The sequence below is a fragment of the Liolophura sinensis genome, chromosome 1, assembly GCF_032854445.1.
Source record: "Liolophura sinensis isolate JHLJ2023 chromosome 1, CUHK_Ljap_v2, whole genome shotgun sequence".
In the NCBI taxonomy this organism is placed as follows: Eukaryota; Metazoa; Mollusca; class Polyplacophora; order Chitonida; family Chitonidae; genus Liolophura; species Liolophura sinensis.
Genome location: NC_088295.1, coordinates 1,588,609 through 1,660,697, shown reverse-complemented (window position 1 = coordinate 1,660,697; position 72,089 = coordinate 1,588,609). Strand labels below are relative to the sequence as shown.

General features: G+C 43.6%; 1 protein-coding gene across 1 annotated transcript; it reads left to right on the top strand.

The window, feature by feature from the left end:
* The first annotated feature begins 28,052 nt into the window (after nt 1-28,052).
* On the top strand, nt 28,053-56,132 carry LOC135481805 (neuropeptide receptor 15-like). Its single transcript, XM_064761525.1, has 2 exons — nt 28,053-29,138; nt 54,465-56,132. Exons 1-2 carry the CDS (start codon nt 28,753-28,755, stop codon nt 55,192-55,194), a joined length of 1,116 nt encoding a protein of 371 aa, XP_064617595.1. The 5' UTR covers nt 28,053-28,752; the 3' UTR covers nt 55,195-56,132.
* Nucleotides 56,133-72,089: the final 15,957 nt, after the last annotated feature.

The following is a 72,089-nucleotide window of genomic DNA, read 5'->3' as shown; positions in this document are numbered from 1 at the left end:
CTGTCTGGAAGCTGCCGAGAGGGAAAGATACCTCACATGTTAGAAGGTTATTACATGTTAGAGCACGGCGTGACACTTACACAACGTAATGCGAGAGGGAAGGATACGTCACATGCTAGAAGGTTATTACATGTTAGAGCACGGCGTGACACTTACATAACGTAATGTGAGAGGGAAGGATACGTCACATGTTAGGTTATTACATGTTAGAGCACGGCGTGACACTTACACAACCTAATGCGAGAGGGAAGAATACGTCACATGTTAGGTTATTACATGTTAGAGCACGGCGTGACACTTACACAACCTAATGCGAGAGGGAAGGATACGTCACATGTTACAAGGTTATTACATGTTAGAACACGGCGTGACACTTACACAACGTAATGACGTATCAGCATTCGCATGGATGACTGTGAACTTTAGCAGCTTTCATGTTTTACAGTTTAAGGTTTTGATCAACTTTTGCGTCGCATGACTGGGATGAGTCATGTAACATAAAACTGTTTTCATTTGTATTCTGTGTTCCCAGAGGGCTTTCGTATTAGTCAAGACAGGGACAGCAATTGCAATGATCTGTGTTTGCTGATTTCCGGAGTCTTTCACAAGCCTTAGGCATTCAATGCAGCATAAATGGATTACTTCTCTATATCTTCGTTCACCCTGACAGGAGAAGGAAATGGCCGCTGTGCCATTGTCATTGCTACCTTATTTCCATTACCATTAAGGTTGTATAATGACCCCGTGTAACGGTCATTGTCACCCCATTTCCTACCCTTCCACTCATTCCAACTTACCCTTATATATATATATATATATATATATATATATATATATATATATATATATATATATATATATATATATATATATATATATATATATATATATATATATATATATATATATATATATTGGACAATGCGTTCAGCCAGTGGCAATTCCACTGTAGAAAAATGTACGCACTTTATCGGGAGATCATGAAATATGTCTCCCCTTTTTAGCCTTTCCCATTATACCATCTGGAGTCCTGTTCAACCTGCCTGCTGGGATAAGCGTTCTGTTTGTTATTAATATAAGAAACTCTTAGGCCGACGAGCTGACAGTTTATATTAAAACACTATTGCCATGCGCGCGATTCATATCCTATATCAAAGGCTTCTCAAATAATTCTCCTGACTTTTCAGTCTGATTACTTTCCTTCGGGCCAGTTGAGTACGACGTTAAACCCCAAGCACTCACTCACTCACTCCTTCTGGCCATGATTGAACCCTTCGCATTACGAGATATGGCCGATGGTTTTCACATAAAAGGGACAAAGCTTGTGCGCTATGGAGACAACACTCGATGGACCGTTTCTCTGAGACCATCCTAGGAAGGTCGTTGCGCAACAGTATGCACGTGCCCGGCTTATTATCCTGTGAATATTCATTGATTTAATCCATTTGTTTTGTTTGAACGCTTGCGGTATATGTTAGGTCATATGCTGTTAACCACAACATGGCCTCTCATGCCACTATCAATCGATAACACACTCCCTGAGTTGACACTTAAGATTATCGTTCCACATCCCCACACCTGACTTTACCCAAAAGGATAATGCATACAAAGTTTTTACATACTTACAACAGCCGCTGTTCCACATTCCCACACCTGACTTTACCCAGAAGGATGATGCATACAAAGCTTTTACACACTTACAACAGCCGCCGTTCCACATTCCTACACCTGACTTTACCCAGAAGGATGATGCATACAAAGCTTTTACACACTTACAACAGCCGCTGTTCCACATTCCTACACCTGACTTTACCCAGAAGGATGATGCATACAAAGCTTTTACACACTTACAACAGCCGCTGTTCCACATTCCCACACCTGACTCTACCCAGAAGGATGATGCACACAAAGCTTTTACACACTTACAACAGCCGCTGTTCCACATTCCCACACCTGACTCTACCCAGAAAAGGCCTGCAAACAATGGCTGTGGAGAGTAGAACGTAACAGATTGGCGAAAAGGTCTGCAAACAATGGCCGTGGAGGATAGGACGTAACAGATTGGCGAAAAGGCCTGCAAACAATGACCGTTGCATGTAAGACCTAACACTGGTTAAGGCGAAAAGACCTATAAACAATGGTCAGTGTAGACCGGACGTAACAGCATGGCAAAAAGACCTGCGAACAATGGCCGTTGTGGATAGGACGTAACCATGTGGCGAAAAGACCTACAAACAATGGCCGTTGTAGATAGAACGTATCAGTATATGTCGAAAAGATCTGCAATGACCATTGTAGACCGGACGTAACAGCATGGGGAAAAGATCTGCAAACAGTGGCCGTTGTAGATAGGACGTGACAGTAAAAGATCTGCAAACAATGGCCATTGTTGACCGGACGTAACAGCATGGGGAAAAGATCTGCAAACAATGGCCGTTGTAGATAGGACGTGACAGTATGTTGAAAAGATCTGCAAACAATAACCATTGTAGACCGGACGTAACAGCATAGCGAAAAGATCTGCAAACAATAGCCATTGTGGATAGGACGTAACCGTGTGACGAAAAGACCTACAAACAATGACCGTTGTATATAGAACGTAACAGTATATGGTGAAAAAATCTACAAACAATGACCATTGTAGACCGGACGTAACAGCTTGGCGAAAAGATCTAGGAACAATGGCCGTTGTAGATAGGACGTGACAGAACACCGGAAAGGCTTGTTGCCTGTAGAGCACTAGAGAGAATTAACTCGACCAGAACCATATGATAGCATGGCTTGATTGTTGGCCTTGCGTGTTATTGACTTAGGAAAGATAACACAGCAGCTAGATGTTAACATGTGGTTATAAGGACAGTCAAGGACAACGAGAAACGTCTGTCATCTGCCAATAAAACCAGAAGACACATGCAGATAAAACACGCGGGGCTTAAGTATTCAACAGAAATAAAAACAAACTGCACGAAACCAGCTGACAGTGGTAAATATTTCATCAGCCTTTCCAGCTGCCAGCAACGAGTTTTTTGAAACCTTGTTTAAAATAACCTTGTTTCCAGATGAAGCCACTATCAAAAATGCAAAGATTCTCAGAAAATTTGAAAGGTTATTGATTATTTGATCACAAGACTTTGCCAAGGCTGAAAAAGGGAATGAGAAAGCATCGATATGACTAACAATGCATGACTCTGTGATGATACAGTTGCTGGACTTGACGCGAGTGTCAGACTTGACAGTACGAGGCTCAGACTTGACAGTACGAGGGTCAGGCAGAGGGTAAAACACGATTATTCATCTTCAAATAGGCCGGAAGTGGAAGTCGCAAGTTTATAACTAAATACCCAAGGCTGAGTTCATACTTCGGGCTCATCACGTATTGTGACGCCCAGGCCAAAACCATGGTGTAAAATGATGGTGCGGTCAGAAACGATTAGCACCGACATGGTGTAAATAAGATAAGCAAAGGATGTGAAAGGTTGCCGGAGATTGCCTGGCCAGAGACTGGTATGAAGGCATGATTTCCCGGCCAGGACCGTGCGCATCCCATCATAGCCCAGAGAGAAAATCGTACATGCCTACATTCTCATAAATTACATAACCGCTTATACTCGGTTGGCACGTGTAAACTGACACCCTTCGTGCTGTGCCCGGGGCAATTGGACCAGAAAGGCAAATGCACACATCACAGATATCATGAGAGTACAGGGAAAGTGTGTGTGTGTAAGTTGTGAAGTTATCACGGCAAGTTAGTCCGTACAGGTGTGACGAGTCGATGTGGAAATCTACTTTTTGGCGCAAGCGGTCTGCACATGGCCATGAAAAACCCAATTGCCGGTGCATTTCTCTATTTTCATTATTAGAAAGTTTTTTTTTCTTAAAACGTAGCATTGAGGGATATATACCCCGACGGCAAATATCTGCAAAGAGTTTTATAACGAGATACAACATGAAACTTCCTACAAGCCGACATGATATATGTTAAACTGGGATAATCAAACATAGAATGACCATTCCCTGCCTAAAACGTCCTCAACCAACCTTATGCTGCCAAGTCCACAGCAATTCACACCAAGTAAGGTACGATTGTAAATCAGGGCCACTTCGTGTTTTGTGGAGAGAAGCTGCGGGAACGAATGAACGATGATAACCGGGTCCTTTCTTTACGTGCAAACACAACCCATAATTGGAAAAGAACATGAGCTGTTACATCATTATTAGCCAGGAGCAGACAATACATGTATTACGACTGCATAATGAGTGTAAATCAGGCTTTCAAAAGACATGTCCCTGCAGCGCCAGACATTCACCATAGGTCTAAATACAAACCAACTGGGCAGCTAATTTGCTTAGTGCGAAAAGGGATATGCACAGATTTGGTCCTCGTAGGACACCAATAATGTATTGTAGTCCATTTCTTGTAGAGAGTCGCCTTATGTTAGCTGTCTGTAAAATCAGTCATACTCGCTACCAAAATTGCATATAGTCAGTGTCACGTAACAACAGACGCTCTAGACACTGATACGTTGGACGTCCATATTATTAAAGAAATTGTAGTTCGAACTTTTTTGACACTGGCATGTGTAAAATTGTTTACACGTTTTAGTATATAATAACCTTAATAAGGGAATCTTATTTTATCCCTTATAGTATATGACCTCATCGGAGTACGGTTTTAGAGATGGACATTAGGAAATTAGAGAGATCTAGTTATTCGCAGAGGCAGTACTGTGGGCTGTGTTACTGCGTGGAGTTTGTTCTAACCGCTTGTTGGTGTAGCCATTGTAAAACAAATCACTTTCCACGCTTCCAGCATGCAACTTACTTTTGAATAATTATGGCGTCACCCGAGGCAATGAGTTCTTGGTGTCGAAACTAAGCTTATGGAGATTAACATTAGGAATTAGAAAAAGTATTCTAAGTGCAATTTCTTTGTAATAATATGAACGTCTAACGTATCAAGTGTAAAGCAAATTTGATAGCCAGTATGACTGATTTTACAGATAGCTGAATATAGGCGAACAACAAGAAAACCTCGGTACGCATTTATCGCAACTATTTAGGTGTAGAATAATATTTAAAAATGCTCCGCGAGTCTCCCTGACTCTGGGCTAACTGCACGATGCACAACGACAGTTTTAAGTGTCTCCACAGCTGTGAGCGATCTGCACGATGCACAACGACAGTTTCAAGTGTCTCCTCGGCTCTAAGCGATGTGCACAATGAACAACGACAGTTTTAAGTGTCTCCTCGGCTCTAAGTTATCTGCACGGTGCACAACGACAGTTTTAAGTGTCTCCACGATTATAGAGATCTGCATATTGCGCAACAACAGCTTTAAGTGTCTACGCGACTCTAAGCGATCTGCACGATGCACAAAGACAGTTTAAAGTGTCCCCTCGACTCTAAGCGATCTACACAATGCGCAACGACAGTAAAAAGTGTTTCCTCGGCTCTAAGCCATCAGCACGATGCGCAACGACAGTATTACGTGTCTCGTCGACTCTAAGCGATCTGCAGGATGCGCAACGACAGTTTTAAGTGTCCCCTAATCCCTAAGCGATTTGTTTGGTGCACAACGACCGTATTAAGTGTCCCCTCGACTCTAAGCGATCTGCACGATGCACAAAGACAGTTTTAAGTGTCCTCTCGACTCTAAGCGATCTGCACGATGCACAAAGACAGTTTTAAGTGTCCTCTCGACTCTAAGCGATGTACACAATGCTCAACGACAGTAAAAAGTGTCTCCTCTGCTCTAAGCCATCAGCACGATGCGCAACGACAGTATTAATTAAGTGTCTCGTCGGCTCTAAGCGATCTGCAGGATGCGCAACGACAGTTTTAAGTGTCTGCACGACCCTAAGCGATCTGCAGGATGCGCAACGACAGCTTTAAGTGTCCCCTCGTCCCTAAGCGATTTGTTTGGTGCACAACGACGTATTAAGTGTCCCCTCGACTCTAAGCGATCTGCACGATGCACAACGACAGTTTTAAGTGTCTCCACGACTCTAAGCGATCTGCATGATGTGTAACGACAGTTTTAAGTGTCTCCTCGACACGGGTTTATCTGCACGATGCGCAATGACAGTTTTAAATGTCTCCTCGACTCTAAGCGATCTGCACGATGCGCAACGACAGTTTTAAGTGTCTCCTCGACTCTAAGCGATCTGCACGATGCACAACGACAGTTTTAAGTGTCTTCACGATTCTAATCGATTTGCATGATGTATAACGACAGTTTTATGTGTCTCCACGACTCTAAGAGATCTGCATGATGCACGAAGACAGTTTTATGTGTCCTCTCGAGTCTAAGCAATCTGCGTGATGTGTAACGACAGTTTTATGTGTCTCCACGATTCTAAGCAATTTGCAGAATGCGCAACAACAGTTTTAAGTGAATGATATGGACGATGAGCAACGATACTTGTGAGTGTCTCCTTGGCTCTGATCGATCTGCACGATGCGCAACGACAGTTTTAAGTGTCCCCTCGACCCTAAGCGATCTGTACGGTGCACAACGACATTATTAAGTGTCTCCTCGACTCTAAGCGATCTGCACGATGCACAACGACAGTTTTATGTGTCCTCTCCACCCTTTATGTGTCTCCAGGACTCTAAGAGATAAGTACTATGCGCAAAGACAGTTTTAGGTGTTCTCACGACTCTAAGCGATCTGCAGGATGCACAACGACAGTTATAAATGTCTCCTCGATCTAAACGATCTGCACGATGCGCAACGACAGTTTTAAGTGTCCTCTCGACTTTAAGGAATCTGCATGATGTGTAACGACAGCTTTATGTGTCACCACGACTCTAAGAGATGTGGACAATGCGCAAAGATAGTTGTAAGTGTCCTCTCGACTCTAAGCGATCTACACAATGCGCAACAACAGTGCCCCCATGACTCTGAATTATTTGCATCATGCCCAACGACAGCTTTAAGTGTCCCCACGACTCTTAGCGATCTGCATGATGGACAAAGACAGCTTTAAGTGTCTCCGCAACGCTAAAAGATCCGCACGATGCGCAACGACAGTTTTAAGTGTCTCCTCGACTCTAACCGATCTGCACGATGCACAGCGACAGTGTTAAGTTTCTCCTCGACTCTAAGCATCTGCATGATGTGTAACTGCAGCTTTATGTGTTTCCACGACTCTAAGAGATCTCCAGGATGCGCAACGACAGTTTTAAATGTCCTCACGACTCTAAGCAATCTGCGTAATGCACAACGACAGTTTTATGTGTCTCCACTACTCTAAGCGATCTGAACGATGCACAAAGACAGTTTTAAGTGTCCTCTCGACCCTAACCATTCTGCATAATGTGTAACGATAGCTTTATGTGTCTGCACGACTCTAAGAGATGTGGACGATGCGCAACGATAGTTGTATGTGTCTTCTCGGCTCAAAGCGATCTACACGATGGGCAACGACAGTATTAATTGTTCTCTGAACTCTAAGCATTCTGCATGATGTTTAACGACAGCTTCATGTGTCTCCATGACACTAAGAAATCTGCACGATGAACAAAGACAGTTTTAAGTGTCTACGCAGCTCTAAGTAATCTGCATGATGTGTAACGACAGCTTTATGTGTCTCTACGACTCTAAAAGATGTGGACGATGCGCAACGATAGTTGTAAGTGTCCCCTCTGATGTAAGCGATCTACACGATGCGCAACGACAGTATTAAGTGTCTCCTTGGCTCTAAGCGATCTGCACGATGCGCAACGCCAGTATTAAATGTCTCCTCGGCTCTAAGCAATCAGCAGGATGTGTAACGACAGCTTTATGTGTCTCTGCGACTCTAAGAGATCTGCAGGATTTGCAAAGCCAGTTTTAAGTGTCCTCACGAATCTAAGCGATCTGCAGGATGCACAACGACAGTTTTAAATGTTTCTACGACTCTAAGCGATGTGCACGATGCACAAAGACAGTTTTAAGTATCGTCTCGACTCTAAGCAATCTGCATGATGTCTAACGACAGTTTTATGTGTCTCCACGACTCTGAAAGATGTCGACGATGCGCAGCGATAGTTGTAAGTGTTTCCTTGGCTCTAAGCGATCTGTACGATGCGCACCGACAGCTTTAAATGTCCTCTCGACTCAAGTCGATCTGCAGGACGCGCAACGACAGCTTTAAGTCTCCTCTCGACTCTAAGCGATCTGCATGATGTGTAACGACAGCTTTATGTGTCTTCTCAACTCTAAGAAATCTGCACGATGAACAAAGACAGTTTTAAATGTCTCCTCGGCTCTAAGTAATCTGCATGATGTGTAACGACAGCTTTATGTGTCTCCACGACTCAAAAAGATGTGGACGATACGCAACGATAGTTGTAAGTGTCCCCTCGGCTCTAAGCGATCTGCACGGTGCTTAACGACAGTTGTAAGTGTCTCCTCGACATTAAGCCATCTGCACGATGCGCAACGACAGTTCTAAGTGTCTCCTTGACTCTAAGCGATCTGCACGATGCATAATGACAGGGATTATTAGACCCTTAGGGATCTGTAAGGTGCACAACGACAGTATTAAATGTCTCCCCGACTCTAAACGATCTGCACATGCACAAAGACGGTTTTAAGTAGATGATGTTGACGATGCGCAACGATACTTGTAAGTGTCTCCTCAGCTCTAAGCGATCTGCAGGATGCACAACAACACCTTTAAGTGTCCTCTTGACTCTAAACGATCTGCGGGATGCACAACGACAGCTTAAAGTGACCTCTCGACTCTGAGCGATCTGCAGGATGCGCAACGACAGCTTTATGTGTCTTCTTGAATCCAAGCGATGTACACGATGCACAATAACAGCTTTAAATGTCCTTTCGACTCTAAGCAATCTGCATAATGTGTAACGAGAGCTTTATTTCTCCACGACTCTAAGAGATGTGGACGATGCGCAACGATACTTGTAAGTGTCTCCTCGGCTCAAAACGATATGCACGATGCGCAACAACACCTTTAAATGTCCTCTTGACTCTAAACGATCTGCGGGATGCGCAACGACAGCTTAAAGTGTCCTGTCGACTCTGAGCGATCTGCAGGATGCGCAACGACAGCTTTAAGTGTCTCCTAGAATCCAAGCAATCTGCACGATGCACAAAGACAGTTTTAAGTGTACTCTAGAATCTAAGCGATCTGCAGGATTCTCAAAGAAGTTTTAAGTGTCCTCTCGACTCAAAGCGATCTGCAGGATGCGCAACGACAGCAAGGCGTTCAACGAAAGTTGTGTGTGTCTCCTCGACTTTAAGCGATTTGCAGGATGCAGAACGACAGCATTAAGTGTCTCCTCAACTCTAAGCGATCTGCATGATGCGCAACGACAGTTTTAAGTGTCTCCACGACTTTAAGCGATGTCTAGGTCGCACGACGACAGTTTTAAGTGTCTCCACGACTCTATGCGATCTGCTAACGCACAACGACAGTTTCAAGTGTCCTCTCGACTGCATTACGCGGAACGACAGAATTAAGTGTCTGCACGACTCTAAGTGATCTGTACGTTGCAGAGCGACAGTATTAAACTTCTCGAGTCTAAGCGATCTGCACGATGCACAAAGACAGATTTAAGTGTTCTCTCGACTCTAAGTAATCTGCATGATGTGTAACGAGAGGTTTATGTGTCTCCACGCTCCTAAGAGATGTGGGCCATGCGCAACGATAGTTGTATGTGTCTCCTCGGCCCTATGCGATCTAGACGATGTGCACCGACAGTTTTAAGTTTCTCCTCGCCTCTAAGCGATCTGCGCGATGCACAAAGACAGTTTTGAGTTTCCCGTCGACTCTCCGCGATCTGCATGGTGCTCAACGACAGTTATAAGTGCCTCCTCGACTTTAAGCGATCTGCACGATGCGCAACGACAGTGTTAAATTTCTGATGGACTCTAAGCAGTCTTCATGATATGTGACGACAGTTTTAAGTGTCTCCACGACTCGGGTTTATCTGCACGATGTGCACCGACAGTTTTAAATGTCAACTACAGTTTTTAGTTTCCTCTCGACTTTAAGCGATCTACACGATGGGCAAAGACAGTATTAAGTGTCCTTTCAACTCTAAGCAATCTGCATGATGTTAAACGATAGTTGTGAGTGCCTCCTCGGCTCTGAGCGATCTGCACAATGCACATCGACAGCTTTAACTGTCCTCTCCAGTCTAAGCGATCTGCAGGATGCACAAAGACAGTTTTAAGTGTCCTCTCGACTCTAAGCGATCTGCAGGATGCGCAATGACAGCTTTAAGTGTCTCCTAGAATCCAAGCAATCTGCACGATGCACAAAGACAGTTTTAAGTGTACTCTAGAATCTAAGCGATCTGCACTATTCGCAAAGAAGTTTTAAGTGTCTCCACGCCTCTATGCGATCTGCTAACTCGCAACGACAGTTTTAAGTGTCCTCTCGACTCTAAGCGATCTGCATTACGCGAAACGACAGAATTAAGCGTCTGCACGACTCTAAGCGATCTGCACGATGCAGAGCGACAGTATAAAACTTCTTCTCACTTTAAGCGATCTGCACGATGCACAAAGACAATTTCAAGTGTTCTCTCGACTCTAAGTAATCTGCATGATGTGTAACGAGAGGTTTATGTGTCTCCACGCCTATAAGGGATGTGGGCCATGCGCAACGATAGTTGTATGTGTCTCCTCGGCCCTATGCAATCTAGACGATATGCAACGACAGTTTTAAGGGTCTCCTCGCCTCTAAGCGATCTGCGCGATGCACAAAGACAGTTTTGAGTTTCCCGTCGACTCTCAGCGATCTGCATGGTGCTCAACGACAGTTATAAGTGCCTCCTCGACTTTAAGCGATCTGCACGATGCGTAACGACAGTGTTAAATTTCTGATTAACTCTAAGCAGTCTTCATGATGTGTAACGACAGTTTTAAATGTCTCCTCGACTCTAAGCGACCTGCATGGTGCGCAAGGACAGTTTTAAGTGTCCTCTCGACTCTAACCAATCTGCACGATGCACAACGACAGTTTTAAGTGTCTCCACGACTCCAAGCAATCTGCACGATGCACAACGACAGTTTTAAGTGTCTCCTCGACTCTAAGCAATCTGCACGATGCACAACCATAGTTTTATGTGTCCTCTCGACTCTAAGCGATCTGCATAATGTGTAACGACAGCTTCATGTGTCTACACGACTCTAAGAGATGTGGACGATGCGCAATAACAGTTGTAAGTGTCTCCTCCACTCGAGGCGATCTGCACGATGCTCAACGACAGTTTTAAGTTTCCTCTCGACTCTAAGCGATCTACACGATGGGCAACGACAGTATTAAGTGTCCTCTCAACTCTAAGCAATCTGCATGATGTGTAACGACAGTTTTATGTTTCTCCACGACTCAAAGCGATTTACACGATGCACAACAATAGTTGAAAGTGCCTCCTGGGCTCTGAGCGATCTGCACTATGCACAACGACAGCTTTAAGTGTCCTCTCGACTCTAACCGATCTACATGATGCGCAACGACGGTTTTAAGTGTCTCCTCGACTATAAGCAATCTGCAAGATGCACACTAAGAGATGTCGACGATGTGCGACTATACTTGTAAGTGCCTCCTCGTCTCGAAGCGATTTGCACGATGCTCATCGACCGTTTTAAGTTTCCTCTAGTCTCTAAGCGATCTATGTGCAACGACAGCTTTAAGTGTCCTCTTAACTCTAAGAAGTCTGCATGATGTGTAACGACAGTTTTATGTGTCTCCACGACTTTATGCGATCTGCACGATGCTCAACGATAGCTGTAAGTGCCTCCTCGGCTCTGGGCGATCTGTACGATGCCCACCGACGGTGTTATGTGTCCTTTCGACTCTAAGCGATCTGCAGGATGCGTAACGACAGCTTTAAGTGTCCTCTCGGCTCTAAGCGATCTGCAGGATGCGCAACGACCGCATGATGCACGATGATTTTGCACGATGAACAAAGACAGTTTTAAATGTCGTCTCGACTCTAAGTAATCTGCATGATGTGTAACGACAGCTTTTTTTGTCTTCACGACTCTAAAAGATGTGGACGATGCAAAGCGATAGTTGCAATTGTCTCCTCGGCTGTAAGCAATCTGCACGATGCGTAGCGACAGTTTTATGTGTCCTCTTGACTCTAAGCGATCTGCAGGATGCGCAACGACAGCTTTTAGTGTCCTCTCAATACTAAGCGATCTGTGCGATGCACAAAGACAGTTTCAAGTATCCCTTTGACTCTCAGCGATCTGCACGGTGCGCAACGACAGTTGTAAGCGTCTCCTCGACTCCAAGAGATCTGAAGGATGCGCAACGACAGCTTTAAATGTCCAGTCAACTCTAAGCGATCTCCAGAATGCGCAACGACAGTTTTAAGTCTCCTCTCGACTCTCAGCGATCTGCACGGTGCCCAACGACAGTTGTAAGTGTCTCCTCGACTCTAAGAGATCTGAAGGATGCGCAACGGTAGCTTTAAGTGTCTCCTCGGCTCTAAGAGATTTAAATAATGCACAACGACAACTTTTAGTGTCCAATTGACTCTAAGCGATCTCCAGGATGTGCAACGACAGTTGTAAGTGTCTTCTCGGCTCTAAGCGATGTACACGATGCACAACGACTGTTTTAAGTGTCCTCTCGACTTAAACGATCTGCAGGATGCACAACGACAGTACTAAGTGTCTCCACAACTCTTAGCGATCTGCACGAAGCACAAAGACAGTTTTAAGTGTTCTCTGTACTCTAAACGATCTGCAGGATGCGCACCGACAGTTTTTAGTGTCTGCTCGACTCTAAGCGATCTGCACGATGCACAAAGAGAGTTTTAAGGGTTTCCTCTACCCTAAACGATGTGCTCGATGCACAAAGACAGTTTTAAGTGTCCCCTTCACTTTAAGTGATCTGCAGGATGCGCAACGACAGTTGTAAGTGTCGTCTCGACTCCAAGCGATCTGCAAGATGCGCGACAGTTTTAAATGTCTCTTCGACTCTAAGCCATCTGTACGATGCGAAGGACAGTTTTAAGAGTTTCCGCGACTCTAAGAGATCTGCAGATGCGCAACGAGAGCTTTAAGTGTCTCCTCGTCCCTAAGTGATCTGCAGGATGCGCAACAACAGTTTTAGGTGTCTCCTCGACTTATCTGCACGATGTGTAACGACAGCATTAAATGTCTGCACGACTCTAAGCGACCTGCAGGATGCGCAAAGACAGTTTTAAGTGTCTCCACGACTCTAAGCGATCTGCACGATGTACAAAGACAGTTTTAAGTGTCCTCTGTACTCTAAACGATCTCCAGGATGCACAAAAACAGTTTTAAATGTCTCCACTACTCTAAGCTATCTGTACGATTCGAAGGACAGTTTTAAGGGTTTCCACGACTCTAAGCGATCTGCACGATGCGGAACGAGAGTTTTAAGTGTCTCCTCGACTCTAAGAGATCTGCAGGATGCGCAACAAGAATTTTAAGTGTTTCTTCGACCCAAAGCGATCTGCAGGATGCGCAACGACAGTTTAAGTGTCTCCTCGACTCTAAGCGATCTGCACATTGCGCAACGACAGTTTTAAGTGTCTACTCGACTCTAAGCGATCTGCAGGATGCGCAACGACAGTTTTAGGTGTTTCCGTGACTCGACTGAATGAGTGAGTGTTTGAGGTTTAACGTCGAACTCAACACAATTTTTCAGTCATATGACGACGAAGGAATCCTTAGGGTGTATGCAATGTGCTTCCTTGTCGCAGGACGGATTTCCACCGCTCTTTTATCTAGTTCTGCTTCACTGAGACGACTCACCAAAGGTAAGTAAGCCGCCCCGCCCGAGCCATTATACTGATACTGGTCAAACCTGTAACTCGAGATTTTCTCCTCGAATGTGAGATTATTAGTCTGGCTAAATACAGTCGCCACATGTAGAGAGACTGAAGCTTCATTAAATTTTAACGTACTAAATATTAAAATGGACTGTTATCTTGCCTTACGTCTTGTGTCGCATGGTACCCATCATATAATATCATTTCTTATGATCTATAACTATAGAGATGAATTTGTGAGGATTAACATGAAGACTAACATGAGGATTAACATGAAGACTAACATGAGGATTAACATGAAGACTAACGGGAGGATTAACATGAAGACTAACAGGAGGATTAACATGAAGACTAACATGAGGATTAACATGAAGACTAACATGAGGATTAACATGAAGACTAACATGAGGATTAACATGAAGACTAACAGGAGGATTAACATGAAGACTAACAGGAGGATTAACATGGACACTTGTTTTGACAGGGTACATGCGGTTTTCTGAAACACTAGATACACGGTTATACCGAATCTTACATATTCCATTTTTTGGAATATTAATTAAACGTCTTTCCGTAAGAGGGCTCTTCTTGTATCCAATATATCTGATATTGGAAATACATACATTGCATGTCAGGAAAAAAGAAACAGACCCAATTGCCATAGATATATGGCCTTCTACAAAGGGATGAGTTATATTTAAAAATTCTAAAGAAAAGGCTAAATAATTACACAGGACTCAACAATTAAAAATCCATTCCCCGCGCTTCTTCCAGTATTGTTAATACTCTGAATTTTTTAATAATCTGAAGCTTATTTCAGTAAGGTCAAATATGTATCCGTTTTAATAGATGCAAGGCTACTTCTACATTATCGATTTTAAGGGCCGAGGTATTCCCAACACATCAGCATTTATAGTTGCCAAGTAAGTCAACTTATCGAAGTCATTCATCAACATGAACGATAAACAGTATGTTCATTTCTCAGAAGGTCGCATAACTACGCGTAGAACCTATCTTGTGCTATGAGCTCTCTTCCGCGCCATCGGAATTTTTTGGTTTTATATCCCAAAGTACTAGCTTGATTAATGGAAATCTTTGATTGACGTCCGGAAGCACTGTTCATCGGACATGGCTACATTTCTTTGTAATATTGACCTGTTTATGAAAATCTAACCTGTACGGAATATCTTGGATTTCTGTTTCAAGCCTTTGTATCGTAATAAACTCCCTAGCATACACTTTAGATGGAAGGGAAGTCATCGATTTTTGAACACAAAGACATCTCACTTTTTGCTTGAGGGCTATTGCACTCTTGCAAATTAGGAAACGCCACATTTGTGGAAAAAGTGTGAAGGACAAGTTATTGAATAAGAATGCTCTTCTTTGTTTTTGCCGTTCACTACATTTCCCCACACTGTCGGCGGTACCTTGCCCCCAACACAACTCTTGATGCAATATGTAGAGTATTTTGTTACAGCCAGGTTTTCCAGGAATTGTCCTAACAATATAATACAAAATACAAAATGAGTAGGTTGTGTTTTCCTTCAAATGATGAGGGGATTGTTCTCGTCGCAAATTCAGGCATTGTCAACTGTTGCATTATTGACGGAATGCCATGCGACACACAGCAGCTGCCATTTCTCATCTTGTGTTGGGGTAACACACGGACAACTTCTCCAGCCTAGGGACATACAAATTCTTCACCCTGATTGGTTAGCTATGGTCCCAAAGTTAGTGAAAGAACACCGTCCGTGTTTAACAAAGAATGGAAGCTGCTGTGCCAAGTCAGCGGCGAAGGCGACGTATTATACCAAACATTATCAGCACCTCAGGCTCTGTGTCGTTTTCAAGAGTTTCACCCTAGATGAATGGCTTATATCAGATTTGTTTGTTTGACCAATTAATGCATTTCGTCTCCTTCATGATTGTTCCGCTTTGCCGGGTGAGATCTAATGTTTGAGGTGGTAGAAATACGTGCAAGTGCCTGGGGGATGGCAGAAATACGTGCAAGTGCCTGGGGGTAGTAGAAATACGTGTAAGTGCCTGGGGGGTGGCAGAAATACGTGTAAGTGCCTGGGGTGTCGAGGACTATTAAGTGGATTAAATAGAGAATCTTAAAAACATGTCTGAGGTTTAAAGTACAGTTGAGAAGCCAATGCCACGGATTTTGCTGACTTTATTTTTCTTAGGCACGGAAGGGGAGGAGTGAATGGGGGTGAGGGATTATGGGCGGGGAAAGAGTGATGTGCTAAATGTCGAGCGAAGAAAACATCTGCTACACACACTTGATGAAAGACTCGGCAGTGTGCGTGGATCTGTGTTATGTTATCCATGTGCCTATAGTCAAGTATTTGCTATCCACGTGTTGTCGTTATTAGTTATCCACGTGTTGTCGTTATTAGTCATCCACGTGTTCACGATGAAGTATTGGTTCTGCACGTGTTCACGGTAGTGGTTATCCACGTGTTCACTGTAGTGGTTATCCACGCGTTCACGGTAGTGGTTATTCACGTGTTCACTGCAATAGTTATCCACGTGTTCACGATGAAGTATTGGTTCTGCACGTGTTCACGGTAGTGGTTATCCACGTGTTCACTGTAGTGGTTATCAACGCGTTCACGGTAGTGGTTATTCACGTGTTCACTGCAATAGTTATCCACGTGTTCACGATGAAGTATTGGTTCTCCGCGGTGAAGTGTGGTTCTCCGCGGTGAAGTGTGGTTTTCCACGTGTTAATGGTAGTGGTTATCCACGTGTTCACGGTAGTGGTTATCCACGTGTTCACGGTAGTAGTGTCCACATGAAGAATTCATCAGCCTGGGATAACTGTGGGTGTTAAGCAACAACCAAAACCTGTGACTGTATCCTTTGACTGTGACAGTGTCATCTGCTGACAAAAACGCCTGTAGGTTCCTCTTCGATTGTCTGTGGCTATGTAAAATACGAAGTACTATGCGTTTGGCAGGCAAATTTGTCGCTACGAAATTGATTTCAGAATACTCAGCATCGAATTTTCAGAAGTCTTAGTTTATTGCCGTATGGTAGCTGTGTTATCATTTTGTTTATTGTTGTCAGTCAAACAGGAAGATGAAAGTTGTATAATATCTAGCATCCAGTATTTCTCTGCATGGTCAGGAATTACAGCTTCTGCCAGACTTCAGTGCTAGTTGGAAGAACAAGACTGACGATGGTGGACAAGCGCATGTAGGCTGCGTGAAGGCGTTACACCTCTGCTAATCTTGGCTAACAACTCGGATGTACAAATTAAGTTCATAAGATGAGAACCTTCCATTATAAGGAGATTGCGAGCAGATTTAAATCCTAGATTTATGGGCATTGGCACCGCATTGTTAGGATTGGTAGCGCAGAACTTCTTTCCGTATCTGTCAACTGAAACTCCAGTTATTCTAACTGCAGCCGCATGAATTCATGTTATTCCAGCCCAGTCTAGGTGTTTTGGTGCGCCTAGATCATTTGGAAATGATGGGCTGTCTCGTATCCGATGACAGTATCAATAGTGTATGAACTGCCAGATTGCCACATTTTATGCGGCGCGTTGGTGATCCATCGAGTGGACAATAGCATCGCTTAGGGCGACGCCACATAAAATGTTAATTACATGTACGAGTATACGTGCAGCTAGCCATGCTAATACACATGACAGCAGTAATGTGGTAAGCACTTTAAATAAAGATCATTCTTTGGTAACAAACGTGTTAAAAAAACACACATGAGAAGTATTCTGGTCGACAATAAATATGCCTCTATATAACAGTACATAATATAGGAACGATATCTGTTTCAAATTATGTTCCAATAGCAAACACTTTCCAGTCTCCTAAACTTTTCTTGTGCAAGTGCCGTGATCATAAAGTGTATGTGTTAGTATGTTGGAGGTGGAGTTTTTGGGGTTAATTTGTGTGCCGTGGTGGGTTAACTTTTGTGTGGTGGGGAGTTCCTTCGGAAATGACATGAGACAATCACGGCGTGAGGATGTCATAGATCGGGTGTTCACGGACATGTGGACACGGCCTCCTTCCGAAATGACATGAGACAATCACGGTGTGTGGATATCATAGATCGGGTGTTCACGGACATGTAGACACGACCTCCTTCCGGAATGACATGAGACAATCACTGTGTGTGGATGTCACAGATCGGGCTGTCACCAATACCTTTGTCGCTGCACCACAGCTAACGACGCACGTGATCGTACCTCCTTTATAGATCAGCAGCTGGGTAGCAATACCCGACGGGCTAAATGCCTCAAACCATCGTAAGTTAAGCTCTTGTGATGTGTTTTTCATTTACATTTACATTAAGTTTACTTTAATTAGAGAGCTCCAAGCGCGTGTTATGATCCATGCATGCGTTGATTTACGGGTAGAAATATGTCAATCACATCAATACCCCTGCCATATTGCATACGCCACTGCGTTAGTAACGGACTTCGGAGCGCGCCATTTTGACAAACACTGCAGGAGGAGAACTGCAGATAGCCAGGTTTGCAGCAGTGGAAACAACTTTCTGACGATTGGCAATGTTTCCACAACAAACACAGCTGAGATAACGCTGTGTGTCGAGTAGCCATGTTATCTGAGTTAAAATGATGTTGGACAGAGATGAAAGTCCACGTGTTTATCACTTGTTGATAGACTACAAATTCTGTCATAGAGACTCACAAAAAGCTGGTTTAATCTGTGAAGGGTTGTGATAAAAAAGCAGGCTGGCTGATATAGCGGGCGTGTGTGTTACTCCGGGACAACCTCACATGACCTGACAGACGAGGTGAGCGGCCGCCATTATCGCTGGCGTGGGGGCCTCCCCAAACAGAGGGTGGGACGAGGAATCCCGGGGGCAGAAGCTCTAATCTTCTGTACACCAGGCCTGGCTAGAGAGCAAATCATCAACCTTCAACCCTTTAGCATAACCACATATGATAGCAGTTTAATACTTTTTTTCTTCTTCGGGAAGAGATTAAAGCTATATGACTTAAAAGTTTTACGAGTTATCTTGACACTCCAGCCGTTAGTGGAGACAGCTATGAACGGTGAATACCTCAGGGCTGGCCTTCATCTGGGTCTGGATGAGACGAATGGGGGCTAAGGGAGGAACGACAGGACGTGAACCTCATGTGGGCACCCCCGAAACAATACAAGTCTTTCACGAGCGGAGTGAGAGAGGGTCAATGGTAGATTAGTGTAGACTACTACATTAACAGCTGCCATCATCGCCCACTAACCATGTACAGATCCAAGAAATTATCAGCAAGTGCATCACAACAAAGCTCTGCTTGTGAGAATCGCTACACACATTTCAATAATAATATGCTGATATCGCAATAAAAGATGTAAACTACAAACGTAACTGCTGCTTCAGTGTACTTTCCGTTTTATTAACGCGATCAGTGTCGTATAAATCTGAAATCATAATGTTTTCTTGGTTCCATATGTACAACACCTACATGTCACATCACAAAACGGAATGGAGTTCCGCCTACCACATTTACATGTCACATCAGTAAACGGAATCGAGTTCCGCCCACCACATTTACATGTCACATCAGTAAACGGAATGGAGTTCCGCCCACCACATTTACATGTCACATCAGTAAACGGAATGGAGTTCCGCCCACCACATTTACATGTCACGTCAGGAAACGGAATGGAGTTCCGCCCACCACATTTACATGTCACATCAGTAAACGGAATCGAGTTCCGCCCACCACATTTACATGTCACGTCAGGAAACGGAATGGAGTTCCGCCCACCACATTTACATGTCACATCAGTAAACGGAATGGAGTTCCGCCCACCACATTTACATGTCACATCAGTAAACGGAATCGAGTTCCGCCCACCACATTTACATGTCACATCACAAAACGGAATCGAGTTCCGCCCACCACATTTACATGTCACATCAGTAAACGGAATGGAGTTCCGCCCACCACATTTACATGTCACATCAGTAAACGGAATGGAGTTCCGCCTACAGCATTTACATGTCACATCACAAAACGGAATGGAGTTCCGCCCACCACTTTTACATGTCACATCACAAAACGGAATGGCCCACCACATTTACATGTCACATCAGAAAACGGAATCTAGTTCCGCCCACCACATTTACATGTCACATCAATGAACGGAATGGAGTTCCGCCTGCTGCAATTACATGTCACATCAGAAAACGGAATGGAGTTCCGCCCACCACATTTACATGTCACATCAGTAAACGGAATCGAGTTCCGCCCACCACATTTACATGTCACATCAGGAAACGGAATCTAGTTCCGCCCACCACATTTACATGTCACATCAGTAAACGAGTTCCGCCTACAGCATTTACATGTCACATCAGTAAACGGAATGGAGTTCCGCCCACCACATTTACATCTCACATCAATGAACGGAATCGAGTTCCGCCCACCACATTTACATATCACATCAATAAAAGGAATGGAGTTCCGTCCACAACATTTACATGTCACATCAATAAAAGGAATCGAGTTCCGCCCACCACATTTACATGTCACATCAATGAACGGAATGGAGTCCCGCCTACAGCATTTACATGTCACATCACAAAACGGAATGGAGTTCCGCCCACCACATTTACATGTCACATCACAAAACAGAATGAAATTCCGCCCACCACATTTACATGTCACATCAATGAACGGAATGGAGTTCCGCCCACCACATTTACGTGTCACATGAGGAAATGGAATGGAATTCCGCCCACCACATTTATATGTCACATCAATGAACGGAATGGAGTTCCGCCTACAGCATTTACATGTCACATCAGTAAACGGAATGGAGTTCCGCCCACCACATTTACATCTCACATCAATCAACGGAATCGAGTTCCGCCCACCACATTTACATATCACATCAATAAAAGGAATGGAGTTCCGTCCACAACATTTACATGTCACATCAATAAAAGGAATCGAGTTCCGCCCACCACATTTACATGTCACGTCACAAAACGAAATCAAGTTCCGCCCACCACATTTACATGTCAAATCAGTAAACGGAATGGAGTTCCGCCCACCACATTTATATGTCACATCAGGAAACGGAATGGAGTTCCGCCTACGGGCATTTACATGTCAAATCAAGAAACGGAATGGAGTTCCGTCCACCGCACTTACAGGTCACATGAGAAAACGGAGCGGGGTTCAACAAACCTCTTCCTGCTCTCTTTCGACGCTAGTAAAATGATATGTTCTCAACTTTTAGTCATTTATCTAAAGATAGTGAATTCAGAACCTAGGATCACAGAATAGGCCTACATTTGGTACGAGACCATAATTCCGCCGAGATGTTTTGCAGAAGGGGTCTTCCTAAACTTCTTTCTCTCCATTGTCTCTATAACATCTCTCTCCTCATTGTCTCTAGAATATCTGTTTCCCCATTGTCTCCTTATGATCTGTAGGACATCTGTCTCTCCATTGTCGCTGTAACATCTGTCTTCTCATTATTCCTATAACATCTACTCATTGTCTATATAACATCTATCTCCTCATTTCCTTTACAACATCTATCTCTTCAATGTCTCTATAACATCCATCTCATGAATGTCTTTATAACACCTGTCTCCTCGGTGTCTCTATAACATCTATCTTCTCATTCTCCTAATAACATCTACTCATTGTCTTTGTAACATGTATCTCCTCATTGTCTCTATAACATCTATCTCATCGTGATCTCTATGACATCTATCTCATCCTTGTCTTTATAACATCTATCTCCTCATTGTATCTATAACATTGACTCATTGACTTTATATCATCTATCTCCTAATTATCTGCTCAGAGTCACTATAGCATCTGTCTCCTCACGGTGTGTGTAACATGTACATGTATCTCATTGCCTCTATAACATCTATTGTTCCTGTAACATCTGTCTTCTCGTTGTCTCTATAACATCTATCTCCTCATGTTCCTGCAGTTGTCCTGTTAAGACCGTTATGTCAATTTATGATTCAACTGAATTAGTGCGTGATTGGGTTTAGCCATTTTGGAATATAACCTTACCTGCTCTGGGCTATATTAACCTGTTATTGTTCAAAATGATGCTCGTTTTACTGAGAATATGACATAAACACCCTGGGCATTTATCGGTTTAAAAATGATGTTTGTCTGTCAACCAGGATCTATCCATAGCACAGTTATCACTCATCCTAGCACGTAGTTCCGGATTGATTTATCCTCAATTCAATTACTGGCCGCACAATTCAATTATACGTATTATTGATGGCGCAATAGTGTTTTCTAATCTTACACCCAAGCGATTCTCGTCCTGTCACGTGATCGAGATGATTTACTGCCGGCAATTCAACACTTTTGTTTGTGTCTGTTAGTTACATGTAAAACGTTCCTTCTAAGGACACTATCAACCAAGGCTATTTATTGCGCTTTGTTGTATTTTAAATTAAAACAACGTACTCTCGGTAATGGAAACACATCAACTGACAACATTCCAGCACCCAAATTTCTTCAATGGTCAGGGAACCGGTTGACCCGTATCAGTATAATGGCTCGGGCGGGGTGGCTTACTTGCCTTCGGTAAGTCGCCTCAGTGAAGCAGCATTAGATAAAAGAGCGGTGGAAATCCGTCCTGCAACAAGGAGGTACGTAACATACACCCTAAGGATTCCTTCGTCGTCCAATGACAGAAAAATTGTTAAGTATGACGTTAAACCCCAAGCACCCACTCACTCAATGGTCAGGGCATTCTCAGCGTGTAGGCCGTGATAAAACTGCCCGAGGAGTAGATAATACGCCCAGTTTGTCCTCTCGACGTGGTGTGTGTAATACCCGCAATATAACCGAAGGTTTAAGGACGGCAAGTCAAAGGCTTTTAACTTCTTGATAATATTATCACTTCCACTGAACTTTTCCCCACTAGCTATAGTTTAAAAAAGCTCTCCACGTTTGTCCAACTTAACATGTAACAGATTAAGCCGCCAGAAAGCCATCCCCTTGAAGGACACCTGGAGTTGGACAACAAGAGTTCCTTCTTTGTTCCGCCCTTTCAAATGCGACCTTTCTGGCGAATGCAGGTTGAATTATGTGACATGAGTAAACTTGACCAAACTGCCCTAGTTCCCCAGTCACTTAGGAAATGCACTATAGTTCCCCAGTCACTGAGGAAATGCACTATGGTTCCCCAGTCACTTAGGAAATGCACTACAGTTCCCCAGTCACTGAGGAAATGCACTACAGTTCCCCAGTCACTGAGGAAATGCACTACAGTTCCCCAGTCACTGAGGAAATGCACTATAGTTCCCCAATCACTGAGAAAATGCACTATAGTTCCCCAATCACTGAGAAAATACACTATAGTTCCCCAGTCACTAAGAAAATGCACTATAGTTCCCCAATCACTGAGGAAATGCACTATAGTTCCCCAGTAGAGTTAACAGGAACTATCGATCACTATAACACTATAGATCACCAGTCACTGAGGAAATGCACTATAGTTCCCCAGTAGAGTTAACAGGAACTATCGATCACTATAACACTATAGATCACCAGTCACTGAGGAAATGCACTATAGTTCCCCAGTAGAGTTAACAGGAACTATCGATCACTATAACACTATAGATCACCAGTCACTGAGGAAATGCGCTATAGTTCCCCAGTCACTGAGGAAATGTACTATAGTTCCCCAGTAGAGTTAACAGGAACAATTGATCACTATAACTCTATAGATCACCAGTCACTGAGGAAATGCACTATAGTTCCCCAGTAGAGTTAACAGGAACTATCGATCACTATAACACTATAGATCACCAGTCACTGAGGAAATGCACTATAGTTCCCCAGTCACTGAGGAAATGTACTATAGTTCCCCAGTAGAGTTAACAGGAACTGTCGATCACTATAACACTACAGATCACCAGTCACTGAGGAAATGCACTATAGTTCCCCAGTAGAGTTAACAGGAACTATCGATCACTATAACACTATAGATCACCAGTCACTGAGGAAATGCACTATAGTTCCCCAGTCACTGAGGAAATGTACTATAGTTCCCCAGTAGAGTTAACAGGAACTATCGATCACTATAACACTATAGATCACCAGTCACTGAGGAACTATCTATCACTATAACACTACAGATCATCAGTCACTGAGGAACTATCGAGGTTCTGGACCTGAAACAATGGTTCCGGAATCTGAAGTCTCACTAATGAGAACCTGGACTCAATGAACCAACAGCAGATGCAAAACGTATCCCATGCGAAGATAAATAAACTGGGGACATTGGGCTAATTTGAAAAACCAATGTATGGTATGATTTTCTGACACTTGTGTCTCTCGAGTTAGGCCTGATTGAGAAACGAATGGCGTTAAAGACGTGCTACGAAGGGCACGGCGTTCTGCTCAGCAGGCACGTGCCGAGTGAGATCAGAGCACAGCTTTCTGACAATCGGCAAAAACACTCCGAGTTTCCAGGGAAACAGTGGTAGAGCATGGCGTGGTGTCAGTCATTCCCCACACGTCTATCTCCCTCTGCTTTGCCACTTTATGGCTGCCTTCCACAGGTGTACAAATTGCTTGTCAGTTAGACGTTAAGCCCAGCCCCTACACGAGTACAAGAGGCATGCATTAAATACTACCGCTTAGCGCTGGCAGCTGGAAATAACAGATTGAACCTTCGTGTATAGATGAGCCGGTACGGCTTTCTGGTTGTCGGTCTAACCTTGCGAAGCCCTGCTTATGTAATTAAAGCGTTTCCAGGTAGATGGTACCCGGGCGATAATTTTCCTGAACATTAAAGTAGATTACTGTCGTTGCAGTTTAACCATTTTCTATACACTTATCCCTCTAGCAAAGCTTATAAATCAAAGCCCGTATAACACCTGTTGGATTGATGGAAGATCGTGGATACAGTAATGCCCGGTTTTGCTCTAATGCTCTGTCAAAATTCTCCATACAGCTTACTGTATATAAACCATTTCGTCGATGGCTAGAATCGACGACGGGATGTGACGGGGAAGAGATGCTCGCTCATTTTGACAAAGGTTGTCAGGTGGATGTCAATAGGGGAAGCATACCCGGAATCTTCCTCTACACTCCGAGACCCGGTCGCCTTCAACGATGACTTATCTTTTCATCAGGTGCTTAGACTCCCCTCGACCGGCATGACCAGCCATTATCTCAGCTTCCAAAAGCTAGCCCGGGACTTGTTGAGGTTACCATTCAGACCGTTAGATAACTCACAATTCAACCGTAACTTTACCAGCGCCGTTCTATAGGAGTTTGGTGAAAGGCGTGAGGGCTTAGCGTTTCCCTCTGACCACACAAACCTGTGGCTGGAGAATGCTGATAGCCATCACTTCTCAGCCGTGTTAATGGGCTGAAGTATATGAAACAATGAAGTATTGCCTGGAAAAGTTCAAATGGCAGGCCATTGAAGGTCACCTCTTCAACAAATGCCTGGAGATTCCTGGGCCTAAGATCACGTTGGGATAACAGTGGGGGAATTTAGAGGACATTTCTTTTGCGGACAATCTTCGAAACTAGCTAAAGTAGAAGAACGTTTCTGCGCCAACCAATTGTCACGGATTTTAGTTAAATGTGGATGTCTTGAGCGTAAATGTCATCATGGATTTGGGGAGTTTGTTAAAAGTAGTGTTTAAATCAGCTCAATTTGTGTCTGAGATGATGTACATCAGAGAGGATAGTCTCAAAGTGATTTGACAAGATGGCAAAATGGATATGTGACAGTCAAATGACAAATGCCTGAAGTGATTAAACTACCGAAAACTGAAACGATCACTGAAACCAGCACATGTTATATCTTCCAATACGTTTCCGCAACATTTCGAATTCAGTTAAACCCTACAGCTTCCATTACGTTTTCGAAAATTTTCTAAAATTGCCTCACTAGTTGTGTATATGAATTTTCATCCCCTTTTCAGAACATTTTCTAAACCACGGGGCATTTCGGCTGCTGTTTAGAGTCAGTTTCTGTTTTATTTGTTAAATCTTTATTGAACAGCTGCCGAAGGTACAATAAACAAACAGGAGGGATAAAGCATATACATTTTGATGTACTTACATGTATTTTATTATGATTGACTGCTTTATTTGTGACAACTAACGTCACATTTTTGACCGGTACAATATCATCGTATGATTTTAGTAAGTGGAACAAAGGTAGAACTATCAAGAGCAGTATAATTTTAAAAAGTTTACAATTATAGTACACACAGTGTGTTCTACATGTGCTTTCTTAAATACATTTAAATACGTTTAGGTAGTTTCCTTCAGCGTTAAAATTGGGATAAAATCAAAAATAATTTATGTGTATTTATTCTAATGTAGTTTATTCTAATGTAGTAATCAAATGCTTTGATCGGGGACTTGGGTCGTTATGTCTGGGCTTATATAGGTATCCGCCCACGCTCAACCATAAAGTCAAGCAGTGACACGTGATCACAGACACTCAGTGTGTGCATATACAATAAAGGTGTAACGATATATTGGTAATCACCGGGTGTAAGAGAAACTAAAGTGCTCCTCACTGAATTTCAGCTTAATTTCCATGTGTAAAGAAAAAATATCACCACCTCCATCTGCATGACCCCCAAGACAAACCTGTATGGGCCGGATTCGAAGTCATGATATCCGCGAGAGGATAATGATTTTCAGGCCACATTAAACCATTATGGAGCACCCATATTCGTATTTGGAGCGCTTGCCATGCATCAAACATTACTCGTAGATCCAGCCAGTTTATTTAAGCTCTGAGTTAGTTAGTTAGTTTCTTATCAAGAAAACGTTGCATAAACGTTTGTTCAGTTTCCAGTCGAGAGAAACGTGTCATAAAGTGCAAAACAAGTTCCCGTTGCCCGGAAATCTAACATAAACATGATGTTCAGTTTCCAGTCAACGGAAACTTCCCAGTCCGTATATTACACTTCTCAGTCCGTAACTCGATTGTTTCCGCCAGTGTGGAAACCGTCCCGATCATGTACGCAGTGGATGTTATGCTGAAAAACAACAGAGACATACACTTCCCTGCTCTAGCAGAGGACAGGGAAAGCCCTGTAAGGCTTCGCGTCCACGCAGATGTATCGGGGCTGGGGTGAAATAGCTCGAGGCGATCACACAGTATAACATTTCATTCAGGTTGTTATCAGTTCACAAATGTTTACCTCGGCAAATCTAAGTTTGTTTTTGCGCGGTGTCGATTAACAAATCCCAAAAATCAATAACAAATAAAGTTATTATAACAAACCAAAGCGGATGTTGGTAAAGTGATGTTATCAATTAGCCACGCTATGACCGCTTCATATTTCACACTCGTGGTAAGTGCGTATTGTTTCCCATGCTCTCTGGTTCCACAGGGTTCCAGCAAACACGGTAATTTGGAAGTATGCTCCTCCTTCATCCGCCATATCGGGTTTGAGACAATAGTAAATATCGGTATTTGGTAGCAACGCCCAGAGTTGATTTTACTATACCAGTACCGATTCGAAGAACCGTGCCTGTACCTAGCTGTCCGAAGTCACGCAGATCTGCAATGCCAAACCTCCGCAATCGGCGTTAAAAAAAATATGCTAGTACTTAACGGGATTTATTCAAGGGCGTTTTCTGGTGATAGTAAGTACACTGTGCTTCCGCACAGGTCAGCTATTAAACTTTTAACAATTAAACAGTTATTGGTTTACATTTTTCGGAAGGAACCAGTTAGGCAATGGCGGATTAAACGTATCAAAAAAACAAGTATTTTCACTGACACGCTATATTGTCATGAAACGTTTGAAATATCCCTAGCTTAAGCCAGATTCCATGGTCCACGCGATGCAGATGTTGGGAATCAAAGAAAATTACAAATCCAGCATACCAACGAATTTCCCACGGGTTCACCCATGCTCATTACGCGCTATTAGTCGTCAGCGCCGGTGTGGGATTCAAAACAGAGAAATGATTGTAACTAATTCGTGTCTGTCACGCCGCATGGAAATGAACAACATCCGCAATGCGTTCACGTATTTACGTGTATCTTTACTATTCTGCGACAGTCTGTTTTCATAGCCTGCCGAGACCTGGCTTCATTCCGCCAGAGTTAGTTCAGGGAGATAGCATTCCCATTAATTAGCCAAGATGTCACGGATGGCGGGGTTTGATTTAATTCTGTCATTAGCGATGACGACACAGGGGATGGGGTAGGACAGCACTTCTATTGATTGGCCAGCCGCCTCCCTTCCCACACTCCACCAGTCTGCTAGATGCCAAGATACACGCTACAGCCACGCATCCAGCACAACTTTTCCCTCCGTTCGTTTCTAAATCGCTCTCCAGTCAACAGTTATGACTTTTTTCTCTCCAATCTGATGATTCTAAAGTCATCCCCTTCCCTTGATATCTTTCTACTGGAGATAAAAGTTAGAGATGGCGAGCTTGACGGTGGTTGGCTGGAATCCACGCCGACTGGCCTAGCTGCCTCCCAGGCTCCCTTCACCACATAACTTTGCTCTCTACTACAAATACGCTGGCATGGCCCAAAGCCGTCTATACTTTAATAACCTCTTGACGAGAAACTACAGTGTTGTCGGTGGAGTTACCCACGACAAGGCTTGGATACCTTACGCTGTACTAACACCCTCTACTGTGTACTGTTTAGACTCGCTATAAAACTCGATGTTTCCACTCCGTGTGGTATTATATTTCCACCAGCGTCACTGAGACAGCTTACTTTGCCAGGCGTGAGTTTTTCACCAACTTCAAACTGTTACAACTGCTCTTTAACAAGTCTGTCGGGTTTTTGGGCGACAACTGAGGACCGAGTGTGTTGAAGAGTTGAGGGGACAGGGTACTTTAAATCTGCAAGCGCCTCGTAAGTGTTAGCAGAATTGGGATAAATCGGAACTTTATCAACTGAAGTTCCATTTACAGTGTGATACCTGGGAGGAAAGGATTGTACGGGTGGCGGAGCTGTGTATGAACTTGTCCTAATGGATGTTACTGCGGAGACGATCACGGGAATGTCCGGGAATATGACCAATGACACGGACATGGTGAACAAGGTCAGCACCGAAACAATCACTCTTCTGTCCATCCTATTTACCCTGATCTGTACGACAGGCCTGGTTGGCAACGCTCTCGTCGTCTTTGTTATACTGGTGGACAGGAAGATGAGAAAATCGTCTACTAACTTATTCATAATGAACCTGGCCGTGGCGGATTTTGTGATCATGTTATTTGGAATTCCCGAGATCGTCATGTTCATGATGGATCGAGGCTGGACGCTGGGTCCGGAAATGTGTAAATTTAACAGATACGTCATGACGTCGTCCCTCTACGCGTCCGTCCTCACGCTCCTGTCTGTTTGTGTGGAACGGTAAGTAACACAATAAGCTTTCTCACTCTCCTGCCAATCCCCCTGATGCTCCGCTCAAGCCAGTAGTATACAAACTGGGAACTTTGGCAGTTCAAAACACAAGGTCCTAATTTCATCTCTATAAAGTTTTGCGTAGTTTTCCTTTTTATGATCTTGATTTTTGTGATAAAGAAACGAAAAATCTTTGACTCGGCTACGTTTTGTCTTCCCGCTAATCTGTGATGACGTTGTCAAATGATGAGATTGGTTGAAAGTATTAGTGCCAGCATATCACTGGCCATGCCAATGTCCTATCAAGATTGCCTATTCGAAAAGGTGGCCGAGTGCTTAGCGTGTTACCGCAGCCAATTGACTCTGAAGCCTCTCAGCAAGCCCAGCTCTTTCTGGCTTCCTGTCAGGTCGCACTTGGGAAGTCTTGCCAACAACCTGTGGATGGTTGTGGGTTTCCCCCGGGTTCCCCACGATTTTCTCCCACCTATTAGGCTGCCCGCCTATTACGGCTCAAAACGACAAATAAATAAAGAAATGGTTTTGAAAAGGTAGACGCTTTGAAAACTAAAACTTTGTGTACATTTGGTTAAACATGAGCGTGTTGTCTAATCGGTTGAATTAATCAGACTGATGGGAAATTTGTTTTGCGTTATCATCCACCTTTACCCATTTACACATAAGGCCGTGTCCTTGAGAAGCCATATCTTGATTCACCTTGCCCCATTCGGGTATTGATCGCTTATTTTTCTCGAGGTGAATGGGAAACATCTTACAGTTGTAATCATTGGCCTGCTGAAGGCTTGGCTCTGTTACTCCATTAACCAGGGATAGTGGGTGTTTACGGAAGGTTCTTGACGGAACTCTGCCTGTGCCCGCGGCGGTGGGATGGCAGGCGATTTCTTTAAGGATGATCTCAGGTACTACACACTGGGCGTCTGAAAAACATATTTTTTCTGTATTACCCGCCAACATCTTACGGGTATCGTCACAGTGACCTATATTTCCAACAACAAGGAAATAATGCGGCCGTAAGTGAATGGCATAACCCAAGAAGATAGTTGCATAGCAGATGGCCATGAACTGCCAAAGAAGCTACCATTATTAAATGTTATCAAAAGTTATCGAACAAAAAAAGTTAAGTGCGATTGAAGATTTCTTTAACCGTCTAAACAATAAATTATTTTCTGGGGTTGATTGTAAAAGCACCTTGTCTTATAACAATGTTTACTTTAGACGAAGAGACCATAACGCTTCTGATTTAAATGTTGTGTACTTGCATTTCAATTTAAACCGCGAAAAGATGCTTGAAAAATAAACACACAAGTCAGACCTGTGAGCTGTGTTCCCATGTAAAGTATTAGTGAGTGAGTGAGTGAGTGAGTGCTTGAGGTTTAACGTCGCATCTAACAATTTTTCAGTCAGTGACCACGATGTGGCGTATTAGCTTCTGCGTGATAAGAGAATTATCGCCAAGGGGACCCCAGCATCAAATGAGTTATGTGCAAAGTAATTGAAGTGTTAAAAGATTATTCCTGTAGCTTAAGCAGATTGTGCGACAGGCGGATATAACTGTGTCTCTGGTATAAATTCCCAAAGCTGTGCTATGAAGAATGACTGCGGAGTGAATGTGTGTTGTCGGCGTTGGGTGCGAGTAACCGCCGAACTGTCTGGCGTATATCTCGCTGGGCACATTCTCGTGGCTGCACGGCTTTCGTACTATGATCGTCGGACCTAGGCAGAGACGGAGATACCTTCCACCATGGCTTGTACTTTATACCTCGTCTATAGTAGGCCTGCCTTGTGTCACAGCCGTACCCTGTCAGGACCCCCCGTCTCGACGGCTGTCAGCAGGAGTGTCTGCTATGTGGCTGACGAGGCAAGAAATTTGTTATCATTGAGACATTTGTGGCGCTTGTGTTTTTTCTTACTACAAAAATTGAGGGAGGCATGCTAGGATGGTGTAAACGGCCCGAATAGAGCAGGACACACAGAAGCTCGACCATGAAACACCCCGCCTTAAAATTGACCATAAATCCTGTTTTAGGGTTCTTCTTTCCAAACATTTAGTATTTTGCCCATTAATCAGTTGATATCATGTTGCCCTGGGCAACATTCTCTCTTTACTTAGAAGTAGGGATGTCAGATATGAGAACTCACACAAACATAGCTCTTATGTAGGATGACCCTGTGTTTATTTAATGACTATCTTTTACGATTAAATTGTTGTACCATGCAGCACAAACACAATGAGGAGCATTCTCAGTTCTTAAGTCATGAATATCCCCAGGGTGTTTTAGCCTTTGTTTTTTAATGAGCTCATTGACAAATTTCCGAGACATTACTTCGAGTTGACATAAATCAGAAAAAATGCTTTTGCTGGCATAAAGTATGCTACAGGATCGATCTTCTATGAAAGTTTTCTACGTAGGATAAACGAGGAGACAAACTGATTTCTAACGCCAAGTTAGTAAGTGGTTCTGTTGAGGAAGATTTTTGATTTGAGTTTCCCTCGGCGATAGCTTTCTTATCTGACGCAGAAATTATAAACACAAAAACTCACAACAGCGGAACTCATGACAGTATTTTTTGTATTTGGAACTCATGTTTGTATGTATTATGCATCTTTTACGGTTAATACTCAAGTACAAAATACCTATAGCACGGGGGCTGTAATGGGCTTCTGTGATTCATTTATTTATTTGATTGGTGTTTTACGCCGCACTCAAGAGTATTTCACTTATACGACGGCAGCCACATGGTAGGAAGAAACTGGGCAGAGCCCGGGGAAAACCCACGACCATCCGCAGGTTGTAGCCGGACCTTCCCACGCACAACCGGAGAGGAAGCCAGCATGAGCTGGACTTAAACTCACAGCGACCGCATTGTGGGAGATTCCTGGGTCATTGCGCCGCGCTGGCGTGCTAATCCCCGCGCCACGGAGGCCCTTTCATGGACGTCTGTGATATAGTGTACTAGGAAGAAATATTAATAAAGATTCATACCGCGAAACAAGGAGCACGTCATCTAATAAATAACATCACTGCATTGTTTTTTACCTAATTCTACTTAAGCCACGGTACTAGGGAGTGTGTAATTTGCTACTACATGTATTTATACTTTTACATGAACAGTTAGAATAAAACCCTAACTGAGGTAAACTGACAAGAGGCCGTATTTTATAGGATACGTGTGACCATATCATACTGCCGTCGCTGATCTGGATCTATTCTCTATGCTGTACGTCTTTTATAATATCCATTTTAATTTCAGTCTTTACGTATCAATAAAATTCTTAGGGAGTTTGTTTCAATAAAGGGCCTGGTACTGTAAGGCATGATAAGGCGGAGTATCGACCGCGGAGAGGTAGGGTAAGGCGGAGTATCGGCCGCAGAGAAGTACGGTAAGGCGCAGTATCGGCCGCAGAGAGGCGCGATAAGGCGGAATGTCTGCCGCATAGAGGTAGGGTAAGGCGGAATATCGGCCGCAGAGAAGTACGGTAAGGCGCAGTATCGGCCACAGAGAGGCGCGATAAGGCGGAATGTCTGCCGCATAGAGGTCGGGTAAGGCGGAATGTCGGCGCAGAGAGGTAGGGTAAGGCGGAGTATCGGGCGCAGAGAGGTACTGTAGGGCGAAGTATTGACCGCAGAGAGGTACGATAAGAATGTGCAAATTCACTGAAACCGTCGTGTGTGTATTTTTACGTGCTGCCGAAGTTTCATTTTGGCTAACGTTTGTCTCCATATGTGAAAAAATAAACTTTAGAATGTGATTAGTTTTGTTTTGTTTTGGCAAGTTTGAAATCCGTACATCTGCCATAGTCTGTCGGCTTTATGTTTCTTGGTACAATGTACTGTCAGTTTTCATCTAGCTCTTTTCTCGTTTTAACATTTAAACGATGCAGTAAACGTTATATGTCCTCAACTGTGGTGAAAAAATGTATTTTCAAAATAAAACAAAAAAACTAAAAAAAGCAGTAACTATGGAGAACAGGTTGCACCTTGAGGAGGAGTTCAAATCTTTGTGGTTCTATTTTGCTTTGCCATCATGTTTTTGATGTGAGAAAAGATAACGGCTGGCTTGCATTAAAAAAGTATTAAGTATTATCAGAAATTAGAATGGATAATTGTTAAGCTATGGTATTACGTAATGTGTGGCAACCATAAGGAAGTTATAGGTAAGTCCTGACTAAGAGAACACGTGGTCCTCTAGCTATCATTAACAGGTTACGCGTAGCGGAAGTATTAGGCTGAACATTTTGCTATATATGTATTTAATTGACTGGTGCATAACTGCGCGCTCAAAAGTCACATTTGTGGTGCAGTGATTGTTTAATCCCAATAAAAGATATTTTAGTGTGAATGGAGCAGGCTATCATTTTTCGATTTTCTGACCTATACATCGCTTCAGTGTATGTTTGGAGCTGTAGGAGTCGTATGCTTGCCATATAGGAAAAGAAGAGTAAAACAGAACTGAAAGGAGAAGTAGCCTTACGCGTGTGTCGGCAGCTGTCACTCACATCTATAGTCAGTGTCGCTTTTTGAGGTGCACAGCTTCTTGTACTTGGGCCAATTGCTGGCCTTACCATACCAGGTATTTTGTTTTTCGTAACAGTCATTGGAGTAGTTGCACACCGGTACGCCAATATTTTGGAGAATTCGTCAGAGTTTTAGTTTCTGTAACAAGATAAATTTCGGGCTATATAATCGCCACTCAACAAAAAACAATAGGGTTGTTCAGCGCGTGTGTCAATAGGTCAATAATATCGTTTCGGCCCAAAGATCGGTTTAACTGTAGATGTTTGGTCGAAAGGTCAGTATGTATACGATAACTGGTTTATCCCGCTACACATGTATGTTATACCACACATCGCTGTCACACATGTTATACCAACAGGGCTACTGGCACACATGTTTTACGAACTGTGAAGCTGTCATTGATGTTTGGACAATATAGTAAGGTTACCAACAGGGTTGCTTTCATATATGTTGGGCCAATATGGTGGCTGTAATGGATGTTTTAATACTGGACTGATCAAAATGTTTTGGAATAGAATCCTTCTAGAACGACAGGAACTATGCCAGGTTTATTCTACGTGTGCTCATAAAATATTGCAAAATCCAATTAATATTTTATTTATTTATTTGATTGATGTTTTACACCGTACTCAAGAATATTTCACTCATATGACGGCGGCCAGCATTATGGTGGGAGGAAATCGGGCAGAGCCCGGGGGAAACCCACAACCATCCGCAGGTTGATGCAATACCTTCCCATGTATGGAAGCAATGCACAAGCCTTAATATATTGCTTGTCCCCAAATCGTTCAGAGTAAAACAAGTTTATTGAAGGTTTGATTCAATAAATGGTAAAAAGTTCACTTTGATGTAAATATACATTCACATTGGCGTAGATTAATGGCGCAGATTTGGGTTAACTTGTATCACTTCAAGACAATGCCGGTAACTGCATGTTTAAAGTGCATCTGAAGAAGTCAAACAAATAAGAAAGGTATTTGTGTAAGAGAAGCGGTTTGGCCGTGCACTCTGTCCGGATCACAACAAAGTAAACATACGCCGCATTCCCGTAAGAGAAGCGGTGCGCCGTACACTTCTGTTCGGATTACAACAAAGTAAACATACGCCACATTCCCGTAAGAAAAGCAGTGCGCCGTACACCTCTGTTCGGATTACAACAAAGTAAACATACGCCACATTCCCGTGTATTGGAGAAGCTGTCGGTGGTACACTCTGTCCGGATCCCAACAAAGAGAACACCACACGCCACATTCCCGTACACTCTGTCTGGATCACAACAAAGTGAACACATGCCACATTCCCTTAGGAGAAGCGGTGGGCCCATACATTATGTCCGGATTACAACATAGTGAACACACAAAATTCCAGTAGGAGAAGCGGTGGGCCGTAAACACTGTCCGGATCAAAACAAAGAGAACATCACACGGCCACATTCCCGTGCAGTCTTGTCTGGATCACAACAAAGTTAACATACGCCAAATTCCCGTAGGAAAAGCGGTGTCGTCGTACACTCTGTCCAGGTCACAACAAAGTGAACACACCACATTCCTGTAGGAGAAGCGGTGTGGTCGTACACTCTGTCCAGGTCACAACAAAGTGAACACACCACATTCCCGTAGGAGAAGCGGTGTCGTCGTACACTCTGTTGGGATCACAACAAAGTGAACAAACCACATTCCCGTAGGAGAAGCGGTGTGGTCGTACACTCTGTCCAGGTCACAACAAAGTGAAAACACCACATTCCCGTAGGAGAAGCGGTTTGGCCGTACACTCTGTTGGGATCACAACAAAGTGAACACACCACATTCCTGTAGGAGAAGCGGTGTCGTCGTACACTCTGTTGGGATCACAACAAAGTTAACACACCACATTCCCGTAGGAGAAGCGGTTTGGTCGTACACTCTGTTGGGATCACAACAAAGTTAACACACCACATTCCCGTAGGAGAAGCGGTTTGGTCGTACACTCTGTCCAGGTCACAACAAAGTGAACACACCACATTCCCGTAGGAGAAGCGGTTTGGTCGTACACTCTGTCCAGGTCACAACAAAGTAAACACACCACATTCCCGTAGGAGAAGCGGTGTCGTCGTACACTCTGTCCAGGTCACAACAAAGTGAACACACCACATTCCTGTAGGAGAAGCGGTTTGTTCCGTACACTCTGTCCAGGTCACAACAAAGTGAACACACCACATTCCCGTAGGAGAAGCGGTGTCGTCGTACACTCTGTTGGGATCACAACAAAGTGAACACACCACATTCCTGTAGGAGAAGCGGTGTCGTCGTACACTCTGTCCAGGTCACAACAAAGTGAACACACCACATTCCTGTAGGAGAAGCAGTTTGTTCCGTACACTCTGTTGGGATCACAACAAAGTGAACAAACCACATTCCCGTAGGAGAAGCGGTTTGGTCGTACACTCTGTCCAGGTCACAACAAAGTGAACACACCACATTCCCGTAGGAGAAGCAGAGTGGTCGTACACTCTGTCCAGGTCACAACAAAGTGAACACACCACATTCCTGTAGGAGAAGCGGTTTGTTCCGTACACTCTGTTGGGATCACAACAAAGTGAAAACACCACATTCCCGTAGGAGAAGCGGTTTGGCCGTACACTCTGTTGGGATCACAACAAAGTGAACACACCACATTCCGGTAGGAGAAGCGGAGTGGTCGTACACTCTGTCCAGGTCACAACAAAGTGAAAACACCACATTCCCGTAGGAGAAGCGGTGTCGTCGTACACTCTGTTGGGATCACAACAAAGTGAACACACCACATTCCCGTAGGAGAAGCGGTTTGGTCGTACACTCTGTTGGGATCACAACAAAGTGAACACACCACATTCCTGTAGGAGAAGCGGTTTGGTCGTACACTCTGTTGGGATCACAACAAAGTGAACACACCACATTCCCGTAGGAGAAGCGGTGTCGTCGTACACTCTGTCCAGGTCACAACAAAGTTAACACACCACATTCCCGTAGGAGAAGCGGTTTGTTCCGTACACTCTGTCCCATTCACAACACCGTGAACACGCCATATTCCTGTAGGAGAAGCAGTCTGGTCGTACAGTTTGTTGGGATCACAACAAAGTGAACAAACCACATTCCCGTAGGAGAAGCGGTGTCGTCGTACACTCTGTTGGGATCACAAAAAAGAGAACATCACACGCCACATTCCCTCACATTCTGTCCAGATCACAACAAATAACAACACACGCCACATTTCGGTATAGAAATAACATAAGGGTATACGGCAGACCTCGACAGCCAGCTGCTACATGATATTCAAAGCTATCTGTTTTTACGTCTTCTGACTATCCCATCTTTCCACACGTCATTTGTGGCTCGTGCCACCCCCTGTTGCTCACAGTAATGAATAAAGCGTACTTTTGAAAGTTTAACCAGATCGTGTTTTTCTAGACTTCACGCACAGCAGTGTATCGGCGCTATATCTTTATTCTTGCTCCTTCTTCATATTGCTTTGTATTTCAAGTCTAGTCAGTAAATGGAGGTGAGAATTCTAAAGACGGCTTACATGAAAAAGCGCTTAACCGAACCATGTTTGGTGTTAAATTTATTTACTTATTTATTTGATTGGTGGTTATCAGTGGCATTAATCAAATAATTAATTTGATTAATCAGTATTAATCAAATAATAGGGCTCATACAGTCAATAGTTTCCCTTTATTTGTTTCATGTTTAGTACACGTTGTGCTCAAGAATTTGTCATTCACGTACGATAAACACTAGACCGCATCGGACAAGGAAAGTTAAGGCCTTACCAGTTTAGTAATCGGATTGAAACCACTGCAGCTGTGATTCTCAGTTAATTTTTCAACAAGACCTGAGGCATCGTTTTAGATTATATCTATAGCATGCGTATCTGGTCGTGTAAATTTGATTGCAGTTACTTGTCATACATTCCACATTTCCGGAACCCATCCACTCACTCACTCACTCACTCATTCCACATCTCCCGGCACACCGTGTTTTTCCTGACGTGATAGCCGGTTTGCATTATTTCGGAAGGAAATAGGTTATCAGAGTGAGGTTAGCCGCGTAAATTCCGGTGAAATACGCCGGGTGGGTCCCCTGATATTGCATCACCGAAATGGGCTGATTGTGCATAGACTTATAAGTCATCTTGTGAACTGATAAAAAATAAATAAATAAATAAACAAGCTTACAAAATAGTTCCACCCGTCAAGCTGACGAGTAAGGTGAAAAAGTGAATATTTCCGCCCAAACTGAATGAAATTTTAAAACTGGAAAAAAAGTTTTGAAATGTTGTTTTAATGAAACGCTGCAGTTGGGGTAAACCAAGTACTGCCCTTTGAACGATTAGGTAAATAATAGAAGTGCCTACAAAATACTGACGTATTATAGGCCCTGGTAAAATCTCCACCTAGAAGGATCTGGGCTATGTACAGATTCGGCTGACAGCTGTATATACGTATGGCCCACGTATGAATGGTAGGTAGGCATCTGTCAGTGCGACCGACAGCTCTTTTAGCTCCACAGTTCGCTAAACACCTGCGCGAGAATCTGGGAAGCGGATGAAGGGAGTAGGGCTTTAAGTTGTACCTATGTGGCTTGTTGCCATCGTTGAACATTCATCGGCCTGTAGTATGTCAGACACTTAAAACCACCTACTTGATGATGATTACCGACTCGATGGAAAGTGCTAGTTATTTCACCATGGATGATTAGGAATGGTTTTGATTTGTTCAGCACATATCAAAGATGCTCCCTAACATGGTGCCTTTCGAAAACACCTCTCCAACACTTTGTGCCCTTTGAAAACACAGCGCCAAAGCATTGAATATGCCCTTTGAAAACATCACTGTCAAACATTCCATGTGTCTCTTGAAAACACCGCTCCCAAATATTGTGCTCTTTGAAAACACCCCTCCTAAAGATTGCATGTGCTCTTTGGAAACACCCCTGCTAAATATTACATGTACTCTTTGAAAACACCCCTCCTAAAGATTGCATGTGCTCTTTGGAAACACCCCACCTAAAAATTACATGTGCCCTTTTAAAACACTACTCTCAAAATTGTAACCTTTGAAAGCACCGCTCCTAAACATTGTGCTCATTGAAAACACCGCTCCTAAACATTGTGCCCTTTGAAAATACCCCGCCTAAAAACTGCATGTGCCCTTTGAAAACAGCGCCCCTAAACATTGGATGTGCTCTTTGCAAACACCGCTCTCAAAATTGAAACCTTTGAAAACACCGCTCCTAAATATTGGGCCGCTTTGAAATACCGCTCTCATACAATGAATCCTTTAAAACACCTTTTGAAGCACCGTTCTCACACACTGAACCCTTTGAAAAATTGCTCTCACACATCGTGCCCTTTAAAACACCGCTCTTATCCCTCGTGCCCTTTGAAACGCCGCTCTCACACAATATGCCGTTTAAAAAACACTGTTCTCACACCCTGAACCCTTTAAAACACACACACAGTTCTCACACATCGTGCCCTTTAAAACACCGCTCTCATACATTGTGCCCTTTAAAACTGTGCTTACAGACATCGTGCCCCTTAAAACATTTGCTCTCACATATCGTGCCCTTTAAAAAACACCGTTCTCATACAATGAACCCTTTAAAACACCGCTTTCGCACATCGTGCCCTTTAAAACAACGCACTCCACATCGTTCCCTTCAAAACACCGTTCTCACACAATGAACCCTTTAAAACACCGTTCTCACTCACTGAACCCTTTGAAACACCGCTCTCATACATCTTAAACACCGTTCTTACACATCGTGCCCTATGAAACACTGCTCTCACACATTGTGCATTTTGAAAACACCGCAGTTTAATATATATCAATAAAGAGAGAAAGAAGTCTATCGGAAAGGCTTACAAACCACGTGTACTCAGTTAAACGTTCCGGGAAAGGTCTAAAAATCATGGGGACAACGTCGACCGTCATGGGACAGGCCTATAAACCACGGGGACAAAGTCAAGCATTGTTAACTATTTTTTAAGGCTTTGAGGCGTCTTTGAGAAGAAAAACTTCTGCTATTGTTTGTTTTGAGGCGCTAAAATGCACGACAAAATGAGACACGATAGAGAAATGGAAACTACAAATGTATAGGGACAATCTTCATTCTGATCCCTGCAACGCCACATCTGCAACACGGAAACCCAGATTTGCCAAAGTTTATTTCATTACAGGGAAATAAGAACTGAGACACTTAAGAAGCCACAAGGAAGCGAAGTAAATATTTTTCATCCATCAGTTTTAGCCGCCTATAATCGGTTAATTTAGATTTGATTACTCGTCTGAAGGAGTCAGGCTGCTTACCAAATTCCATTCAAACTAAAAGTAATACCTATACACAACAATATTCCGAGCAATAAGTGATTAATGCATTCTCGATTGTCGCTATGTGTGTAGACGGAGTTATTAACCTTGCCGTTGTAATATTTCCAGTATTGCCATGCGTGTACACAGAGCGGTCTACCTTACCGTTGTAGTATGTCCCAGATCGCTATGGCTGCCATACGTGTACACAGAGTGGTCTACCTTGCCGTTGTAGTATTCCCAGATCGCTCTGGCTGCCATACGTGTACACAGAGTGGTCTACCTTGCCGTTGTAGTATTCCCAGATCGCCATGGCTGCCATACGTGTACATGGAGTGGTCTACCTTACCGTTGTAGTATGTCCCAGATCGCCATGGCTGCCATGCGTGTACAGAGAGTGGTCTACCTTGCCGTTGTAGTATTCCCAGATCGCCATGGCTGCCATACGTGTACACAGAGTGGTCTACCTTGCCGTTGTAGTATTCCCAGATCGCTATCGCTACCATACGTGTACATGGAGTGGTCTACCTTGCCTTTGTAGTATTCCCAGATCGCCATGGCTGCCATACATGTACACAGAGTGGTCGACCTTGCCGTTGTAGTATGTCATAGATCGCTATGGCTGCCATAAGTGTATACAGAGTGGTCTACCTTGCCGTGGTAGTATTCCCAGATGGCTATGGCTGCCATACATGTACACAGAGTGGTCTACCTTGCCGTTGTAGTATTCCCAGATCGCTATGGCCGCCATGCGTGTATACAGAGTGGTCTACCTTGCCGTGGTAGTATTCCCAGATCGCTATGGCTGCCATACGTGTACACAGAGTGGTCTACCTTGCCGTTGTAGTATTCCCAGATGGCTCTGGCTGCCATGCGTGTACACAGAGTGGTCTACCTTGCCGTTGTAGTATTCCCAGATCGCTATGGCTGCCATACGTGTACACAGAGTGGTCTACCTTGCCGTTGTAGTATTCCCATATCGCCATGGCTGACATACGTGTACACAGAGTGGTCTACCTTGCCATTGTAGTATTCCCAGATCGCTATGGCTGCCATACGTGTACACAGAGTTGTCTACCTTGCCGTTGTAGTATTCCCAGATCGCTATGGCTGCCATACGTGTACACAGAGTGGTCTACCTTGCCGTTGTAGTATTCCCAGATGGCTCTGGCTGCCATGCGTGTACACAGAGTGGTCTACCTTGCCGTTGTAGTATTCCCAGATCGCTATGGCTACCATGTGTGTACATGGAGTTGTCTACCTTGCCGTTGTAGTATGTCCCAGATCGCTCTGGCTGCCATGCATGTACACAGAGTTGTCTACCTTGTCGTTGTAGTATGTCCCAGAACGCTATGGCTGCCATGCGTGTACACAGAGTGGTGTACTACGTTGCCGTTGTTGTATTCCCAGATCGCTATGGCTGCCATGCGTGTACACAGAGCTGTCTACCTTGCCGTTGTAGTATTCCCAGATTGCTCTGGCTGCCATGCGTGTACACAGAGTGGCCTACCTTGCCGTTGTAGTATTCCCAGATCGCTATGGCTACCATGTGTGTACATGGAGTTGTCTACCTTGCCGTTGTAGTAGGTCCCAGATCGCTCTGGCTGCCATGCGTGAACACAGAGTTGTCTACCTTGCCGTTGTAGTAGGTCCCAGGTCGCTATGGCTGCCATAAGTGTACACAGAGCTGTCTACCTTGCCGTTGTAGTATGTCCCAGATGGCTATGGCTGCCATGCGTGTACACAGAGTGGTCTACCTTGTCGTTGTAGTATTCCCAGATCGCTATGGCCGCCATGCGTGTACACAGAGTGGTCTACCTTGCCGTTGTAGTATTCCCAGATCGCTATGACTACCATGTGTGTACATGGAGTTGTCTACCTTGCCGTTGTAGTATGTCCCAGATCGCTATGGCTGCCATGCGTGTACACAGAGCTGTCTACCTTGCCGTTGTAGTATGTCCCAGATCGCTCTGGCTGCCATACGTGTACACAGAGTGGTCTACCTTGCCGTTGTAGTATTCCCAGATCGCTCTGGCTGCCATGCGTGTACACAGAGCTGTCTACCTTGCCGTTGTAGTATGTCCCAGATCGCTATGGCTGCCATGCGTGTACACAGAGCTGTCTACCTTGTCGTTGTAGTATTCCCAGATCGCTATGGCTGCCATGCGTGTACACAGAGTGGTCGACCTTGCCGTTGTAGTATGTCCCAGATGGCTATGGCTGACATACGTGTACACAGAGTGGTTTACCTTGCCGTTGTAGTATTCCCAGATCGCTATGGCTGCCATGCGTGAACACAGAGCTGTCTACCTTGCCGTTGTAGTATGTCCCAGATCGCCATGCCTGCCATACGTGTACACAGAGTGGTCTACCTTGCCGTTGTTGTCCCAGATCGCTATGGCTGCCATAAGTGTACACAGAGTGGTCTACCTTGCCGTTGTAGTATGTCCCAGATCGCTATGGCTGCCATACGTGTACACAGAGTGGTCTACCTTGCCGTTGTAGTATGTCCCAGATGGCTATGGCCGCCATGCGTGTACACAGAGTTGTCTACCTTGTCGTTGTAGTATGTCCCAGATCGCTATGGCTGCCATAAGTGTACACAGAGTGGTCTACCTTGTCGTTGTAGTATGTCCCAGATCGCTATGGCTGCCATAAGTGTACACAGAGTGGTCTACCTTGTCGTTGTAGTATGTCCCAGATGGCTATGGCCGCCATGCGTGTACACAGAGTGGTCGACCTTGTCGTTGTAGTATTCCCAGATGGCTATGGCCGCCATGCGTGTACACAGAGTGGTCTACCTTGCCGTTGTAGTATGTCCCAGATCGCTATGGCTGACATGCGTGTACACAGAGTGGTCTACCTTGCCGTTGTAGTATGTTCCAGATCGCTATGGCTGCCATAAGTGTACACAGAGTGGCCTACCTTGCCGTTGTAGTATTCCCAGATCGCTCTGGCTGCCATGCGTGTACACAGAGTGGTCGACCTTGCCGTTGTAGTATGTCGCAGATCGCTCTGGCTGCCATGCGTGTACACAGAGCTGTCTACTTTACCGTTGTAGTATGTCCCAGATCGCTATGGCTGACATGCGTGAACACAGAGTGGTCTACCTTGCCGTTGTAGTATGTCCCAGATCGCCATGGCTGCCATGCGTGTACACAGAGCTGTCTACCTTGCCGTTGTAGTATTCCCAGGTCGCTGTGCCTGCCATGCGTGTACCCCGAGTGGTCTACCTTGCTATTTTGGTATTCCCAGATCGCTGTGGCTGCCATACGTGTACAGAGTTGTCTACCTTGCCATCAGATTGCCACCGTTGTCGTCAGATTTAGCCTTCTGCACAACAACAGAACATACCCATGCCCTCTGTTGTTTCATGTTACTACCACTACCTTCTGAGTTCTTGTGCTATATAAGAATGACAACCATTAAATTTGGAATCGGGCGCCTTCGTGACCGAGGAGGCTAGCAGGGCAGCGCGACACAATGACCTAGGGGCCTCTCACCAATGCAGTCGCTATGAGTTCAAGCCCAGTTCATGCTGGCTTTCTCTCCGGCCGTACGTGAAAAGGTATGACAACCTACGGATGGTCGTGGGTTTCCGCTGGGCTCTACCCGGTTTCCTCACACCATAATGCTGATCTCCGTCGTATAAGTGAAATATTCTTGATCACGGCGTTAAACACCAATCAAATAAACACATAAATAAATAAACTTTTGAATCATTTTGTTTTACAGTTAGAAGCTTGACTACCACTTGCTTCTGAGTCCTTGTGCCATAAAGTTGACTACCACTTGTTTCTGAGTCCTTGTGCCATAAAGTTGACTACCACTTGCTTCTGAGTCCTTGTGCTATAAAGTTGACTACCACTTGCTTCTGAGTCCTTGTGCCATAAAGTTGACTACCACTTGCTTCTGAGTCCTTGTGCTATAAAGTTGACTACCACTTGCTTCTGAGTCCTTGTGCCATAAAGTTGACTACCACTTGCTTCTGAGTCCTTGTGCTATAAAGTTGACTACCACTTGCTTCTGAGTCCTTGTGCTATAAAGTTGACTACCACTTGCTTCTGAGTCCTTGTGCTATAAAGTTGACTACCACTTGCTTCTGAGTCCTTGTGCCATAAAGTTGACTACCACTTGCTTCTGAGTCCTTGTGCTATAAAGTTGACTACCACTTGCTTCTGAGTCCTTGTGCTATAAAGTTGACTGTCACCAACTTTTGTTATGAAGGCGTCAGTGGACTCGTTACTGAGACATTTCGTAACTGAATTAGCGCCGTTTGTGTTAAATGCATAGATACATCATGCATGAGACAACAGCGAAAACTTGGGGTGTATTTGATTCATCACCATGGAGACCAAGGTCTCTGGGAATTAGTTACTTGTGACGAAGATGGACAAAGTCGTTTTCTGGTTTTAAGTTCAGCGAGTGATTATGCTGGAATGAATACAGTATCTTAATCCTCCTATATATATATATATATATATATATATATATATATATATATATATATATATATATATATATATATATATATATATATATATATATCAGTTAAGCTTCAGTTGTGCCGCGTCTCCGAGAGGTGATTACACACCAGAGAGGTTCTAATGAACACTAGCCCTCTACACCATCTGGACACTTGTTTTTATTTCGTTATGCAATCAATCAAGTCAGAGCACAATAGGTGCTCTGTCAGGCGGAGCTGATACACTGTAAATCACTGGCGATACGCTCGGCAAACCCTACAGCCTGGTCAATAACTGGACTATAGACACCAGCGTAATAAGTTTTCGGGAACAAGGTATAACAAATATCGTGCTAACCTCGAGTAGTATTACTTGATCCGTCACCAAGGAATTGCCACTCAGCCAAGAGAAAAGCGGCCATCTGATATGGTCATCCATTTTGTGTTTCTAAGCAACCATCGAAACTGACCAACAATCTGTCGATGCCGACGCACACTCTTAAATTCTGGTTTAATTAGGTTATTTAGATGATTGGAAGCTTCACACGTCTGTGGAACGATGACGCTTATAGTTAGTTTGAAATATGATAAAGCCGGGTCAACTGCATCTTGTTAGAAATGACTGAGTGTTAAAATATGTTGACTCAGATCTCATTTACAATGCGTGCCTGTAAATGGAAGAAGTAAATTTTGGCCAACAAAACCTGCATATGGGCTAGGAGGCTAAACTCGGAGTAAGGTACGATCTACTCATCTGTCACAGAAAATTAAATCGTTACAGGCGTATAGCTTTCAGTTACCAGTATCTATAGATTCTCCGAGGGAAGTATTTCATTGCCTTGGGATGGCCCCTACAGTGTTTATGGCCTCATACATTTGTAGCTGTTCACACAATGCTGTCTTGTCCATGACTATTTCCTTAATTGTTGTGGTCCCCTTGTGGAATGCCGTCGTCTTTGTTTAACTCTGCACAAATGGTTGACGTAATGAACCAAATGGAAACGGCCATTGGAGACTGTGTCTGATAGTCTTTGTTATTGAAATATACAACTTGCTGTCGGAGAGGTTGATGGATGACGGGGTATATTGACAGACCAAGCCTGGCTTGTGAGCGCGCCATAACTCAATCTGACCTCACGCCTGTCATGCTTAGACAGAGGATCCAATTTGCGAATTTCCGATACTCGTTCTCAACAGTTCTGGAATTGATTGTGGATAAGTGTCTCGCAGAGTCGGCCATTTATTCTGAAGTCGCTAATTGTCACACAGAAAAATGTGAAAACAACTTCCCCTTACTGGCTTTCATAATCACCGATGAACCATTTGTGCGATATAAACTGAAGCGCCTGCTTAAAAGTCGGCCCACAAACTGCAGGGAGACCTCACCCCTGCTGTGACATGGTCAGTAGACTTGCTCGAATCGATTGTAGGTACGCTTCAATAAAACGTGTAGGCTACAATGTCTTTCGACTTTCCCCACATCGGAAATCTGTATAGGTACATTTGAGCATGGGCTGTCTCATGGGCTTGCAAATACTGTGCGGTGGGGAGAGGGGTCTCTTCTTCCATAGCTCAAAACCAAAATTCTTCTCGCCCAGTGCATCGATGATTAGGATGAGACTGTACCATGCATACAAACATTTTGTAAAAAAAAATCGATAAGCGCAAATCCAGTCGAAATTTTACTATTATTTTAAAATCACCCAAATAATTGCTTTCGGAAATATCAGCCTCGTCTGTTCACGTGTTACGGTTCCAAATTTTTATGAGTTACGTTTACAACATTGTGTTTTAGTGTATTGGCCCTTACTCTCAACACAGTGTGTTACACACACTTAAACGAAAATAGTAACATGTCAACATTTTGTTAGTGATACACGTTAACAGTTGTAAATTACGAACATATTAATGTTACGTTGTGCATTATATGTTTGCCCGTTGCAACATAATGTCATATTAGAGGACTTATCAACATTTCTAATGTCAAGCGCATGATAGAAGTGTGGGTATCATTACATCACATCATTACATCCCATCATTACATCACATCATTACTACCCAGTTTTCTCCCACCATAATGATTGCCATAATTGAAATATTCTTGAGTACGGCGTAGAACACCAACCAAATAAATCAAATAAATCATCGCGTTTTGCTCTATTGTGTCCTACTTTTAACACATTGCGTTTGTCATATAGAGCCCCTATTCTTGAATCTTTGCATTTCGCTTTATGGTCCCCTATTCTTAGCACGTTGTGTTTCTCTGTTTTTTCTAAATATAACTAGCCAAGTCGTTAATTCTAATAATACCAGGGAATGGCACGCTAGGGTTTTGTGAAGCTGCTTTCTTACGTTGTGGTGTTTCATTCTTACTAAATACGTCAGTAAGTCATCACACTAGCTCTTTTTACTACTTAGAAACATATGGTCAGTATGATCTTTATATAAGATACACATATATATTTTGTTGCAGATGTTAGCATGGAGACGTCTTATAAAGTATACCCAGCTTCTTTGCTGTAGTCTACATTCACAACCCATTGATCTAACAGGCTTTTTTGGCGGACCCGTTGATCGAGTTAGATTTCTTTAGGAGCTGCCGTTAGTAGAAACGCTTCGAAAGAAGTTGTTTACCAGTATGAAGCTATTAGAACTGCGACAAGGAAAAGTTTACTTTGGCACAGCCAATAAAACTATTTCAAGGCAGAAATATTCCCAGATTCGCAGAAGTGTAAGGGTTTTGTCAGGGGTGGTGTATACATATGTCACGGCTGATTACAGCCCGGGGGTGCCCTGGAGGCCTGGGGAGAGACGCATTCTCCGCCATCTTCTACATACACGTAGGACCTTTAAGTACGACCGAGCTGTAAACTGGCTGTTACCGACAAGGGGGGCCGAGTTCAGATCTTCTTCTCACTTTGATCGCGATTTTTTCTCCGGCAGCACAGGGTAACTTAATCCGTACTGTTACTGAGGAAACTGGCTGCTGGATGAGTTGATGACGTAACTCTGCAGTCCAAGTCTATGTTCACCCTAATAAATTATCTCATCTCTCATCTAGAAAAAGCAAACATCCGGTGACGTACTCCAACACTGGTTAGATGAAAAGCAATCCAAATGTAGGTGCCATTTCCGACATTTGTGTATATCAGTCGTCAACCACTTACAGAACATTTAGAACAGACAGCGGAAGGTCACTCAGTATTAACTACGGAAGCTTATTTAACACTGACAAATGAAACTATTTTCAGACAGAGCCCTAACCAAAACTGGCGAAAAAGAAAAAGCCTTGTGCGCTGTAATTTCAACATGTTCAGTAACATCAGGTGACAGAGGAACAGACTTCAGGAAGTCATAGGTGAAGTGTTCGGTGGAAGCCACGAGTTGAGTCGAAGTACGTTTGGCACAAGGCTTTCGCTTTTACCCACTGATTTCTTTCGCGTCATTAGACGCTAACGCCGTTATAAAAGCTCATAAATCCGGCATGGTGTCTCCGCCCGCCAGGATGCCCCAGGTTGTTGATCAGTTGAGAAGTAACAGAAAATGGAGACAGCAGAGGGAAGTCGTATTTGGAGGCGTTTGATGAGGCTATCACCTAACACCTGGGAGATGTCTGGTCCTCACTGTCATGTGTATTGATGGCGGCCTCTGGGCAACAGTTTGCCGAGTGAAGGACACCTACAGCTTGGGGAGGTACACGCTTCTATAGTCTACAGCTTAGGGACGTACATGCTCATAGTGTGATGCTTAGGTTCTGTACAAGCTCTGAGTCCACAGCTCGGAGATGTACCACCTTAAAGGCGGCGGTGGCGTCAATGAGAAGTTCTCCCGCAACTCCCTTATTAACTGTGCCCTGGACATAAGCCATTACTAACATCACAGATACATTGTCTACTGAGGCGCAGAAAACTTTCTATCTACGGTTAGACATCTGAGAAATATATAGACGGGTATAGAGATTTACACATATAGTGAACTGATTTTATTTATTTATTTGATTGGTGTTCTACGCGGTACCACTCAAGAACATTTCTTGTATTTGACGGCGCCCAGCAATATGGCGGGAAGAAGTCGGTCAGAGGCCGGACGAAACCCACGACTATCCTTAAGTTGCTGCAGACCTCTACATGTACAGCCGGAGAGGAAGCCAACATGAGCTGGAGTTAAATTCACAGCGATAGCATTGGTGAATGGCTCCTAAATGACTGTTCTGTAATAACCACACGGTCACAGAAGCTTCTATTGTCAGCTGAAGGCGATGTGGTGGTGGGGGGGGGGCTACGAATAATGCACCAGGCTACTTAACACGTTAAATTTAAGAAAGGGAGGCTAAGATACATCATGGATATATATTAGTCACTTTAAAAATGAATGAAATAAAATATCCACTTCGAACTCTTGTCCCCACCTTTGTTTCTATCAATACTTGATGCAATCTCGTTATCTAACCTATGGGCAAGACGATCCAGTAGTTCCGCACGAAGACACCAGTGGTGAGGTCAAGTGAAAACAAGCCTTCGTGCGTCGGACAGGCTCCAAATGTCAAGCTTGTCTAGTGGTGGCAGTGAGTAGGGCGTATAGAGTGACATATGCGCTGTAAAGGAGCTTATTTTTCAAGATACCGGTTTAACTTTGTCGGGTCTATTTTTGTTTTCTTCGATAACTTTGTTTACGGAATAAGTTTTATCGTTATTAGCAGGAACCGCCCTTTGAACGGCCCACGTTTTATGTTCCTACCAATCATATTACCATTTCCCATTATACCTTAACTTCCTAGCGTTCGCCCACGTGATGTACCGGGGGTATACCCACCTGATATACTGGGAGTATGCCCACGTGATATACTGGGGGTATGCCCACGAGTATGCCCACGTGATATACTGGCGGTATGCCCACGAGTATGCCCACGTGATATACTGGGGTTATGCCCACGAGTATGTCCACGTGATATACTGGGGGAATGCCCACGTGATATACTGGGGTATACCCACCTGATATACTGGGAGTATGCCCACGTGATATACTGGGAGTATGCCCACGAGTATGCCCACCTGATATACTGGGAGTATGCCCACGTGATATACTGGGAGTATACCCACGTGATATACTGGGGGTATGCCCACGAGTATGCCCACCTGATGTACTGGGTGTATGCCCACGTGATATACTGGGGGTATGCCCACGTGATATACTGGGGGAATGCCCACGTGATATACTGGGGTATACTCACGAGTATGCCCACGTGATATACTGGGGGTATGCCCACGAGTATGCCCACGTGATATACTGGGGGTATGTCCACGAGTATACCCACGTGATATACTGGGGTATACCCACGTGATATACTGGGGGTATGCCCACGTGATATACTGGGGTATGCCAACGTGATATACTGGGGTATGCCTACGTGATATACTGAGGTATACTGGGATATGCCCACGTGATATACCGGGGGTATGCCCACGTGATATACTGGGGTATGCCAACGTGATATACTGGGGTATGCCCACGTGATATACTGAGGTATGCCCACGTGATATACTGGGGTATGCCCACGTGATATACCGAGGGTATGCCCACGTGATACACTGGGAGTATGCCCACGTGATATACTGGGGGTATGCCCACGTGGTATACTGGGGTATGTGATTAACATTGCCCGAATACTAAGCGACGCTTCCCTCCAAGTAGTATGGCATATTTGTGTTTGATGTCTAACAATGAGGACAATAACATATTCTGACAGAGAAAAAAAAAGGACAGCAACATGTTTGAGCACTTTGTCAAAGCTATGAAGGGAGAGACAACAGGTTGTTTAACATCGTTCTTCCCAGAAGGAAACAGTTTGTTAGATACCCATTTTCACATATAGTATTTCCTCATTCACGAGATGAACATGATTGTGCTACACGTGAACACTTAATATACTGACGGTGAAAAAAAGATATATTACATTTCAGTACAATTGCTTGAATGAAACCTTAGACATGAAATTACTGACAAAGGTTTCAACTGAAAGTCGTAAGTCCAAAGTAGTCCCCATGTACCAACCTTAGGCCTCTGTGAGTTCTAAGGTTGAGCTATTCACACCACACGATTTTCACCTTGTAACCTGTCTTGTACACCTACTTTCGGTTTTTGTTTCATCATTTAAGTATATCAAATGTCCTTAAGTATACATATATACATGTAGATGTAGTCCCAGTCGGTGCTATCTCATCATACCCATTGTACTGCTTGTACTCCAGACAACTATAATTACCTCTTTATCTTCAACACTACACTTGTTTGTGTTTGGATACGGCTGCCAGGAAGCCTCCAAATGTCATAGGGACAGTTCCACTAAAGGAACCTGGCCTCTTCCATTAATTCAGCGTTTACTTTATCCCTGTAGTATTGCTAAAACATTTAGCCGTAATCTGACCTCATGCCTTAGCCAACATCCGACTGAGCACGGAGAGGGTCAGTCTCTGACAGAGCTTGTGTTTTGGCAGTGTTTATTGCTGTATAGTCTCAGTCTCAGTCAGAATGCAAAGAAATGTTTGGGTAAGGGTGCTCTTTGTTTACCTAGTCAGTGACGGTTGACGAGCTGTAATTGAAGCCAGTACTGGCTCTCTTCTTCACCCTCTACTACACGCACCCTGTTCTCCGTGACATTCATCGCGGCCACAAGGGTTATCCAAGAGAGACGGCTGCGATGTGAAAGAGATAATGACTGCGTTAGTATCTAACCTGTGCGGGACACAGAGCATGCTTGTGCTGTACTTCAATACCACTCCTCATCAGTGCCATTCAGATACCCTCGGGGTGCACTCCACAAATCACGGTGACCCGTAACTCAACCCTCAAAGGGGCGGTCTCGGGGGAGAAAAGGTAGACCTGGGGGGTTCTCCCACTCCTTCCTGACCCGTAGCCCTCCACGGCCCGTTAGTCACAGCCCAGCCCTATAATTGTCCAGATCTGTATGGCCTCGTAGGGGCACCCACAGTTGAGGGGTCCGAACGGCTTCTGCTGAGTGCACGGAACTCCAGCATCTCATTCAGGCCAGTGTCGCTTACACAACGCCTTCGGTACGGCACTCACTGAGCTTTGTGAAATCCTCAACTGTACTCGTAACGTTGCTTCAAGCCCACAGCGACCAAGTTCTCTCTCAGAGATGTAACCCTTCGCCCCCCCCCCCCCCCCCCCCACACACACACATACCAACACCATTCCCTCTTCATAGACCGAACCACAACCCAGATAGCCTCACCCAAATAACTTACATCAGTAACAACCATTCTTTTCTAGGAAAATGGATAGATTTGGAATAAAATCTCACTGACAGTTGAAATGGTAAAATTCTCTTCTTTCTTCCTTTTCTCTTCATCTTTTTTTCTTCCTTAGATCTCGACCGTTACAACGTCTGAAAAATTATTTCGGCATTAGACCATAGATACAACATGTTAAGTACAAGATTATGTCAATACTGCTTAATTCTGAGTGTTACAGATAACTACGGTGATTTGGAAATGCCGTTTATACATTTGTCTTGTTTTCTTTTTAATATTGTGTTTACCATTAGTATTACCCTACCCTATTTAAGGAAATTAATTTTGAGATGAATGGAATTTAATTTACCTTAGTTCATAATTAGTGACATCTGTGCCAACTATACTAGGAAGAGACGGTTCTTGTTAAACGGACACCTCGTCAAAACAAACATTTTTTCGCGATGACGGGAATGGTTGGTTTACACTGCTTTTATTTCAAGCTTTAAGTTTTACTGCTCTATTATAATTCAACAAGTTTATTATTGTCGTAAGCATTACATGTTCATTATTTAAATATGCATGTTGACGTCACATTCGGTTTAACTCGTCATTAAATGAAATCGACCGAACTTTATTGAAATGAGATAGACCGAGCTTTATTGGAATGAAATTTTAGTGAAATGAAATAGACCCAACCTTAATGAAATAAAATAGACACAAGATTAGTGAAATGAATTAGACCCGATTTTGTCGCGTGCTGTGTGGTTCTCAACATGTCAAAGTATTAGCTAAAGGAACAAAGTTTTTTTTCATAATTAAGTATTTATGACTTCGTATTAATTTGTTTTTCTCGAATAATGAAGCTCACACGTCACTATTACTGAGGTTATAAATGGTACATTACTAGTATCAAACTTAGCCAACCGACATCTTGGACATCAGGAGTCTCTTGATGAATGAGGTTACTGTGGCGCACAGCTTTAGCACGTCAAGGAGAGCTCAGGTTAATTGTCTGACATCCGGGGCCTAGTTTCACAAAGCGGCGAACGACAGTTTTTATCGCATAATTGTACGACATCTTTGTGAAACTGGGCCCAGGTCAAAAAATGCTACGATTAAGGGGCAGCTAAGAGTTATGGGGCTGGTAAAGGTTATGGTGCTGGTAAGGATTAAGGGGCTGGTAAGGGTTAAGGGGCTGGTAAGGATTAAGGGGGCTGGTAAGGATTAAGGGGCTGGTAAGGATTAAGGGGCTGGTAAGGGTTAAGGGGCTGGTAAGGATTAAGGGGCTGGTAAGGATTAAGGGGCTGGTAAGGATTAAGGGGCTGGTAAGGGTTAAGGGGCTGGTAAGGGTTAAGGGGCTGGTATGGATTAAGGGGCTGGTAAGGGTTAAGGGGCTGGTAAGGATTAAGGGGCTGGTAAGGATTAAGGGGCTGGTAAAGGTTATGGGGCTGGTAAGGGTTAAGGGGCTGGTAAGGATTAAGGGGGCTGATAAGGACTAAGGGGCTGGTAAGGATTAAGGGGCTGGTAAGGGTTAAGAAACTGGTAAGGGTTAAGAAACTGGTAAGGATTAAGGGGCTGGTAAGATTAAGAGGCTGGTAAGGATAAAGGGGCTTGTAATTTGGAAGCGAAACGGATTCGAAGTGATTATTGATATACTGTTATGGGGCTGGTAAGGGTTAAGAAGTTGGTAAGAATTAAGGGACTGATAAGGATTATAGGCCGGTAAAGGTTAAGGCGCTGAAAAGCATTAAGGGACTGGTAAGTTTAAGAGGCTGGTATGGAGTAAGGGTTGATAAGGATTAAGGGGCTGGTAAGATTAAAAGGCAGGTATGGATTAACCGATTCGAAGGGATTAATGATATACTGTTTATACTTTTCCAACTGCTATTTCACACCCTGAGTCATTTAAGTAGCGGGAACTAAAACGTACATTAGAAATGTATTTATCCATTTCCGGTTTGGCAGACTTGCTATTTGATACAAAGTGTGTCACCAGCTCGCACCACTACTGTCATGCAAATAAAATTTGAGATGTTCACAAAAAGGAGCCAAATTGTATGCTAGTTGACTGGGTATCCAGATTTCCACAGTTTCGCGGAACTCGTAGTTCCACAGTGCAGGTGTGGATTTCCGCGCTGGGAGATGTGCGTGATTTTGGGCCATATTGTACTGAGGAGTTGCTATTGCCGCTAACTATTAAAATGTACTTGGACAGACACTGAGTCGCTGTCATTACCATTAAGATGCGCTTGTGCAGCCCTGCGCACACATTCCCATACGGGTGAGCAACGAGAACGGTTACATTAGGCAGGAAATTACGAAGGTGATAAATGTCATATTGGGTTACATTTTGGCTAAAATGTTGCGTCAGTTCATTAATGACCGGGTGTTAAGGGAGGCCATTCAATGTGGACAGTCCATTAATAACTTAACTGCCTTATCATTCGAGTCGTAACTGACTAGATGAAACTGAACACTATCCTGGCCTGTTTGTGTGAACGATCATAATTCTTATATCAGCTTTCGCCCAACTATATTTACGTCTACGCCTAAAGTACAAAATAAAGTATTTTATCATCTTTAATATAGAGAAATAATATGTCCTGAAAGTAATTATCTATAAAGCAGCATGCAATATCCTCAACTGCTATTTACAAGACAGTACTGTTTCCTAATGATGTAGAGCAATGTCCAAGTATATTCTAATTCTCTGGGAGTAAACACTTTCCACTAATTTTATTTGATTCATTTCAGATTCATTGCCATCATCCAGCCTATTAAAGCGCACATCTTGTGTGGCCGCAAGAAGGTGATGGTTGCCATGGGAATCCTGTGGCCCATTGCTCTGCTCTGTGGGTTACCAACTGTCCTGTTTAACCGTGAAATGATGCAAAAACCGGGTAAAGCTTACTGCCTGACGATTCTACCAGGAGATCGCCAGTTAAGTATGAAGAGGTATAAAGCTTTCAAGGTTACAGAGAACATTATATTTTACATAGTTCCGGTTGTCCTTCAGATTGTGCTGTACACCGTGGTTGCTAAGCGACTGTTCGCCGGGATCGAGGAGTTACACGCGCAGAATCAGACGGGTCAACAAAATGGCGGTAAACCAGAGAAGACTTCAGAGGCCGTCAAAGCTCGTAAAAGTGTTGTCATCATGCTCATCGCTTGCGTCATCGTCTATGTCATCAGTTTTTCTCCCCAAGCTGTTTTGGTCTATTACGATATGATTTCGGAAAAGCCTTTTCACATGTCATGGCCGTTCTTTGTGTTCGTAATGATCATGGCCAACGTTAACTCTGCTGCAAACCCGGTCTTCTACAGCATCTTCAGTCAGAACTTTCGCAAACGTTTCAAGTATTACGTTTGTTTTTCGTGTTACCGAGCCGCTGGTTACCGCTACGCCCGGGGTATCTCCGATTTTGACTCGCGCACTTCCCGCAGGCCGCCTTCTACCAGCAAAACCGTTGTGTCCAGTGTTTAAAAATACACAACTTCTGATTTCCGGAACTTTGGCTAAAATTTTGGATTAATGATGTTTTCGTTATGTATAAACTGGAACAGCTCTGCCTGGGAATTATTTTGGTGATCAATACATGTATACATTTGAACAAACTTTTTTGTGTAGCTGACATGCAAGGAGCAGTACTATTCTCAGCTATACTGCTACCATCTTGCCTACTGGTTTGCCTAGTCCACACTGGAATTGTATACTTACAGAGTTATTGTAATGGCTGACCCTAAGAGGTGCTGAGACTTTAGCCGCTATGCAGGAATCGTTTCTTAGGTGAGCACGAAATTTACCCAAACAAAGTGGCCTTTATCAGCAGATTGTGATAATATAAACTGAAACAGTACTTGGTAATAATTGACTTGTTTGTAGGTGTGTACATATGGATTTCTGAAGGCCTACTGTTTATTGGCTGCCAGCAGAGACTGGACACTCATGAGGGGTCACCACGATACAATTGCTTTGGTCGACTTTATATTTTAACTTTTCTCTTGCGACTATTTGATTCATTGATGACGTCGGTTGGAGACACAACCGCGTTTGGGACATACTTTAGTTCAGTGTCTATGTTATATTATGTCTGAGAGGCATTGGTATTCGCAAGTGCATTTAAATCGCCACATTGCAATTTCATCAACATCGCATTACGTCCCCCTATTTTATTCCACCTATTCGTTTGATGAACGTTTGCAGGTGAGGAAGCTGTGTTGGGTGAGCTTTGGTGGGCGGGTTGTGATGGAGGTTAGAGATTCACTGATTACGGGGCCAGATGTGACCCTCCGCACCGATCGTTGTACTGTTTAACAGGACTTTACCTGTGTATCTTATCAGCATGTACGCCTACCTGACCCTTAATTCTTAAACTGATGTTGTCTTAGTGTTTTGTCACTAGTTTCGTAATAGATCCATTCGCTTCATACATAGGCTTTTTGTTTTATTTTATCCATTACCCTACCGTGTACGGCCCACGAATTAGGGTTGCAAGTTAAACGTTATTAGCCTGTACGTTATGGCTCTACGTACATACTTTATAGTCTACCAAGAGAATGTAGTCTTAAAGGATCAGGAATTCTAAAGTCCTGCTTACACGCTATTCATTGCGTGTAATTTAACAAAATGGTAACGTGTAACAAGTTATTCGCGGTTAGGCAAGAACTATGAATCTCATGGAACAGAGTATGTCCTAGTATGTTCAGTTCACTAGTCACATCGGTAGGACAAAGGATACTTTGTGAACACCTAGGACGAGTACTGGTTCTGGTGTCAGTATACTGTGTCTGGTCAGCCCATGTCATTATGCTGCGTCTGGTCGGCCCGCTGTCAGCATGCTGTCTGATCAGACCGGTGTCAGTTTACTGTGTCTGGTCAGCCTGGTGTCAGTATACTGTGTCTGGTGTCAGTATAGTGTGTTTGGTCAACCCGGTGCCTGTATGCAGTATACTGTTTCTGGTCAGCCTGATGTCCGTATACTGTTTCTGGTCAGCCAGGTGTCAGAATACTGTGTCTGGTAAGCCCGGCGTTAGTATACTGTGTCTGGTGAGCCCGGCGTCAGCATACTGTGTCTGGTGAGCCCAGTGTCAGTATACTGCGTGTGGTCAGCCTGATGTCCGTATACTGTGTCTGGTAAGCCTGGTGCCAGTATACTGTGTCTGGTGAGCCCGGCGTTAGTATACTGTGTGTGTTCTGCCCGGTGTCAGTATACTGTCTGGTAAGCCCGGCGTCAGCATACTGTGTCTGGTGAGCCCAGTGTCAGTATACTGCGTGTGGTCAGCCTGATGTCCGTATACTGTGTCTGGTAAGCCTGGTGCCAGTATACTGTGTCTGGTGAGCCCTGTGTCAGTATACTGTGTCTGATCATCCTGGTGCCAGTATACTATGTCTGGTGAGCCCAGTGTCAGTATATTTGTCAGCTCGGTGTCAGTATGCTGTGTCTGGTGAGCCCGGCGTCAGCATACTGTGTCTGGTGAGCCCAGTGTCAGTATACTGCGTGTGGTCAGCCTGATGTCCGTATACTGTGTCTGGTAAGCCTGGTGCCAGTATACTGTGTCTGGTGAGCCCGGCGTCAGTACACTGTGTCTGGTGAGCCCTGCGTCAGTATACTGTGTCTGGTCATCCTGGCGCCAGTATACTATGTCTGGTGAGCCCAGTGTCAGTATACTTGTCAACTCGGTGTCAGTATGCTATGTCTGGTAAGCCCGGTGTCAGTATACTGCGTCTGGTCGGTCTGAAATCATTGTATTGTGTCTGGTGAGCCTGGTGTCAGAATACTGTAACTGGGCAGCGCGTCACATTTGGTGATAGCACACATGTACTATGGGTAGGGAAGATGGCGGGTTTCTTTGGTATGGCGTTCCAGTGAGGCAGCGGTATACAAACAGGTATTTTGCCATTGGGACCGGCTGTCTGCATGGAGACTTTGAAGTGATGTGACCGAAACATTGAGAACAATACGGAACACCGAACAATTAAATAAACCAAAACGGCAGCAATCTCCGCTCTCCGCCTCAAAATCAACAGAGGTCAAACTGGCGTAAGTTTTTGTGCATGGTACAATGACTCAAAATTCGCATTATTTTTCGCATTGTCATAGTTACTATGCGGAAGGCATGTTATGTGTGTATCGTTACACGGATCATTGCAGTGATCGATCAAGGCTGACTTGTAATAATACATGGGGAAGGTTGGTGAATTCCATGTGAGGAAGTGGGGGGGGGGATAGATGATTGCGTAACAGGCGGAAGTCTATACGCTTTTAGATCGGCGAAATTTTTATATTAATTCTGCTGTGAATTCGAGGAGAGACTGTCTGTAAAATATTCACATATTAACATTACGCTTGCACAATTATCTACTTAAATCCAATAAAGATCGACACTTTCATTAAGTCGGTAACCGCTACATTGATTCTTCATATAACTAACGTCGAGTCAAGACATTTTATTGAGAGAAAGTTGGCGAATAATTTCTCGCTCGGAGGAGTATCGATGAGAGTGAAATGACGGTCGGACAGCTAGCAAGCCCTGTGATTTAATTAGAAATGCGCAAGGACCTTAGGTGAAGAGAAACATTTCGATGTAACTATTAAAATCAAATTAGCCCTCTGTTCATTGATTTATTGGGGTATTTCTAGTGACAAGTTGCCGAGACGACCGCTGAACTGGAATGCAGTCTCATTAATCTTCACCAGCATGGATTAGCTTTCTTTATTCCCCTCACTGCCGAATGGCGCGTGGCTTTAAGGTATTGGCTAACTGTTGGCATCGGCTCCTCATACAGTGAACAGAAAGCTGAGAAAGCAGTGTACCATTGATCTGAGGTAGCTGAGCAATGTCACAACACCTCAGGGCCGGTGTAGGCAAATGCCAGCTACTTTCCTGTGTGTACCTAGGAATTATCTCCACGTAAAGGAGGAAAGGCATCCTCCGCGGGGTGTTATTGGTCCCAGCTCGTGGAGTTGTAGTGTAGAACTTGTGCCTGGGTGGGAGATTATACCCCCGTCCCCGGGAAAGAGTGATCCGTATTTAGTACAGACATGGATGTGCGGCTAACAAGGCTCACAGCGTCTTCATTCACTCTTTCCTCCCACTCCTGTCTCTGGCAGTTAACCAAGATTAGGCCGCCTTGATTTATGTGAACACATTTTACATTCTAAAACCTGTGAAATTATTAGTACACTGGAAGTCAAGAGCAGAACGTCAGTTCAATTATAAACAAAAGACGAGGAAAAGTTGGAAGAGTCGTAAAATGTTCACGTGCAGCACACTTGTGAGTCCACGTAACGAAAGTGCCTGAAGCAAGGTCGCAGAAACCTATCTACAGAAAACCACCTTCATTCACCAGGAAGACACAGTAATAGACTTCATATCGATGGCAATGATATCTGATTAAACACATGGCATCACCACTCATTCAAAAAGACAAGATATGCTCAAAATAGGAGAAACGTTGTCATCAAAAGAATACACAGAAACACAAACATAAATAGGAGTGTCATTGTCATCACTGGGATACCCAAGTACACAAATCCTAACACAAATAGGAGAGTAGTTGTCGTTACTGGCATTCTCAAACACAGAAACCCTAACACAAATAGGAGAGTATTTGTCGTTACTGGCATACTCAAACAGAGAAATCCTAACAAAAATAGGACAGTATTTGCCGTTACTGGCATACTCAAACACAGAAACCCTAACACAAATAGGAGAGTATTTGTCGTTACTGGCATACTCAAACACAGAAACCCAAACACAAATAGGACAGTATTTGTCGTTACTGGCATACTCAAACACAGAAACCCTAACACAAATAGGAGGGTAGTTGTCGTCACTGGCATACTCAAACAGAGAAACCCTGACACAAATAGGGCAGTATTTGTCGTTACTGGCATACTCAAACACAGAAACCCTAACACAAAAAGGACAGTATTTGTCGTTACTGGCATACTCAAACACAGAAACCCTAACACAAAAAGGACAGTATTTGTCGTTACTGGCATACTCAAACACAGAAACCCAAACACAAATAGGACAGTAGTTGTCGTCACTGGCATACTCAAACACAGAAACCCTAACACAAATAGGACAGTATTTGTCGTTACTGGCATACTCAAACACAGAAACCCTAACACAAAAAAGACAGTATTTGTCGTTACTGGCATACTCAAACACAGAAACCCTAACACAAATAGGGCAGTATTTGTCGTTACTGGCCTACTCAAACACTGAAACACAAACACAAAAAGGACAGTATTTGTCGTTACTGGCATACTCAAACACAGAAACCCTAACACAAAAAGGACAGTATTTGTCGTTACTGGCATACTCAAACACAGAAACCCTAACACAAATAGGAGGGTAGTTGTCGTCACTGGCATACTCAGACAGGGAAACACAAACATAAATAGGAGAGTATTTGTCGTCACTGGCATGTTCAAAAACACAAATCCAAACAAAAATAGGAGAGTAGTTGTCATTACTGGCATCAGACACAGAAACACAAATAGGAGAGTAGTTGTCGTTCCTGGCATCCTCAAACACAGAAACCCTAACACAAATAGGACAGTAGTTGTCGTTCCTTGCATACTCAAACACAGAAACCCTAACACAAATAGCAGAGTACCTGTTGTTACTGGCATACTCAAACACAAAAACCCAAACACAAACAGGACAGTAGTTGTCGTTACTGGCATACTCAAACACAGAAACCCTAACACAAATAGGAGAGTATTTGCGTTACTGGCATACTCAAACACAGAAACCCAAACACAAATAGGACAGTATTTGTCGTTACTGGCATACTCAAACAGAGAAACACAAACACAAATAGGAGAGTAGCTGTTGTTACTGGCATACTCAAACACAGAAACAAAAGCACAAAAAAGTAGCTGTTGTTACTGGCATATTCAAACAGAGAAACCTAAACACAGTTAAAAGAGTAGTTGTCATCACTGGCATACTCAAACACAGAAACCAAAGCACAAATAGGAGAGTAGTTGTCGTCACTGGCTTATTCAAACAAGAAAAGCCCAAAAACAAATAGGAGGGTAGTTGTAGTCACTGGCATACTCAAACACAGAAACACAAATATGAGAGTAGTTGTCGTTTCTGACATACTCAAACACAGAAGCACAAACACAAAAAGGACAGTAGTTGTCGTCACTGGAATACTCAAAAACAGAAACCCAAACACAAATAGGAGAGTAGTTGTCGTCAATGGCATACTCACTCATAGACACACAAACATAACTAGGAAAATAGTTGTCGTCACTTGCATACTCAAACACAGAAACACAAACACAAATACTTGTCATCACTGGCATACTTACGCACAGAAACACAAACACAAATAGGTGGGTAACTGTCATCACTGGCATACTCAAACACAGAAACACAAACACAAATAGGAGAGTAGTTGTCGTTTATTGCGTACTCAAACATAGAAACACAAACACAAATAGCAGAGAAGTTGTCGTTTATTGCGTACTCAAACTCAGAAACACAAAGACAAATAAGATAGTAGTTGTCGTCACAGGCATACATAAACACAGAAACACACAGACAAATAGGATTTTAATTTTTTCTGACTGGCATACTCAAACACAGAAACACAAACAGGAGAGTAGCTGTCATCACTGGTATACTCACACACAGACACACAAACATACCTAGGAGAATAGTTGTCGTCACTGGCATACTAAAACACAGAAACACAAACGCAAATAGGAGAGTAGTTGCCGTAACTGTCATACTCAAACTGAGAAACCCAAACACAAACAGGAGAGTAGTTGTCGTTACCGCAAACTCAAAAAGAGAAACCCAAACACAAATAGGACAGTAGTTGTCGTTACTGGCATACTCAAACTGAGAAACACAAACACAAATAGGAGAGTAGTTGCCGTTACAGGCATTCTCAAACACAGAAACTCAAAAACAAATAGGAGGGTAGTTGTAGTCACTGGCATACTCAAACACAGAAAAACAAATATGAGAGTAATTGTCGTTTCTGACATACTCAAAGACAGAAACCCAAACAAAAATAAGAGAGTAGTTGTCGTTACTGGCATACTCAAACACAGAAACCCAAACACAAATAGGACAGTATTTGTCGTTACTGGCATACTCAAACACAGAAACCCAAACACAAATAGGACAGTATTTGTCGTCACTGGCATACTCAAACACAGAAACCCAAACACAAATAGGACAGTATTTGTCATCACTGGCATACTCAAACACAGAAACACAAACACAAATACTTGTCATCACTGGCATAATTACACACAAAAAACACAAACACAAGTAGGATAGTAGCTATCATCACTTTCAAACAGCGAAACACAAGCACAAATAGGACTGAAGTTGTCGTTATTGGCATACTCAAACACAGAAACACAAATAAGAGAGTAGTTGTCGTTACTGGCATACTCAAACACAGAAACACAAACACAAATAGCAGAGTAGTTGTCGTTTATTGCGTACTGAAACTCAGAAACACAAAGACAAATAAGATAGTAGTTGTCGTCACAGGCATACATAAACACAGAAACACACAGACAATAGGATTTTAATTTTTTCTGACTGGCATACTCAAACACAGAAACACAAACAGGAGAGTAGCTGTCATCACTGGTATACTCACACACAGACACACAAACATACCTAGGAGAATAGTTGTCGTCACTGGCATACTAAAACACAGAAACACAAACACAAATAGGAGAGTAGTTGTCGTAACTGTCATACTCAAACTGAGAAACCCAAACACAAATAGGACAGTAGTTGTCGTTACTGGCATACTCAAACTGAGAAACACAAACACAAATAGGAGAGTAGTTGCCGTTACAGGCATTCTCAAACACAGAAACTCAAAAACAAATAGGAGGGTAGTTGTAGTCACTGGCATACTCAAACACAGAAAAACAAATATGAGAGTAATTGTCGTTTCTGACATACTCAAAGACAGAAACCCAAACAAAAATAAGAGAGTAGTTGTCGTTACTGGCATACTCAAACACAGAAACCCAAACACAAATAGGACAGTATTTGTCGTTACTGGCATACTCAAACACAGAAACCCAAACACAAATAGGAGAGTATTTGTCATCACTGGCATAATTACACACAGAAAAAACACAAACACAAGTAGGAGAGTAGCTGTCATCACTTTCAAACAGCGAAACACAAGCACAAATAGGACTGAAGTTGTCGTTATTGGCATACTCAAACACAGAAACACAAATAAGAGAGTAGTTGTCGTTACTGGCATACTCAAACACAGAAACCCAAACACAAATAGGAGAGTAGTTGTCGTTACTGGCATACTCAAAGGCACAAACATAAAGACAAATAGGAGAGTAGTTGTCGTCACTGTAACACTCAAACAGAGAAACACAAACACGAATAGGACAGTAGTTGTTGTTACTGGCATACTCAAACACAGAAACCCAAACAAAAATAGGAAAGTAGTTGTCGTCACTGGCATACTCAAACAGGGAAAGGCAAAGAGAAATAGGAGAGCAGTTGTCGTAACTGGCATACTTAAACCGAGAAATCCAAACACAAACAGGAAAATAGTTGTCGTTACTGCAAACTGAAGGAGAGAAACCCAAACACAAATAGGGGAGTACTTGTCGTTACTGGCACAGAAACCCAAACACAAAAAGGACAGTAGTTTTTGTTAGTGGCATACTCATACACTAATAGCCTAACACAAACAGGAGAGCAGTTGTCGTCACTGGCATATTCAAACACAGAAACATAAACAGAAATAGAAGAGTAGATGTCGTTGCTGGCATACTTAAACACAGAAACCCAAATACAAATAGGAGAGTATTTGTCGTCACTGGCATACTCAAAAAGAGAAAAACACACACAAATAGGAGAGTAGTTGTCGTTACTGGCATACTCAAACAGAGAAAAACACACACAAATAGGAGAGTAGTTGTCGTTACTGGCATACTTAAACAGAGAAAAACACACACAAATAGGAGAGTATTTGTCGTTACTGGCATACTCAAACACAGAAACCCAAACACAAATAGGAGGGTAGTTGTCGTTACTGGCATACTCAAACACAGAAACACAAAAAGGTGAGTAGTTGTCGTTACTGGCATACTCAAACACAGAAACACAAACACAATAGGAGAGTAGCTGTCATCACTGGTATATTTACACACAGACAACCAAACATAATTAGGAGAATAATTGTCGTCACTGGCATACTCAAACACAGAAACACAAACACAAATAGGAGAGTAGTTGTCGTCCCTGACATACTCAAACACAACACACAAATAGGAGAGTAGTTGTCGTTACTGGCATACTCAAACAGAGAAACCCAAACACAAATAGGAGGGTAGTTGTCGTTACTGGCATACTCAAACACAGAAACACAAAAGGGTGAGTAGTTGTCGTTACTGGCAAACTCAAACACAGAAACACAGACAGGAGAGTAGTTGTCGTCACTTGCACACTCAAACACAGAAACACAAACACAAATAGGAGAGTAGTTGTCTTCACTGACATATTAAAACACAGAAACACAAATAGGAAAGTAGTTGTCGTCACTGGCAAACTCAAACAAAGAAACCCAAACACAAATAGGAAAGTAGCTGACCTTACTGGCATACTCAAACACAGAAACACATATAGGACAATAGTTGTCGTTACTGGCATACTCAAACACAGAATGACAAAAAGGTGTTTAGTGGTCGTAACTAGCATACTCAAACGCCGAAACACAAATAGTAGAGTAGTTGTCGTCAATGGAATACTGAAACAGAGAAACTCAAACACAAATAGGAGAGTAGTTGTTGTCAATGGTATACTCAAACAGAGAGACCCAAACACAAATAGGAGAGCTGACACCAGGCAATGTCACAAACAATGAAACCAGTGCCAGGCAATGCAACAAAGAACATTACCTTTATGTTGAGACCATCCTGCTGATACCAGGCAATGCCAAAAACAGTGACACCATTATGCCGTGTCGATCCTGCTGAGACCAGGCAATGTCAAAAACAATGACAATTATACTGAAACCAATCCTGCTTACATCAAGCAATGCCACAAACAATAACACCATTATGCTGAGAGAGCCCTGCTTACGCGAGGCTATGTCACCACATAACTCACCACGTTATATTGCCATACTGCTCAGCATGGACCAGACCCAGACCACACAGCTGACAACTTTATGTTGCCATATTGCTCACCGTGGACCAGATCTACACCATATAACTAACCACGTCGTGTTGCCATATTGCTTTCTGTGGGCCAGACTTACACCACATGACTCATCACGTTATGTTGCCATACTGTTCACCGAGGACCAGACCTACATGACATAACTCACCACGTTATGTTGCCATATCGTTATTCGTGGACCAGACCTACATCAAATAATTCACCACATTATGTTGCCATACTGCTCACCCTGGACCAGACCTACATGACATAACTCACCGCGTTTTGTTGCCTTAATTCTCACCGAGGACCAGACCTACATGACATAACTCCCCACGTTATGGTGCCATATCGCTATTCATGGACCAGACCTACATGACATAACTCACCGCGTTTTGCTGCCATACTGCTCACGGTGGACCAGACCTACATGACGTAACTCTTCACGTTATGGTGCCATATTGTTATTCGTGGACCAGACCTACACCACATAACTAACCGCGTCATGTCGCAATATTGCTCAGACCTACATGGCATAACTCACGATGTTATGGTGCCATATCGCTATTCATGTACCAGACCTACATAACTTAACTCACCGCGGTTTGCTACCATACTGCTCAGCATGGACCAGACCCGGACCACACAGCTCACCACTTTATGTTGCCATACTGCTCACTGTGGACCAGACCTACATGACATAACTCACTACGTCATGTTGCCATATTGCTCAGTATGGACCAGACTTACACCACATAACTCATCACGTTATGTTGCCATACTACTCACTGTGGACCAGACCTACATGACATAACTCACCACGTTGTGTTGCCATACTGCTCAGTGTGAACTAGACCTACACCACATAACTCACCACGTTATGTTGCCATACTGCTCAGCATGGACCAGACCCAGACCACACAGCTCACCCTTTATGTTGCCATATTGCTCACCGTGGATCAGACCTACACCATATAACTAACCACGTTGTGTTGCCATACTGCTCACTGTGGACCAGACCTACATGACATAAATCACCACGTTATGGTGCCATATCGCTATTCATGGACCAGACCTACATGACATGACTCACCGCGTTATGATGCCATACTGCTCAGCATGGACCAGACCGAGACCACACAGCTCACAACTTTATGTTGCCTTATTGCTCACCGTGGATCAGACCTACACCATATAACTAACCACGTCATGTTGCCATATTGCTTTCCGTGGACCAAACCTACATGACATACCTCACCACGTTATGTTGCTATATTGCTTTCCGTGGACCAGACCTACACCACATGATTCACCACGTCATGTTGCCATATTGCTCAGTATGGACCAGACTTACACCACATGACTCATCACGTTATGTTGCTATACTACTCACTGTGGACCAGACCTACATGACATAACTCACCACGTTGTGTTGCCATACTGCTCAGCCTGAACCAGACCTACATGACATAACTCACCACGTTGTGTTGCCATACTGCTCACCGTGGACCAGACCTACATGACATAACTCATCACGTTATGTTGCCATACTACTCACTGTGGACCAGACCTACATGACATAACTCACCACGTTGTGTTTCCGTGGACCAGACCTACACCACATGACTCATCACGTTATGGTGCCATATTGCTTTCCGTGGACCAGACCTACACCATATAACTAACCACGTCATGTTGCCATATTGCTCACCGTGGACCAGACCTACACCACATGACTCATCACGTTATGGTGCAATATTGCTTTCTGTGGGCCAGACCTACACCATATAATTAACCACGTCATGTTGCCATATTGCTCATCGTGGACCAGACTTACACCACATGACTCATCACGTTATGTTGCCATACTGCTCACTGATCATTTGTGGTGTTGAATTGTGGTGTTGATTTTTTCATATTATTCTGTGTTGATGGTTCGTGGTGTTAGTTTGTGGCCTTGGTGAATGGTTTTGGTTAAAATGTGGTGCATGTTTATGCTGATGGGTTGGGGTTCTTTGTAGTGATGATTTGTGCTGGTGGTTTGTGGCACTAGTCTGTGCTGATGGTTTCGTGATGTTGGTTTGTGGTATTGGTTTGTACTAATGGTTTGCGTTGTTGATTTTTGGTGTTGGTTTGTGCTGATGGAATGTGGTTTTGGTTTGTAGTGTTGGCTTATGCTGATGGTATGTGGCACCAGACTGTGCTGTTGGTTTGTGGTACCAAACTGTGCTGTTGGTTGGTGCTGATTGAATGTGGTGTTGGTTTGTGACACTAATCTGTGCTGATGGTTTGTGGCACCAGTCTGTGCTGTTGGTTTATGATACTAGTATGTGCTGTTGGTTTGTGACACTAGTCTGTGCTGTTGGTTTGTGCTAATGGTGTGCCTTGTTGGTTTGTGCTGATGGTTATGTGCTGTTGGTTTATAGCACCAGTCTGTGCTGTTGGTTTGTGCTGATGGTTTGTCGTGTTGGTTTGTGCTGATGGTTATATGGTGTTGGTTTGTGCTGATGGAATGTGGTGTTGGTTTGTGCTGATGGTTACGTGGTGCTGGTTTATAGTGTTGGCTTATGCTGTCGGTTTGTGCTTATGGTTTGTGCTCATGGTTTGTGGGGTTGGTTTGTGGCATTCCAGACATTTTCTTCTTGGCTAACATAAAGGCAGGATGACAGGTGTTTTTGAACATCAGAGCAGGATTCGTCCGGAGGTCATGATTCGTCCGGAGGTCAGGATTCATCCGAGGTCGTAATTCATCCGGAGGTCATGACTTATCCGGAGGTCATACTTCAGCCGGGTCGAATTTCTGAACTTTTCTCCACTTCTCCGGCAGATATAGCCGGTAATTACATGAGCGGAATGTTGGCAAGGATTCTCTGTGTATAAAATAGCCCAGTATATACAGTGCGAGGTCATTAACCCTCTACCCGCCGCCGAGACGCGCTTTGAATGGTTCCTGCATCGTCTAGACATCGCGCGGCCATACGCGTGTAATCGGAGTAATGTTCAGTCCATCACTGTCATAATAACGCATCAAATCAGTCCCAGAATAGGTCAGATCCGATATGTTATCTCATCACAGCAGCTTGATTGAAATGGAACTTACTCTGACGCCTCATAAAAACGCTGCATTAAAACAAACCTTACCCCCTGGGAGTAACACATGAAAGTTTGATAGATCTGGAAGCGAAATCTGGAGGCGAAATCTCTACATCAGCATATTGTATTGTCCACAGCACATGCACAGAGGATAGATATGATATGATGAATGTATATAAGGCAGCGGCGTCTTCAGATGTACAATAATGGATATAAGGTGATAAATAAGGGGCTATATCACAGCGGTGACCTCTGACCTCATGTCCAAGAACGCAGGCTATCGGAGCTTGAATCGCAACGTTATCCGCATTGAGTCAACACCTCACCACCAAACAATTCATCTTCCGTCCCAACAGAGCCGAAGTGGAGATGTACACAGCCTAGCGTTCGTCTCCCCGCGAAAACAGAAATACAGCTTGACAGCTTTGTGGAACCAGATCACCAACAAAGAGAAACGATTTTCAGCCTACCCTCATGCATTATGAGACTTTTATAATGAGGCCTTGTGTAGCGTGGTCTGTAGGCCGGGTTTTGAACTCACCAAGAGATGGCCATCAGATTATTGTTGAAATCGGACTTGGATGTGCCGCAGGTTAGAGTCGTGAGGTCAGGGAGGGGCGCGCCAACCACTGGGGATCAAAGAGTTGTTATTAATTACACCAGCTTAATAACTTGGTATTAACGTCGGCGTTTTGTATAGTCGCTTAGAGCCTCGGTAATCTGACGACAGTAAGGCCATTCTCTAATTGGTCGACCAAGTCCTGATAAACCAGCACAATCCCTGTAATTAATTAGATTAGTCAGAAATTTCATAAAATGTCATTCGGAAATTCGTCACGAGTCATTCCGAGCAGCCGCCGAAAACTCGCCCCTGAAACTTAATGGCGCAGAACATTACATTAGCTGAGATTCAATCCTGATTGTATCTAACCGTTTGCATACCCTGGTCGGACTGGGGCTAGTGTTGGATACGTGGCAAGCAGCACGCATCACACACCGGCCCCTGATCCACGCTTGGCCTTCAGTAATCTCCAGGGTCGACCCATAGGATAACAGGAAGTCCGATCATCTCAGTCAAAGAGCCGGAACATCGCCGCTGTGGTCGTCACGGGGGATAACTCTGAGCAAAGTTCGTACACCAGAAGATTGCAGAAGGTAAATGGATCGCCGAGATAATAAGCAGTATGTCATTAGAGGGCATGGTCGGCACTTTTAGGAGACCAGCTCTCCGTTTATCCAAAGGCCTAATTTTGGAGATGCCATGGAGTAAAATCTCTGTTAGTGTAAGCTTAACTAATGTTAGGTTAGTGTAATAAGCACGTATCCCCTCCGTCGTCAACACGTTTTTATGATCACTTGCAGCTTTACATTGCCCGGAGTTTTCAAGTTAACTGCTGAACACCTTTAATTAAACCCATCCCAGAAAGCCCTAGGGCCCCGCCCCGTATCCCCCACTATAATGCTGGTCACCGTCATATAAGTGAAATATTCTTAAGTATGCCTTAAAACACCGATCAAATAAATTAACAAACAAATAAAAAAAATATCCCAGAAAGGCACTGGAAATGCCTGCTTCCCTATCAATAAAATGGATCACCAACAAGGATCAGATTGGTGTTCTGATCTACCATGTTAATGTGGATGAGCATAGATTTTGTATTTTATTTTATTTATCAATTTATTTGAGTCTTGTTTCCAATTAAGGTGGTCATCATTGAGAAAAACCAAGTTGGACAAGTCACTGATGAAGTATGTCCCACGTGTAACACAGGGACTTACACGCAATACTGCACGGTGGACACGGGCCTTCCATTGCTTAATGTCACTTAGACCTGCGAATAATGTAACTCTTAGATTACTCTCAACTTAGACGCGTTACGCGTCTTTTTAAGAATGTGTACATAAACGTAAGCCATACGTTAGATAGTCAAGAAATTGCTTATACCTTTGAAAGGTTTCTCAAGGCACATTTGGAACATTCGAGAGGCAAAACTACATGTATGTTTTACGTATCTGTAGAGTTATTTAATTCTCTCGCAAAACGCAAATGTGCAGGCAGCTCTGACGTTTATCCAATTCATCGTGTAGGCGTGGCCTTGTCGCCAGGCTTGTCACTCACCTCAGCGAATGTGCTGCCGTCTGACGTTTGCCGCCGCGACATGAGTTCTACAAGGTGTAAATAAAGTCGCAGAAGATACCAGGCGTGTTGATTCTGTCAGCTCTAGTACATTTCAACTTGGTTATGGCTATAAACTTTGCAAGTCCTTGTCGGTAGCAATACGGTATCAGGAGTGATTTATTTCTTTATTCCTTTATTTATTTATTTATTTATTTATTCGATTGTTGTTTTACGCCGTACTCAGGAATATTTCACTTGTATGACGGCGGCTAGCATTATTGTGGGAGGAAACCGGGAAGAGCCCGGGGGAAACCCAGGACCATCCACAGGACAGGATAAGTAAATGAAAAGCTGATGGATTATCAGATTTTCGATGAAATCATATGTCTACAACCTTCTATTAAATCTAGGCGTCGTATGCATGTATGTATTTACGTATGTATGCATGGGGTTTCACCTCGTACTTAACAATTATTCAGTCATATGACGACAAGGTGCAGCCGCCACTGAAGTATCATTCCGACGACACCAGACATGACACTCAACCTAGTCACATTATACTGACACCGGCCAAACCAGGGGTGTTTCCTTGCTGTGCTGAGCGCTAAGCAAGGCAGCAGCAAGTACCAACTTTATAGTTTTTGTTAAGACACGAGCCGGTTAATGAGAATTAACAAAGATGTATTCAATAGAAGTTTGATTTATATAGCTGGAGGACATTGGGTTTAATACAGATATAAAGCTACCTGATTCATAGCACCAATTGTATCATCTATCTTCTCTTCCCTATGGCGTCCATTACGTGGATGAATTGGATCATTAACTCACAAATACCACAAAAGTGCCATGTGTAATAGACCAAACATCAGTTAGCGCTTATCAAACAGTTCATGTTTCCTTGCTCATATACATCTCACTGCTGAGCAAACCAGGCGAGACAGCAGCAAGTACCATGACCCGACCCGGCTTTCATCCAGGGGTCTCCAGACTTCGGGGCGGACGCTCTAACCATTTCTACGCGTCGTAATGAACATTCGTACACAAATGAAGTCAATAAGTCAATAATGAAGCCAAGTCAATAATGTCCACAATGAACTATGTATGAATTATAATATATATCTCAAGATTCCCATTAAGCGGGAGTGGACTCAATGTATGAAGCAAAACGCAAGAGATTCTGGGCACAGCATCAAAAAACTTCATGTGAAAGCTTTTGACACGAATTGTGACGTAAATGATAACTTGTGGCGTCGATTGATCATTAGTCATTGCAAAATACACGGGATCTGACAAACTCCACAGGTCGACATACGCACACACCATGTGCAGGACTCTTCAGTTTGCTATTGCTATCCAAGTAAGAATAATTAACAGTGTTATATTCCGAATTATCCCTCTTGGAAAGACGACGTGATGCGAAGACGATATCATGTTTTCCAAACATTTTGCAAAAAGTTCAAACTGAAGAAGTCTAACTGAAGATCTAACCAAACGATTTTCTGACAGTCGGCCTTGTGAGAATTGTGGAGAGGATCTGTCGGCACTAGGGTAGTCGGAGCCGAATGTTTCCAAACCCGAGAGCAAGGCTACACACACTGCGGTTAGGCACATGGCGTTTGGCATGACACAATGCAACCTTTCTGAAGGCCTAGGTCAAAGGTTTCTTAATCTTGTATGGGTTGAATTCAAATTGGAGTCATGTCAAAAACGCTTTGCTTCCTTGTGAAGTTAGTCATGGGTAAGTTGATTTATGCGAACTACATCTTGAAAGGTTATCTTGTGAACAGCACCGATGGTACAATGACCCGTGAAACACCCCCGGTGCGTCTTGAAGAAACAGAAAAACTCATCCAGAGGTAGATGATGATATGTCAAAGATAAGATTTATCCTCTTATATACTGGTCACGATTTATGAGTCTTCTTCCCAAAGACAAGCACAAGTGTGGGCCCTCAGATGCAACCAGTGCACTTC

Excerpts from the sequence above, each read along its gene's own strand:
- LOC135481805 (XM_064761525.1), top strand. The coding sequence starts at position 28,753 with ATGGATGTTACTGCGGAGACGATCACGGGAATGTCCGGGAATATGACC. Across the intron at positions 29,139-54,464 it reads CTGTCTGTTTGTGTGGAACG|ATTCATTGCCATCATCCAGC; the intron begins GTAAGTAACACA and ends GATTCATTTCAG.